Raw genomic sequence first — 72,089 nt, forward strand, 5'->3', positions numbered from 1 at the left:
GGACCCCCTGTTCGAAGGCGTGGACTGTTAGAGCCTCATCCTAGGTATGGAGCCTTACCACAAACGCCTCAAACCAAATCAGGAAGTCCTTCAGAGGTTCTCCTTGCCTTTGCTTCACCCCAAAGAGGTCAAAAGGGACAGAGGGTGGAGCTTGATTAACTATAAATTGTTCCCTGAACAACGCAGAGAACTGTTCGAACAAAGTTATGTGGCCATCTGGAAGGCCAATGAACTAATGCAACGTCGTGCCAGTGAATCATGAACAGATTGTAGTGCATAGCATCTGTCCCTCCCGAGATCATCATCTGAGCATGGAAGGCTGTGAGATGGGCTTCCAGATCTTCTGCACTCGTAAAAGTAATCTTGGGCATCATGAAATTCATTGGTATAACGACATCCATGATCGCCTGTGAGAAAGGCATTGAGAGAGCCTTGGCTTGGACGGGAGGGACTCACCCTTCTGTGGTGTGCTCTTCCAAGCGTTGCACATCCTTATGCAGTTCCTCATTGGCCCTGCGCAGCTTGTCGTTAGTTGCTCGTGAGGCGTCTAGCTCGAGCCTGAATTGGTCTTGCCTTTAGGCTTGCTCGGCTCGGACCTCAGCCAGAACCCTTTCTTGCTCAGCCCTGGACGCCGCCACCGCCTCCTGGAGAGCGGCGATGTTCTCCATGAGTTGTTATATGGTGAGGTTATCACCTCCTTTTGATGTTGTGGGACCTTGCCTAGTAGTCCTCATACTGCTTAGTAACTTTGATCACAAATGTGGATGGGACCTAGTTTTATCGGACCCCACGGTGGGCGCCAAATGTTCTTGCCGATTGACTTGGTCGTCGGTAGACTTCTGTAGGCGAGCTCGGACTCCGTCTACCTCGTGGTGGAACTCATGCTTTCCTTAATATGTTGTTCCTATTAAGACAGATGGCGCCCTGACGGCCGGTAGCACAACGACGGTCAAGTCAGTACAAGGCTATAATAAACAAGAAGTATCTAATTTAATGGTTAGTAAAGTGTTAGCCAAGCGTTAGAAACAACCTCCTCTAACCAGGGATCTTGAGTCCCTTTTATAGAGTGTCGCTAGGTTAACTTTTGCAGTAACTACTTTTGTTACGAGAATCTTATCTTGAGTAAGGACATATTCAATGGGAGAAGATCCCGCTTCATTGTGTGTAATCTTAACAGCACAGCTGCACAAAATCTTATTTCCTAGGAGTGTATCAAATCTTAACAGAATAACCACCTGGATACCCACTTGGGTATCGTTCCCCAGGATCAAATCTGTTTTCAAGTACATTTACATGCTTTGTGTATCATAGTACCATGCATATGTTATTCCGTGTCAGCATGCAAATACTCTATCAAGCCCTAACGCAGTTTGGGCTTAAGCTAATAGAATAACTTTTACTTTTTATAGACCCAAATGCACTACATGCACCTCTAGGCCCATTTAACACACTTTCACTCTACCAGGCCTTATACGAAAGATTATATCAATGCACGAATGAGAGTTAGTATGCACATACCTGAACCCAATCACGTACCTCTCGACCCAATAGCCGAGCTGACCTGCCTGTCGCAGGCGCCGATGCCCGAACTCTGAGAACTGAGCTCTACGTGCTCTGGTCCACTACATAAACAATCTTCTAATATCAGCCTTAACAATATTTCTAGAAATCATAATTGCATCCAAACACAAGTAGCTTATTCAAGTCCTGAGTTTGATATACTCTACAAATTTATAAGAAAAATTGTGCCTAATTAAATTAAACAATAATTCATGATGTACAACTTGATATATCTTTCTTCCTTTCAATTTTTCCTACATATCTAAAATTATTGGATCCACATTCTCAGTTTTTCTTTTATCACATTTCATAACAAGACCATTTAAATAAAAAGTACTATATTTTCTTCTTCCACCAATTACATATATTTTCTTTCTTGCAAACTATTGCATTTTGTCGTTTCTTTTTCATCCTTATCCATCCCAAACTTTTTTCCAAATTCATCAATTTTAAATTATTTTTCAATATTATATTCCTCAATTTCATGTTAACAAATAGGTATATTAATACCCTCCTCCTCATCCATTCCAATTTTCAAACTAAAATCCTGATTAATAACATCAAATAAAATATAATCAATAAAAAAATCATATTATAAAATAAATTCATATTATAAGAGACACAACTGGATAACATGAAATTGAAATTTTGTTATACAACTTGACTATACATTTTAATATTTTAAATATTTTAATATAATAAATATTTTAATACAACTGTCAAGTAATATCCCACCTTTTAAGGGATGATCACTGCTACTGTTTGCATTGAAATTCAACGAAACCATTACCATACTTTCACGTGATATCCATGGTTTAAATTATTTTACAATAAACAATTCAATAATATATTTATGGCAGGTTCTAAATTTTACATATTGACAGAGAAGCTTATTGTTTATTGGCTCACATCACACACTACATATATTCATATATTGGAATTTCTAGCTTTTAAAAATAAGGTTACCATGAAATAACTCCGACCAAATTTAATCAGCAAATAGGTAATATTTAATAAGATACCAATTTAAAAATTAATTAATGATAAAAATTATTTTAAATATTAATAATCTTTTAGTTTTTAAAATAATCTATAATTTATTTTTTTAAAATTAATTTTTATTTAATTATTTTATATATACATATAAAAGTTTACAAAAATGTATTGCAGAATTATTTTGAAAAATAATTCTAATCACAATCCTCAATAGTAAATATTTTCACAATATCATCATCATCTTTATCCACCAGCATCGTTAAATTCTTAAGCAAAAAATCTACAAAAATTTCATTTATTTTTTTAGTTATTTTCTTAGTGAACTACAAGTTCACCAGATTAGGGAGGAGAGTAATATAATAAGTTGTTTTTTACAGTGGACAGTTAGTGGGCTAACCCATCCCAGAAGTTGTTTAATCCAGTGGATTAGGTTCTAAGTGAGTTGGATAATTCTTTTATTATAACTAAAATAAGTTTATTTGTTTTAATCTAATAAGGTGCAAATTCATGATCCATTAGATTGACCTGCGAGTTTTAACTAGTTTTGATGCTGGGAAACAATAAAATTTAGTTGAGTAAATATTTGTTCTTTATTATTAACATAGAGTTGTCAACCAAGTGAGAAACACATGCAAATTTTATTTACTTTACATACAAATTTTATTTACTTTACATACATACATACGAATGCATCAGCTTTATATGTGCAAATTATGTGATGCAGATATGTGCAATTGTACTCGAAAGCAAGTTTGGTATCAGTAAAACAATGTAAAAATTGATGTTAAATAAGAAAAGACAGTTGCAAAGAATGAAAACACTTGTGATCCTTATCATTTGAGACGAATCACACATGCATATATCTGACTTTGTAAATAATCTTTGAATTCAGAACAGAGAACAGGGACTTAAGAATAGACACATTCCAATCATACTCTCACCAATAATGTGCTCAAATCAAATAGTGAACAACACCATGACATGTGGAAACTTTGAAAAGCAGGTTGCTTGACTGCAAGTGTAGCATGCTTTAGTTAAAAACATCACATTTTTTTCTGACAAACTTTAAGTCATTTAATCTCAAGTGAAGCTGTTACATTGATTGGATTCAAACTGAGATTCAAGTACCTTTTACTTTATTGGCCAGTGGCCACTGCGTTGCACTAGTTATACCAAGAAACTAGCCACTACTCATCGTTATACATTGGCTCATAGTTCTTTTTATCCTTGATTGTTGCTAATTTGGCGTCATTCCTTTCTCCAAAACAAGCTGTTCTATGTAACTTAATGGGCAAGCGAAAGATAATAGGAGTCTAATATAATCTCAATAGATCAACACATGTTTCAAACTTAAAGGACTAAGACGAAATCGAAGAGGGTTATGGTTATGTTGCATAAAAGAAGCACCAATCCAAGCATTAGTGGTATCTGCAGCTTTCATTTGTGCATGCCATTCGCATCCAAACACTTGAAGACAAGGAACTTGCATAGAGATGGAGAGAGAAGAATGTTGGTATGTTTGTCCTTGTCCTACACAATTGTTAGATCAAAGCATGATCTAATGAACAGAAAAGATCATTCCTCCCTTCTAGCTATTAGCCCTTGTCCTTTTTGCCCAATCCTTCAGCTTCCCCTTCTCCCAACAAAAGAAAAAGGTTAGTAGAGCATTAGAAAGAAAAAATATATGATATACCAACAAAGCCCACCAAAAAGACTCCACTACCCTCAAAACACAGCTCAAGAACATGGCTTTTGGACACGTTGACAAACTGACAAAGCACCAATCGACTTATTATTCTTCCAAACACTCCCTTCCATTTGCTAGTTTCACCATTCTCTTGGACTATTCAGCGAGTCATTTTCTGCTTTACCAATGCTCTTGTCTCTTTGTAAGAAAAAAATTACAAGATATGCTTTATGCAATACCCCACATAGCCACATTCACTGGTTACAAAATCGGTTATATTGGTCAATCAACATCTTCTTTTTGGATTTTTCAGCTTAGTTGCCGATTCTCATTTCTTTTTTAATCATTAAGACTTTCATTGAGGGAATAAAAGTGAGTAATTTATTGTATTGGAAAATCCTAACCAAGCCAACCCTCTATAAATAGTACACGAAAAGCAATTCATTCCTCCTTCCTCAGACCTCACTCCTTGTCACTTACTATCTGCCATTCTGCTTTCTGAAGCCACAACCACAAGATACTACAACATAGCAACTCATAATGAGAAGGAAGGTCCATGAACCCTCTGCAGTTCGCTCCTCCATTGTTCTACTACAAGAGAGATTTAGGCAGTTGCAGAAAGTGAAAGAAATGAGGAAGAAGAGAGAGTTGCTGAAAATGCTCACTGTAGAGCCTAAACACTTCAATTCCAACCCCACTACGAGACAGTTTTTCTACCCTGAACTGATGATCCCATCAAGGTCACCTCCCATTGTTTCACTTTCTCCATTGCCAACTCCACAGTGCATGCTAGAGGACAACAAAAGCACTATTGAGACTCCAGTCTCCAAGAACACGGGCTCCATGGATTCTACACATACACAGTCCCTTCAAGCTTCATGGAAGAACGTCTATGATTGGGATTCGGGCTCTGACTCTGGTGTTGATACTTCTCTTCACCTGTAACATTAACATATATATATATATATATACTTGTCTAATAAGTAATATTGTAGCTTCAAATACAACCCCTATAATGTAGCTATTAATTAATCAGCAGCACATTATCACTATCTATAACAATTAAGTTTGAAATAACCTGAACTGTCTTTGGAAATTTTGTGAATCTTTGAATAGCTATGAACCATCTGCCTTGTTTTCTAGGTTGGTTACAGATTTCTTTGATTCGTTCTATGATTATTTGTGTATTTTAATGTAGCATTAGTCATTAACATGTTGTTATCAATCTGCTTAGTAAACAGTAGCATTCTTTTTAACAGGGAATGAGTATATTAGCAAAATTGTGCTCACTTCAATCTTACTGGAAAGTAGGAAACTGGAAAATGCCCTAGGGCCAAATGATCATGGAGATGGCCCAAACGGGGAAACTAGTCGCTAATTATTGCGTGTGTGATACCTTAGGAAAAGCACTGAAGGAACGCGAACAAAAATAGTACGGGTTAAAAAGTATAATAAACACATACAAAAACACAGCACTCTGAATTAGTAAACGGTTTTCATGCAACCAACCAGATTATAACAACAGAAGATAAATTCAGATTTGAACCAATCCAAATTGTCTTTTCTGTTTGTTTGTGTGCACCGTTCTGACAAACTGTTACGGGCACAAGGGTAGCAAAGGAAAAAGAACTAAAGAGCAGGGGTTTTTGGTAAATGGCCAGATAGTTAGAAAAAGTTTACGCATGGATGAGGGCACGCACATTGAGGGCATAAGAAGAAGCAGCAGAATACGTACAACCAATAAGAGGCTCACAGGGTATGACCTAAGGGACAGGCATGATTTGGGTATGACCTCTTTCTGATATTCTTCTTCTTCCTCTGAATCCTTCTTCCTGTAATCCCCTTTGAATATTCCTCTTCTCCATGTAGGTTGACTCTATAGCAGTCATACAGCCACCATTCTATCCACCCTTTCACGGGCACTGTTAATACCTTTTATTATTGTCTAATTCCGAGAGTTTTGTAAGCTAGTTGTGTGGTTAGTTGAGAACCATACTTAATATATATATCTTCACACCATTACATAGGTGCTTTCATTGAGCCACCATGGCTGATAACACAAGAATGACCACCATGGCAGCGGAGATACGAGCTCACGACGCTGAACTAAAACGCGTAATGGATCTCTTGGAGTTACGTGACCAAGAACAATGTGCGCACACTGCACAAGTAGAGGTGGCAGCGAACGCGCGCATGGAGCGTATTCAATCAATGGTGGAATCACTGCTTCAAAACCAAGCCCAGCTTCATGGTGGATCTAGCATGAACTCTACGCAAACCCACACAGCCTAGGCAAGCATTTCAGATTAGGAATGTGAAATTAGATTTTCCTAAATTTAATGGCTCGGATGTGATGGCTTGGATTTTCAAGGCTGAACAATTTTTTGACTATTATGGAACTGCTGATGAGGATAGATTAACTATTGCTGCAATTCATATGGAAGAAGATGTCGTCCCTTGGTTCCAAATGATTCAAAGAACCAACCCATTTATGTCATGGACTGCTCTCACCACAGCCTTGGAAACTGAATTTGGCCCTTCACCATTTGATTGTCCACAAGCAGCTTTGTTTAAACTCCAACAAAAAGGATCGGTTTCTGAATATTATCTCCAATTTATGTCCTTAGCTAACCGTTCCGGTAGCTTACCTCAAGAAGCATTGCTGAATTGTTTTGTTAGTGGATTGCATACGGAGTTACAAAGAGATGTGATTGCCCAATCCCCACCTTCCTTATATGAAGACAGATATAACACTAATACCAAGCCGCACTCATCTACTACCATCGCCAGAATTTTCAACCCCAAACCCAACTACTATAACACCCATCATTCTCGCCCTGCACCCTCTAAAAGTCCTCTACCCCCATTACTTCCCACACCATCTACCAAACCAATATACAATCCCAACCAAATAAAAAAAACTCACTGCTGCAGAGATGCAACTTAGAAGAGAAAAGGGCCAATGCTATACATGTGATGAAAAATTCTCATTCAACCATAAATGTCCCAACCGACATTTGATGATTTTGCAAGATGATGAGGAAGACAGTGAAACAGACATAATACTGCAACCACCAGAACCCCCAGACATTGAAGATTCATCAAATGAACTCCCTGTTGAAGACCTCCACTTATCGTTGGATGCTTTTGAAGGTGTTGGACATGCCCGAACTATCCGATTTGCAGCAGATCTGCACGGTATGGCCGTTCAAGTTATTGTAGATGGAGGTAGCAGCGACAACTTTCTTCAACCACGATTGGCTAAGTTCCTGAAGCTTGAAGTGGAACAAAGTCCAAAATTAAGAGTAATGGTGGGAAATGGCAATAGATTGGAAACTGAAGGCTACATTCGAAACATCTCTGTCAATATGCAGGGTGCACAAATTGATCTTCCTGTCTTTTTACTACCTGTTTCTGGGGCTGATTTGATTATTGGTACCAATTGGCTTTCAACTATAGGCCCTCACATCCATGATTATAGGGATCTCAACATCCAATTCCATTATAAAGGACAACAGGTTACTTTACAGGGGGACAAGTACAACTAGATAAACCTTGAAGCTGCTCAATAACATCATATCAGAAGGCTCTATAGCGTGGATGCCATTCATGAGTGCTACGCCATTCGGGTTGCAACAGCAGTAGATAACAACAAATGGCAGCTGCCAGACCAAATGGAGCCTGCACTTGTAACCTTATTGCACACTTATAGACAAGTGTTTGCTGTTCCCATTGGTTTACCCCCTCCCAGACTGCATGACCACTCTATTCCCTTATTGGAAGGATCCAACCCAGTCAAGGTTAAGCCTTATCGGTATCCTCACAGCCAAAAAGCTCAAATAGAGCAAATGATTCAAGAGATGTTGAATGCAGAGCTAATCCAGCCAAGCACGAGTCCATTTTCATCACCAATCATTCTTGTGAAGAAAAAGGATGGAATGTGGCGATTTTGTACGGATTATAGGGCTCTTAATGCTCTCACCATCAAGGATAGCTTTCCCATCCCAACAGTCGATGAGTTAATTGATGAACTACATGGAGCCACTCATTTCTCTAAACTTGACCTGAGGTCCGGATATCATCAGATATTGGTGAAACCTGAAGACAGGTATAAAACAGCATTTCGGACTCATCAAGGCCATTATGAATGGCTAGTCATGCCATTTGGCCTCACTAATGCCCCTGCTACTTTCCAGAGTCTAATGAATCACATTTTTCAAGGGTGGCTGAGAAAATTTGTGTTAGTATTCTTTGATGACATATTGGTTTATAGTCCCGATTGCTCTTCTCACTTACAACATCTAGAGACTGTTTTGCAAGTTTTACAGAAGGAACATCTCTTTGCCAAGCTGTCCAAATGTTCTTTTGGTGCCACCAACATTGACTACCTTGGTCACACTATATCCAATGCGGGTATTGCAATGGAGGAAGATAAAATCCGTGCTGTGAAGGATTGGCCAAAACCAACATCTCTCAAGTTATTGAGAGGCTTCTTAGGCCTCACAGGCTACTATAGATGGTTTATCAGGAATTACGCCTCTTTGGCAACCCCGCTAACAGATATGCTCAAGAAAGATAATTTTAAGTGGACCACGACAGCAGAGGACGCTTTTGTGAAACTAAAAAAAGCTCTTACCTCGTCACCGATATTAGCACTACCCAACTTTACTCAACCTTTCACTCTTGAAACAGATGCATCAGGGATAGGAATTGGAGCTGTCTTACTGCAGCAAGCTCATCCTGTGGCTTATTATTCTAAGAAATTATTTGCACGACAACAGAAGCAATCTGCTTATGCTAGGGAGTTATATGCCATCACTCAAGCAATTGCCAAATTTAGGCACTACTTGCTAGGCCATAAGTTCACCATCAAAACAGATCAGAAAAGCTTGAAAGAACTCCTTGATCAATCCCTGCACACCCCAGAACAACAACAATGGCTTCCTAAATTTCTTGGATATGATTTCACAATTCAATATAAGCCGGGAAAAGAAAATGTGGTAGCTGATGCATTGTCCAGATGCATGTCCATGGCTATATCTGAACCTGTCAACCAATGGCTACAAGACATACAAGCAAAGATAAAGGAGGACCCTGAGTTACAAATCATAATGGCCAAACTCGAATCGGAACCGGAAACAGTAAAGCACTTTGCTGTTCACAATGGCATTCTGTTCTGGAAAAAGCGAACAGTTCTTCCTAATGATGAGGAATTAAAACAGAAAATTATGACAGAATTTCATAATAGCTTAGTGGGAGGCCATGCTGGTAGAGCCAAGACAATTGCTAGAATATGTTCTCAATTCTATTGGGTGAATATGCATCACGATATCCGAATGTTCGTACAGAACTGTAAGATATGTCAACAAACCAAAACGGAAACAGCTTTTCCGGCCGGACTTTTACAACCTCTCCCTATTCCTATCCAAGTATGGGATGATATAGCTATGGATTTCATCATAGGTCTTCCTCCTTCACAAGGTTTTACTGCAATTATGGTCATTGTGGATAGGTTATCCAAATTTGGTCACTTCATTCCAATGAGGTCTGATTTTAACAGCAAACAAGTGGCTGGTGCATTTATCAACAATGTGGTGAAATTGCATGGCATTCCAAAGTCCATAGTGTCCGACCGAGATAAGGTTTTTATAAGCTCTTTCTGGAAACAACTCTGGAAATTACAGGGTACTACTTTGGCCATGAGCTTGGCTTATCATCCCCAAACAGATGGCCAAACTGAGGTGCTGAACAAAACCTTAGAAATGTACCTTAGGTGTTTTTCCTTCAACAATCCTAGCCAATGGTCTAAGCTGCTTCCTTGGGCTCAATATTGGTATAATACCAGTCACCACAGCAGCATTGGCATGCCTCCTTATAAAGCACTTTATGGACGGAATCCACCTACACTGATTAAATACCAGTTGGATGAGCATGATTCACCTACTGTCCAAGCTAATCTATTGCAGCGAGACAAGATAATAGAACAAGTGAAGCTTAGCTTACTCAGAGCTCAGAATTATATGAAACAATATGCTGACAAGAAAAGAAGATCAGTTGACTTTCAAGTGGGAGATTTAGTCCTGGTTAAGCTCCAGCCATACAAGCAACAAACAGTGGCTAAGAGACTTAATCAGAAACTGGGATTGAAATACTTTGAGCCATTTCCAATACTAGCTAAGGTTGGTGCAGTCGCCTATAGGCTACAACTACCTGATGAAGTTAAGATTCACTCAGTTTTCCATGCCTCTATGCTAAAATAATTTAGAGGGCAGCATACCGATCCTTACATTCCTATCCAAAACGGGAATCTGACTTAAGGACCAGTACTGCTACCATGGAAGGTATTAGCATCAAGAACCTTGTTGAGAGGACAATTGAAGATTCCTCAAGTGCTAATCCATTGGCAACACACTCCTACTCATGCTGCTACTTGGGAAGATGTCTCAAACATAGAAGAAGCCTTTCCATCATTCAACCTTGAGGACAAGGTTGCTTCCAATGGGGAGGGTATTGTTACGGGCACAAAGGGCAGTAAAGGAAAAAGAACTAAAGAGCAGGGGTTTTTGGTAAATGGCCGGACAGTTAGAAAAAGTTTACACATGGATGAGGGCACGAACACTGAGGGCATCAGAAGAAGCAGCAGAATACGTACAACCAATAAGAGGCTCACAGGGTATGACCTAAGGGACAGGCATGATTTGGGTATGACCTCTTTCTGATATTCTTCTTCTTCCTCTGAATCCTTCTTCCTGTAATTTCCCTTTGAATATTCCTCTTCTCCCTGCAGGTTGACTCTATAGCAGTCATACAACCACCATTTTATCCATCCTTTCATGGGCACTGTTAATACCTTCTATTATTGTCTAATTCCGAAAGTTTTGTTCGCTAGTTGTGTGGTTAGTTGAGAACCATACTTAATATATATATATATATATATATATATATATATATATATATATATATATTCACACCATTACACAAACTCACGGAGTCGTACCAAATACACTTACAACATTAATGTCATATGCACACTAACTATCAAGCTAAGATTGGTTATGCCAGAATTTGCTGCATAAGAATAAGCAATGAAAAAGAAACCTCGCAAAAATTAATCAAATTTTTCAATAAAGTTCATGAATACACTGAGATTATCATAAAGAAAACATGAATGGGTTTTCCATGATAATAAATTGACAAAATCCTTTCTCACATGGAGCAATGAGGATTTAAGTAGAGAAAATGGTAATATAACTAAATTGTATTAATTAGGAAAAATTACGCCTATTTTGAGTTCTTGTCAAATGATACTTATTTTTTTTAAAATAACCATTCATTTTCTTTATAATTTTTTATATAATGACTTTCGTATTCCTTTAACTTTTTAATAAATATTTAATTATACCTATTAAGTTGCCTTAACCAGAAGACATGAGGCCGGACAATATAAATTCAAAAAAGAAACCCACGTAAAAAAACTTAAAGGATCAATATCTTCATAAAAATCCCATAAGACCAACTCATAAAAAAATCTTTTTAAACTAGAAAAACTACTTTAAAAATAAGGGCTTTAAAAAAACCGTGATTGATACCCATAAAAATGGATTAATTTTTTAAGTTTGATTATTCTCAGCATAATTTAATTTAAGTAGTTAACAATTACATCATTCGACATCTAAGTCTCAAAATCATAAAATTTAAAAAATATTATATTTTTATACGGAAAAAATATACAATTGCAAATATTAATATCATTTTCACAGCTTCTTCTGATTATACAATCAAAAAGATAAGTGATAATTAATAAGAGAATTAAATGGAGAAAATCTCAATCCAAAATTATCAATCTTTAATATCTTCTAGAACTTTTGACTCCCTCTCTTTCACAAAAAAAAAAAATATAAAAACTAACTCCATTTAAAACTCCAAATAAATTGAAACAAATTCAGACAACTAATCTAGAGTTAATTATCTAAGGTAAAATAATTCTAAAATTTATAATAAAAGTCTTGTCACCTTGCTTTCCTTTTTGTTGTTAACAAGTGACATCCACTTCCTTTATATTTTTAAGGGAACCGATATTTTGACACCCAATTAAGTGTTGCGCCAGATTACGCCTGCTGATGTGGATTAAAATATAATAAAGTATTATGTGGGGCCAGTATTGTTGAGGTGGCAAAATTTTAAAATTTAGGGTTCTGTAGTAAAAAATTAGGTTTTAGAAAGGCAAAATCAGCCCCATTTTCTCAGTGCGATTTGGAGTGCGATTTGGAGTGGTAGCGATTCTCATTCCGATTTCGGTGAAGTCTACGATCAGCACGATTTGTAGTGCGATATCGGTACCGCATTACATTGGAATTCGTTTTCAGCCCCATTTTCTCAGTGCGATTTGGAGTGCGATTTGGAGTGGTAGCGATTCTCATTCCGATTCCGGTGAAGTCTACGATCAACACCATTTGTAGTGCGATATCGGTACCGCATTACATTGGATTTCGTTTTTGTTTGGATATTTCTGAAATTGCGATTCCGATTTTGGTAACGTGTGCGATTCTGATTCCGTCTGCGATTCAGATTCCGGTGAGGTCTTTGATTTGGCATCTATTTTCATATAATTTTTCGTCAAGTTTTCATTGGTTTCGTTTTGATTTTTTAGGACTTAGGGTTTTTCGATTTCGTTTATTTGTTGGATGTTGGGGTTTTGGATTGTTGGACACTGGGGTTTATTGGTGTTTTGATTTTCTATATGTTGAATGACCTTTGTATTGGTTTGGATTTGACTTTTTAGGGTTTCCTAGCAATTGGTGACGGAGGGAAGTGCAGTGTTGGTTAACTCGTATGGGAGAGAGGGTTTTCCTTACAAATCCCGGGAGGTTAAGACTTTGGTCATAAAGGCGTTGGTGTCTGAAGCTGCAGCTGCATCTCAAGCCAATGAGTTCTTGTTGGCTAACCAGGCTTGCTTCCAAAACGTAATCCTATCCTAACTTAATATTTAAAATATATGCTTCTGTATTTTTGCTTCTTTTTGTTAACTTAACTTAACATATATCTTCTTCCATGTACAGTTTATGCAGCATGTGATGCACCTATAGAGACTGGAATTCGTCAAAGCATGTTCCTGGTAATGTACACTAGTTAGTTTGTCTGTTGGTTTATTTCTACATTTTAATTCTATTAATAGTAATTAATTGTCATCCTTGTCTGTTTGGTTTCAATATGTCGTTCTGTAACAGATAGTTATTGTATTATATTGGATCCGACCAAAGATGAAGAAGAGGTTAGTAGAATCAATTTTGGTTAAAATGTTATTTTATTTTCATCTAATTTCTTGGCAGTTTAGTTAGCTGAGTAAATTTGGTCTACATTTGACTCATTTGCATTCTACATTCGTTGTGAATTTTTTTTGAAAATATCATTAAACCTTTGTTTCCCCAATTTAGTTATTGGTGTCTTGAAAAGCCTTACGTCATTGATGTTACAAGCCTTCCTGTTAGAGTGAAGATTCCACCATGTACCTTCTAAATTAGTTTTAAATTATTCTGTTCTTTGGTTCTTAAATTGTAAATTTGTTGAAATAGTTATTTAGTTTTAAAATTTGCAACTATGTTGAAATTGGTATTTGGTTCCTAAATTTGCAATGGATGGGTTGTGAGACACTAATGTAACAAACAACTATAGGGCAGTATTCTTTTATGTTAGTTATTGATGAAATTGTGGGACAATATTGTTTTATGTTCTCTCTAAATCCCTTTGTAGTTGCTAATGATGTGGCGCCAGGTGGTGATGGAAAAGGCTTGGTTAAATGAAAATCTGATTGCTCCCATTTGTAAGTGTATGTTGCCCCTTTCAAATGAAAAAACTTATTTATTAATAGAACTGCACATATATTTAAGAATTGAGGTATTAATAGAACTGCACAACAATTCATGTTGCTCTAAATTAACTGAATGTTCTATTATTGAAGCATAAGCATACTGATGTTATAAGAGTGTATGTTGGTTTCGTTCTCAACAGGAAACATTCACAAAATTGTTTGAGGATATAATGTCAATTAGCGGATGTTCAGATGAGGAGGTTCTTACGATTGATCGTTATCCTGAGGGTCAAGCTAAGGTTTGTTTGAAATGATGTTTTTTGTTTTTAAGTAGACATGACAATTACATTTATTTATCTTTAATTTTAATTATTATACTGTATTTGTATTTGATTTTGATATACAGGTGTTTAGGCATAATTGCAGGTCAAAGCGTTTGGCTGTTGTGAACATGGTTATAACTTTGGAACAAAAGAGTATTATACAGTCCACCCCATTTGGATGGCTTTTGTTTGTTCGTGAGGACATCAAATTGAGCCGTGGACTTTTAAGTAAGTTATGTAGTTCTTGGGTGGAGAGGAAGCAATGTTTTTCAATTCAGAATCAATTTGTGTCGTTTAGTTTGGTAGATGTGTGTTTAGGTGTAGGTCTTAGAGTAGGTGGTAGAAAAATTGATTTAAGGAAAAGTAGTATTATATCTCACATAAGGAGTTTTTTTGAAGAAGGTCATGTAACTGTGGAAATGATATATTCTGTTATTTTGAAACTTGGGAATGATATTTCCTCAGAGGACTTTTGTAAGTTGTATGTCTTGTTAGGTTTGTCGGAGTTTATTCTCCCTACTAGATTGGGTTTAGTTCATTATGGGTTATTTAACCTTGTTGATGATTTAGACAAACTTGATATGTATAATTGGGGGGGTTTAGTGTATGAGATTTTGGTTGATAGTTTGTGTTCAGCTTCAAAATGGATTACGCGGGGAAATATGTCGTATATCCATGTGGATGGTTGCGTTTACCTCTTGCAGGTAAAATGAAACATTTTTGTTATCGGTAAATGTTTGTAATAATTGTGCATCCGTGTTGACCTTTTAATAAATGCCTTTTTTGTATTCATTGTTCAGATATGGACGATGGAACATTTGTTCTCTTATAAGCGTCAAGTACCTACTAGTGGGAATAAATATCCCCGTATCATGCATTGGATGAATGTTAGAGTTGGTGACCATGAACTTGAACGTCGTCTGCGTAAGAATAAGGTATTTTTTTTTGTAATTTGTATTACCTTAGTGTTGTTTTGAATGTAGATAATTATTTTTGGAATTATATATGTCAACAAACAGGTTGTTGTTGAATTATGTGCTTCCAATGAAGAAGTTTGCAGTAAATTTGTTGAAGAAGCTTTTGACCAAATTGGGTGTCGAATTACGAAGAAGAAACCAACAAAGGATGAAGTCCGTGCAATGAGGGTGAAAGTTCTTCAACTGATGCGGAAATCTGAGGAGCAGGAATTATTAATCACAAGTATGGAGAAAGAGGTTAATGACATAGTTGAGTTAATTGCAAGGAGAAATTGTCTTCGTCGTGATACTCAGTCAGAAGTAGTTGAAGTTGAACCTCTTGCAATGGATTGCACATACTTGGAAAAGGCAGAAAGCAGTTATGAAGATGTAGATGAAGTAGAACCAAATGAAGAATTTAACAGTCATGAAGATGTACATGAAGATAAACAATTACATGTAGATGAAGTCCAACCTAATGAAGAAGTCAACATGTTTCCTAAAATGAACGTTGAACCGAGGAAACGTTTCAAGAGTGTTGTTTTGAAAACACCTTGGACCACATATTCAAAGAGGAAGCCAAAAAAACCCAAAAAATGATACTTCATTAAAGGATATGTTTTTAGGTGCTTTTTGTTTTTAAGTTAGTGGATGTATGCTTTGCTGACATTGTTGAAACCATTGTAATTTGTAGTATTGCACCAATAATTTTGTTAAGGAGTAATTATTGTGGAAACTCTGAATGTGTAAGTGGATTAATTTTGTTATTCATTAACAGTATTATTATTCAATAATTTTGTAGTATTGTTTTTATTAATGAACTTTGTTCTGATTATTGAAAAACCCAATGAGGTAGTCTTTTACCAATGGATTGCCTGAACCTCCAATGAGGTCCCTGGACTCCCATCTGAACCCTCTTTGCAGACGAAAAATCCAAAACTGATGACCCAGTTGCAGGATTAAGTGACTGTGCAAAAACTACAACATAGGTCCCCAGTTAAAATAACAGGGGTCCCCACTTATATAAATACACCAGAAATTGAGGTAGACTTTCACCAATGAATGGCCTGAACCTCCAATGAGGTCCCTGGACTCCCATCTGAACCCTCTTTGCAGCCAAAAAATCCAAAACTGATGACCCAGTTGCAGGATTAAGTGACTGTGCAAAAACTACAACATAGGTCCCCAGTTAAAATAACAGGGGTCCCCACTTATATAAATACACCAGAAATTGAGGTAGACTTTCACCAATGAATGGCCTGAACCTCCAATGAGGTCCCTGGACTTCCATCTGAACCCTCTTTGCAGACGAAAAATCCAAAACTGATGACCCAGTTGCAGGATTAAGTGACTGTGCAAAAACTACAACATAGGTCCCCAGTTAAAATAACAGGGGTCCCCACTTATATAAATACACCAGAAATTGAGGTAGACTTTCACCAATGAATGGCCTGAACCTCCAATGAGGTCCCTGGACTCCCATCTGAACCCTCTTTGCAGCCAAAAAATCCAAAACTGATGACCCAGTTGCAGGATTAAGTGACTGTGCAAAAACTACAACATAGGTCCCCAGTTAAAATAACAGGGGTCCCCACTTATATAAATACACCAGAAATTGAGGTAGACTTTCACCAATGAATGGCCTGAACCTCCAATGAGGTCCCTGGACTCCCATCTGAACCCTCTTTGCAGCCAAAAAATCCAAAACTGATGACCCAGTTGCAGGATTAAGTGACTGTGCAAAAACTACAACATAGGTCCCCAGTTAAAATAACAGGGGTCCCCACTTATATAAATACACCAGAAATTGAGGTAGACTTTCACCAATGAATGGCCTGAACCTCCAATGAGGTCCCTGGACTCCCATCTGACCCCTCTTTGCAGACGAAAAATCCAAAATTGATGACCCAGTTGCAGGATTAAGTGATTGTGCAAAAACTACAACATAGGTCCCCAGTTAAAATAACAGGGGTCCCCACTTATATAAATACACCAGAAATTGAGGTAGACTTTCACCAATGAATGGCCTGAACCTCCAATGAGGTCCTTGGACTCCCATCTGAACCCTTTTTGCAGCCAAAAAATCCAAAACTGATGACCCAGTTGCAGGATTAAGTGACTGTGCAAAAACTACAACATAGGTCCCCAGTTAAAATAACAGGGGTCCCCACTTATATAAATACACCAGAAATTGAGGTAGACTTTCACCAATGAATGGCCTGAACCTCCAATGTGGTCCCTGGACTCCCATCTGAACCCTCTTTGCTGACGAAAAATCCAAAACTCATGACCCAGTTGCAGGATTAAGTGACTGTGCAAAAACTACAACATAGCTCCCCAGTTAAAATAACAGGGGTCCCCACTTATATAAATACACCAGAAATTAAGGATTAAATTACCCAGTTGCAGGATTAAATTACTGTTCACAAACTACAACATAGGTCCCCAGTTAAAATAAATGGGGTCCCCACTTACATAAAAACAGCAAAATAACTGAGATGTTAATAATCGTCATTTAACATTATTTGACGTCACATACAAGTTCGAACTACATAATATTCAAGATTGTCTAATTCCTTATTTTTTGATGGCCTTGAATAATAACTCCATCTTTTCTGCATCTGAAAATTGATGAGGAAGGCAAATGTTAGACAATATACATGGGCAACTTTCATTATAGTTTTTAAAGTGTTGTTCATTTCTTGTATTGTACCTAGAGTCGTGGGTGGAAGTCTTACTACTGGATGACAAGCACGAACTAAGTCATCAGTGGGTGGACATATGTCAGAATTGAAAACCTACATGAATGACAATTTAATTTCAACCATGTAATGTAATCTAAAGAAGACGATTATTATTTTAACTTGCACAGTTGTATTACATTTATTTTGATTGACTACATACCTTGACAATGTTGTTAAGAGTGATATTAAGGTAGAAGTTCCTTCGATTTGGAGTGAAAATGCCCACCTAAAAAACACACAAAAATACTTGTATGAATGACATGACATATGGAATTGTAAAAGAAAAGTTTGTTTTTCACCAGGTTAATACATTCTTTAAGACTAAAACAGAGCCAACTTCAATTAGAGAACCAAATTCTTCATTCTTTAAAACCTTCCCATGAACACTTGCACTTGCAGTCCCCGTCCGATCCTGTAAAGCAAGAAATTTAATATACAACTTCTTTTGCAAAATGTAAGAAAGATTACATAATAGGTATATTACCTTAATTGTTATTAACATGTCTCCTAGACCATTGTGCTTGCATGATTTGATTAGACAACTTAAGAGTGGGAAAACATCTAATTCTTTCAAACTTCCCAGGAATGATCTCTGTTCAGAACCACGTCCTTCAATTTCTCCTTCTCAATAAAATGAAAACATCACTAGACATAAACTTTTGTTGTTCCATTCTAAAAAAGGTGATTGAGTATTACCTTGGAATTGAAGGAATTTTTCTGCCCATTTCCATTGGTTGGATGTAAAATCACGATCATAAGTTTGTTGACCTATACGGTTTATAAATTCTTGAGTGTTCACTGGCTGGTCAGAGTTCCGATTAAGGATCATGGCTTGCACATTACCAGCTGGTCCCGGAATGACATTGGTAGTAGAGTTGCAACGTCGTACATAACTACCAATGTCATTGTCGTCGATATCAAGCCCTTCCCATGACTCCATTTGGAATGGATGTATAGTTGAACAAATTCATCCTATCGCATGCCCTATATATAGATGAACGTTGGGCACATGTTATTGAAGGAAGGAAAAGGGACGAAAATGGAAGAATTTGTTTTTTAAAATATTTTTAAAGGTTAGGTGCGGTTTAGGTGGGTGCCATATAAAGATGAATGTTTGGCACATGTTCACATTTCAAGCAAGGAAAAAGCAGATGTATTGTCTAATTAATAACCCTTAATAACATATCATAAATGCAACAATAATTTGTTTTTTAAAATAATTTTTAATATGAGGTGCAGTTTAGGTGTGGTACAGTTTAGGTGAGTGGCATTTAAAGATGAACTTTGGGCACATGTTCACGTTTCAAGCAAGGAAAAAGCAAATGTCTTGTCTAATAATAACTTAGCATAAATGCATCAATAATTTAATTTAAAATATGTTTTAAAGTAAGGTGCAGTACGGTACTTCTTAAAATGGCAATAAATGCTAATTTGCCATGAATGTTACGTGCAAAGATAGTTTTGCTCCAACTTTATCTTTAGTTTTTTGCAGGTGGGGTTCATTCCTCAATGCCACAAATGCTGATTTTTCCATTCACACATTAAAGAGAAAGTGTGTGCCCTTCATTCTACCTCGTCCAGCACCACGTCCTGCATCCCCTCCACCACTGTCAGCATTCATTATAGCACCAGTTCTTCTTCATTCTACTTCCTTGCATTAACTACAAATTCAAAAGCAGATAACGTCCACCACTGTCAGCATTCATTGATAGCAACGGTTCTTCTTCATTGTTCTTCACTGCATTAACTAGAAATTTAAGGGCAGATAACGTCCAGCACTGTCAGCATTCACTAATCTTCATTGTTCTTCATTGCATTAAATACAAATTCAAGAGCAGTTAAGGTCCACCACGGTCAGCATCCATTGAAGGTTCTGTTGGTGAAGGTACTCTTGCATTCAATACATAGCTTATTTGTAACTTTGTGCAAATTGTTAAATAATGCATAAAAGTAGTCATAGTTCTTTAATGATGCAGTAGATTTATTTTGTTCATTGTTTTAAATTTTTAAGTTAAGTTATATAAAGAAAATTGTATACATGTGCATTAATTTTTTTTGTGAACGTCAATTAAGCTAAGCATTGTACACACAACAGGTTTAAGGTAATGACAGATTTGTCACTTGATGACATTCCGTTCTTAGAAGAATCTCAGCATTCGAATCATTTAGCTGGGAATGATTATGTGGAAAATATACTTCCTGATACAGATTCCCAGATCAATATTGATGAGTCTGTTCCAAATGTAGTTGATGAATCAGCTCCTACAGTTGGAATGTGTTTTGACACTGCAGATGCCGTGAAAAGTTATTACCGACAATATGGCATTAAAAAGGGTTTTGCAATTAGAACTCGAAGTTCAAAAAAAGGACCTGACAAGGAATTAAGGTACTTTATCTTAGTATGTGCTAGGGCGGGAAATTACATGTCTGCGATTCCACCAGAATTAAGCACTCACCCTACTCAGACGGTTGAATGTCCGGCTCGTATAACTGTTGGAATAAAAGAAGGCAAGTGGTATATTATGTCGGTACACGAGGAACACTCACATCAATTGAGCCCGACGAATTCTAGATTGTTTCACGGTAATAGGAAAATATCTTTGCAAACAAAAAGAGTGTTGGATATTAATGACAATGCTGGGGTTCGTAACTAACCTGCAAAACAGCGACACAACCTGCCAAATATATTTCACTAACATTCTTGTCTTCGTAGTAAACTTGGGATGCCCTCGTCAAACTTGTAACTAAGACATTATACACTGCACCCCCCCAGTTATATAATTGTAATGCATCTAAATTGTCTAAACACTTAAAAGCAAAAGAAGTAAAGGTTCTAGAAGTTCTAGGAACATAAAATACATATAACCCTAGCAATATGTATAACCTAACAAAATCATCAACATTTTTGTTCAAATTTTTATCCTCCAACTTTTTCAAAATTGTTGACAAATTCATTTCCTCCCCTTCTTCAAACAATGTATTCACAACACCTCCCCCATCATTCTCCATTTTCACCTCTTCCCCCACAACCGGCAATTCTAATGCAAAACACACATCAAGAGTTGAAAATGGAACTATACTTTTTCTAATCCTAAATGCTTCCTTATCGGCTGCCCATCTACTTAATAGTTCTCTCATGAGGCTGTTAGATATATCCAACACTTTGTCCATTTCAAGCATCCACTTAAATGAAGTTTGTTTAATCCTTTCTTGTTGAAACCTACTAAGTTTACGGTTGACATCAACAATATATTGAGTCAGCACATTGTGCCTAACTCGTACCTGCAACATCAGAACATAAACCAATAACAACAACTTTATTTATTTTACCATGCCAATTCACAAAATATTCAACTATTATGAACAAAATGTAAAATTAGTACCTTCATATCAGCTTTTGCATGACGGACAAAATTCTTGGACCGTGAAGTTTCCATTCTCTAAAACTTCAAAAAACCAATGACCACCACATCAAGTTAAAACCCACTCAATTAACATTAATACAGTCCAACTATGTGTCACTTACACATGACATTCAGTTCCACTTACAAGAATGCAAAAACAAAATTTAAGACAATGACCAAGCAGAAAGTAATTCATGGGTCCCCACTTATTAACACATGGGTCCCCACTTACACTATAACGATACAAATGACCACCAAATCATGCTAAAACCCACCTAATTAACATTGATACCATCCAAATATGTCTAAACTACATACAACAATCAGTTCCACTTACAGGAATGCAAAAAACAAATTTAAGACAATGACCAAGCAGAAAGTAATTCATGGGTCCCCACTTATTAACACATGGGTCCCCACTTATTAACACATGGGTCCCCACTTACACTATAACGGTACAAATGACCACCAAATCATGCTAAAACCCACCTAATTAACATTGATACCATCCAAATATGTCTAAACTACATACAACAATCAGTTCCACTTACAGAAATGCAAAAACAAAATATAAGACAAGACCAAGCAGAAAGTAATTCATGGGTCCCCACTTATTAACACATGGGTCCCCACTTACACTATAACGGTACAAATGACCACCAAATCATGCTAAAACCCACCTAATTAACATTGATACCATCCAAATATGTCTAAACTACATACAACAATCAGTTCCACTTACAGGAATGCAAAAACAAAATTTAAGACAATGACCAAGCAGAAAGTAATTTTATACTGACTTCGTTTCTAGGTGTGTGCGACAATTCCTCTTGTCGGCTGAAACATAAAATATTTGCAGTATTCTAGACAACAAATACATACTCAAGGGTAAAAAACTAAATATAATATGTACACCAAATGATGGTACCTATTTGCTGTTAACAAAATGTCCAAAAAAGAATAACCTTAGAGGAGGCATTTGGAATTACAAGTACTTTTATGAACACATGATTTTCCAACTTACCAAATGTGTTATACTGACTTCGTTTCTAGGTGTGTGCGACAATTCCTCTTGTCGGCTGAAACATAAAATATTTGCAGTATTCTAGACAACAAATACATACTCAAGGGTAAAAAACTAAATATAATATGTACACCAAATGATGGTACCTATTTGCTGTTAACAAAATGTCCAAAAAAGAATAACCTTAGAGGAGGCATTTGGAATTACAAGTACTTTTATGAACACATGATTTTCCAACTTACCAAATGAGTTATACTGACTTCGTTTCTAGGTGTGTGCGACAATTCCTCTTGTCGGCTGAAACATAAAATAAGAGACTGGAATTCTAGACAACAAATACATACTCAAGGGTAAAAAACTAAATATAATATGTACACCAAATGATGGTACCTATTTGCTGTTAACAAAATGTCCAAAAAAGAATAACCTTAGAGGAGGCATTTGGAATTACAAGTACTTTTATGAACACATGATTTTCCAACTTACCAAATGAGTTATACTGACTTCGTTTCTAGGTGTGTGCGACAATTCCTCTTGTCGGCTGAAACATAAAATAAGAGACTGGAATTCTAGACAACAAATACATACTCAAGGGTAAAAAACTAAATATAATATGTACACCAAATGATGGTACCTATTTGCTGTTAACAAAATGTCCAAAAAAGAATAACCTTAGAGGAGGCATTTGGAATTACAAGTACTTTTATGAACACATGATTTTCCAACTTACCAAATGTGTTATACTGACTTCGTTTATTTTCATGAAATTTCATATGAAGGATTAAGAGACCAAAAACCTATAACTGCCCTTCAGGACTTAGGCCATGAACCCACGTTAATTTCTAAGATACATTTGTTGCTTCTCAGAAAATCAATTTCCAACGTCAGCCAACGAAATAGAACATCAATCCAAAATCCTTCACAGTCACACACCCCATACAGATTCAGTTCCCAGGATTACCTATGCATGCACAATCTCAAATACATCCACTATAGCAGTCAAATTTGGTCAATCACTACACCAAAATAAACAAACTTACCTCGCACCGTTTCGCAAACCACCTTCTCCTCCTTCCTCGCAGCGTTTCGCACACCACCGTCACTTCGCACTACTCCGCCGTCACTTCGCAATAAACCACCCTAAGTTAGCACTACTCCGTCGTCACCGTTAGTTCGCACCTTTGCCCTCTCCGCCGTCACCGTACACAACTTCTTCTCCGCAGTCACCGAAGTCACCGTTCGTCTATCTCTACACGTTCCTATGCTTGCTGGAAAATTTGAATTTCAAACCCTAATACACTCTTCCCCCTTTTCAGATCACATGCCACGTTGCTTTTAACAAAAATACCAAAACTGCCCATGCCACGTTGCTTTTAACAAAAATACCAAAACTGCCCATGCCACGTTGCTTTTAACAAAAATACCAAAACTGCCCATGCCACATCATCCATTCCTCCACGTCACACAGGTGTAAATTGGAGCAAACGGTTTGGAGGTGTCAAATAATCATTTTCCTATTTTTAATAAAGAAACACTCTATTCTCTTTTTTTTTAAATGTCATATTTATAAAAACTCAAATAAAAAAATATGAAAATTAAAAATATAAAATTAAAAGATAAAATAAGAAAGTGAATGTCATGCTATTAGAAAAGTATATAAAAAGGTAAGTATCATTTATCATGAGAGAGGTGGAGATAAATGCGTGTGTGAATTATAGGGAGTATCATTCACTCTCTCACTCCATCATCATCAGCACAACTATGTGACATATTTTCAAGCTCAACTCTTTCTTCTTTAACATTTTATTAATATTATTTCTTATTATCCCATTGATTCCATGGCTTTTGATCAAATAATCAGGGCAAACATTTGCTGCAACCCACTATTATAGAAAAGAAATCCATAAGACTTTATTCCTAATATCTTTTGAAGTGCTTTTATTATAGAATAAAATTTCTTTCACACTCTAATACTAAAAAAACAACCATTTTATAACCATTTTTAGAAATATTGTATTATAATAAAATAACAATTTTTTTTTTTTATTTTTTTTGTCATCAAACTCGTATCAATGTATCATTTATAATAATTTTTCCTTTTGGTCACTTGTGAAAGCATAAAGGGTCCATTTGTATCCAACGACGAATTTTGAGAAGAGGGAAGAAATGCCCATAAAACTCATCACAAATCAAGAAATAAAAATAAAAAAATACAAAAATTGAGGTAAAAGTGTATGAATGTTCTTTCGCATATTTGAGGGAACAATGTGATTAAACATATAAATATTATAATAAATATATATTTTATAATTATTATATTAAATATATATTATATTTCTTATATTATTAATCTATTCATATTTTATATTTATATTGTACTGGTATGGGCGAGACCAACACTTGGTCTTCCTAACCGAGACCCACCAACCTGTCTAAGACTTGTTCTACCTGATCGAGACCAGAGAAACCTGACCGAGACCATGGAAACTTGGCCGAGACCATGGAAACTTGGTCGAGACAAGAGAAATCGTCACGGTTGGCTAGGCCGACCAACACATACATCAATTAACGCCCAAACCAAGGTCAGTGAAGTTAATCTGTCATTAAGGATTATGTAATACACCCATAAGTGAGATCCACTCCACTAATCAGGCCTAATAAGGTAAGTCCATTAAAATAATATAAATAACACACATCTCAAGAAGAAAGGTACGTCATTTATTACTGTGCACCTACTCGAATACTGATCACCCGCTTTGCTAACTTGAGCGTCAGAGTGCCTTCCGCAGGTACCCCTCCATTCGGTGTTCACCCGAGACCAAGAGCCGAAGGAGAAGCACAAAGACGAGAAGGACCCCAGTCAAGCACCCAACAACCTGCCCGTCCGAAGGAGGAAGACGAAGGCTTCAATAGTTCTCTAGGTCCCATCTCCCTAGCAGGAACAATTGGTGCCCACCATGGGACCGAAAGAAACTAGCTGAAGAAAGAAAGTAGATGGTCTCAACCAGAAGTATGGAGAGAATGACTGAAGCTGACCAGACGATGTTGTTGCTGTCTCTCCAGAGAGAGATGGACGAGATGAAGAGGAAGACTGAGGAGACTGCTCAGAAGAACGAGTAGGAGCTGCAGGTTCTCCGTAGGGAGAACGAAGAGATGAAAAAGAAGCTGGGGGAGGGAAGACCTTCTGCTGTACCGACCAATGTCGTCGGCAGGTCCTACACCTCTCCCCCAACCCAAGACCGACCGAGGGGACGAGAGACAACGTCCCCCACCCCGGGAGACCGAGATGGACGACGAGTCATGCCTGGTCAGGTACGCCCGGACGACCGTGACGGCTGACTCGACCCGCCGACATCCTTTTACCAAAACCATCATCGAAGTTCCACTACTAGACAAGTGGAAGGGTTTCAACCGAGACCGATATGACGGGTCTACCGACCCGGACGAGCATATTGATGCATACACCACCCATATGAGCCTCTACACCTCGGATGACGCAGTTTTATGTCGAGTGTTTCCTACGTCCTTGAAGGGAGCAACCCTTAGTTGGTTCACCAAGCTCTCACCCAACTCCATTGACAGCTTTGCCACACTCGTGACAAAGTTTGAGACCCAGTTCGCAACCAGTCGGTCGCACCACCTGACCTCCATCGCCCTGGTAGGCATCCGCCAGGAGAAGGGAGAGTCGTTGAGAACCTTTGTTGATAGGTTCAGCAAGGTGGCAATGAACATCTGGAATCTGAGCCCGGACGTTGCCATGCATCACATGCTGACAGCCGGTGCATGAAGTCGGTCGACAGCCTGGACGAGCTGAGGAAGAGAGCCGCTAAGTACATGCAGCTGGAAGAACTCAGAGAGTTCCGTAACCAGGCCCGTGCTGAGGCCATCAGAGAGAAGAACAAAAAGGAGAAAGACCGCCAGGCCCGGCCAAGTCAAAGGAACAACTGACGCAGAGACAACCGAGACCGACCAATCCGGTTCTCGAGATACACACCCCTTATGGTCGAGAAGGGAAGGATTCTGAACGAGGCTCTCAACGCCGAGTTGATCCCTCCTCCAAGGAAAGTGGCCAACCCGAATAATGTCGACCGAAGAAAGCAATGTCGATACCACCAAAACAGCGGGCACTCAACCGAGGAGTGTCAGGCTCTGAAGGATAAGATTGAGGAACTTATCCAAGCTGGACACATCCGCCGATTCGTCAGGAACGGCTAAGACCCACCCCGCCGAGCGGAACAACCTAGACGGACGAGGTCACCCCAACGCGGTCGAAATGACTGAGATCACTGAGACAACCGACAGCCTAGGAGGGACGACCCTCCCTGCAGGGATGACCCCCCAGGGAGGCCGACAGAAGAGGTAATCGAGAGGTTATCAACATCATAGTCGGCGGCTTCACTGGGGTAGGAAGCACCAACAACGCAAAAAAACAAACACCTGCGGGCGGTACACCAGGTGAACGCAGTGGCATACCGACCGAGGATGCCACCCATCACCTTCACGAATGAGGACTTCAAAGGCATGGATTGCCGCCAACAGGACGACCCAATGGTAATATCGGTCGATATAGACCGATTCACCATCCGGAAGACTCTCGTGGACCAAGGAAGTTTAGTAGACATCCTCTACTGGAAAACGTTCAAGGCCACGAGAATAGTCGAGACCGAGATGATGTCTTACGACGCCATGTAGTAGGATTCTCGGATGATAGGGTAGGTACCAAGGGCTACATCGAGCTCTATACCACCTTCGACGAGGGAAAGAATACCAGGACTATAAAAATTTGGTATCTGGTCATCGATGCCAACACCTCTTACAACATCCTCCTCGGTCGGCCGTCCATGAACCGGCTGATGGCCATTGTATCAACCCCTCACTTGGCAATGAAGTTCCCTTCGAAGACAGGGGACATTTTCACTGTCCACTTGGACCAAAAGGAGGCACAAGAGTGCTATGCCGAAAGCCTTTGGGTGGAGCCTTATGGACGACATCTCTCCCAAGAGAAAGTCCTCTCGAAAGGACCGTTCACCTAGGGAGGCCCCGACCGATGTCAGTCCAACCAACCGTAACCTTGGTAGACCTTGACCCCCGGGCGACCGAGGATAGATTGGAGGCTCGAGAAGAGCTGAGGAGGGTACCTCTCTTGGATGAAGAACACAACACCACTGTAGGAACGACCATGGCAGTTGTCGAGACTGAGATCATGCACGCCGCGCTGAAGAAGAATATGGGCATGTTCGCATGGACACCGGATGACATGTCGATGGTAAACCCGGTTGTCATCACCCATCGACTGTCGATATTTAAAGAAGCCCGACTGATCTCCCAGAAGAAGAGGGACCTAGGCGATGAAAACCGTCTAGCAACGAAGGCAGAGGCCGAAAAGCTTCTGTCAGCCAGATTCATACGGGAGGCCCGATACATGACTTGGTTGGCCAATGTCGTCATGGTCACCAAGTCGAACGACAACGCAAGGATGTGCGTCGGCTATAGAAACATCAACAGCGCATGTCCGAAGGATACCTATCCCCTCCTAGGGACAAGGAGAAAACGGCCTTCATGACGACCGATGCCAACTACTACTACGAGGTCATGTCGTTCGGCCTCAAGAACGCGGGGGCAACCTACCAGCACCTCATGGAAAAAATCTTTAAAGGCCTAATTGGTCGGGCAGTAGAGGTATATGTGGACGACATAGTCGTGAAGTCCAACTCTTTCGAACAACATCTGAAGGACCTGAACGAGGTCTTTAAGGCCTTCAGAGGGGTCAACATGAAGCTCAACCCCGAGAAGTGCACATTCAGGGTTGAGGGAGGGAAGTTTCTAGGCTTCATGCTCACCCACCGGGGGATAGAAGCCAACCTCGACAAATGTCAAGTCATACTTGGCATGAGAAGTCCGAAGAACATCAAGAAGGTACAACAACTCCTAGGGCGCCTAACTGCCCTTCAGGTTCGTCCCCTGCCTGGCCGAAGAGACGAGACCAATGGTCCAGGTGCTTTGGAAGGCCACCAAGTTCAGCTGGGACGACCGATGTGAAGAAATCTTCAAACAGTTCAAAGAGTTCCTGACATCCCCGACTGTCATCTAGAAGCCGAGACCCGACCACCCAATCCTGGTGTATCTGGCAGTCTCGGAGGAAGCAGTCAGTGTCGCTTTGGTGCAGGAGGCCGTGGGCGAGGAACGGTCGGTATACTTCGTCAGCCGAACCTTCCACGCAGCCGAGATGAGATACCAGTTGAACGAGAAGGTGGCTCTCGCCCCAGTCCTCACAACAAGACGGATGCGCCCCTAGTTCCAAAACCACTCAATAACTGTAAGGACCGACTATCTGGACCTTGCAAGGAGAATGATAAGTTGGTCAGTCAAACTATCTAAGTTCGACATACGATATGAACCGAGGGGCGCCATCAAATCTTAGTGCCTGACCGACTTTTCGGTCGAGCTGACACCACTGCCCACCCTCTCGGGCGGGTGAACGCTCTATGTGGACGGCTCGTCAAACAAAACGGCCTATGGAGTAGGAGTCGTCCTGGAAGGGTCGGGCGACCTCCTCCTAGAGCAAGCACTCCAGTTCGGGTTCTGGGCGACCGACAACCAGGCCGAATACGAGGCCTTGCTCGTTGGACTGAACCTAGCCTACGACATGGGAGCACGTGAGGTCACGTGCAAAAGCGACTCCCAGGTCATGATCGGACAGGTCAACAGAGAATTCGAGGTGAAGGAACCTCTATTACAACGATACTACCACGCGGCCAAAAACAGTATCACCCGGTTCAACAAGGCACCCTTGGAACACATACCGAGGGAGGAAAAAAAAGGGCCGACATCTTGTTTAAGCTGTCGGTCACCAAGAAAAAGAGCCACCAGCGATCAGTCATACAAATATTGCTGAGGCACCCAAGTGTGACCGAGATTGAATATCTTGCAATAGACGAGGCCGAGGTCGAGACCGATAACTGGATGACACCCATCATCCAGTACCTAGAGGACGGCACATGCAAACCAGAGAAAGAAAAAGCGATGAAACAACAGTGCGCCCGATACACCATGATCAACGAAGACTTGTATCAAAGAGGATACTCGACCCCCTTGCTGAAATGCATCACCAGCAAACGGACCGAGTACATTCTGGTCGAGAACCACGAAGTAGTATGTGGAAATCACTCTGGGGCGAGGACGATGGCTGCTAAGGTTCTGCAGGCCGGCTACTACTGGCCGACCGTCTAGGGTGACTGTGTCGAGTACGTGAAGAAATGTGCCAAGTGTCAGGAGTTCGACCCTCTCCATCACACCAGGCTGGAAGAGTTGCACAACATTATCTCCCCATGGCCGTTCGCCATATGGGGGATGGACATTATCGGTCCCTTTGCGCCAGGAAAAGGGCATACCAAGTTCCTCCTCGTGGGAGTCGACTCCTTCACCAAATGGATCGAGGCCAAACACCTTGCAACCATCTCGGCCAAAAACGTGCAAAATTTCGTATGGAGGAGCATTGTTTGCCGATTTGGCATCTCGCACACAATAATCACTGATAATGCCCGACAGTTTATTGACCGAGGCTTGTAGTCCTTCTATGACGACCTGAGCATCAAGTCTGTTACGGCCTCGGTAGAACACCCGCAAACTAATCGGCAGGCCGAGACCGCCAACAAGGTCATACTCAACGAGCTAAAAAAGCGCTTGGGCAACGCAAAAGGCCGATGGACCGAAGAGCTGATAGAAGTACTTTGGGCGTACAGATGCACCCCCAAACTACCATGCAGGAGACACCCTATAACCTGACATATGGGGCCAAGGCCATGATCCCAGTCGAGGTGGCCGAGCCCACCATATGAAGGCAAATGTTCGACCTCACCCTAAACGAGTCCAAGAAGTCGCATAGGGGGGAGCTTATCACTTAGAGTAGCTTTCAGGAAAAATTGTACCGAGGATGTGGAATGCCACGCACCTCAAGTTTTATTACAACTGAATTTAATAAAGTAACACACTCTTTCCTCACCCTATCAGGGAGGTTTTGACGAGACGTTTTCATCAAAGTATTAGCACTGTTCTCCTGCAACCTCTCGGCTCGGTCTGGATGAAGCCTTAATCGGCATACCCTGTCGAGACCGATCAACCAGGTTTGGTCTGGACGAAGCCTTAACCGGCATACCAAGCCAACACCTCTCTAGCTCAGTCTGGATGAAGCCTTAACCGGCATACCCGGCAGAGACCGATCAACCAGGTTTGGTCTGGATGAAGCCTTAACCGGCATACCCTGCCGAGACCGATCAACCAGGTTTGTTCTAGATGAAGCCTTAACCGGCATACCCTGCCAACACCTCTCTCGGCTCGGTCTAGATGAAGCCCCAACTGGCATACCCTGCCGAGACCAATCCATACACACCCAAGTTAACATCGTAACTTGGCACAAACAAACTCACACGTTAAATGGTCGATCACCCATTTTAACTTGTTTGATTAAGCAATCACAATTAATGGTCTATCGTCCATTCTAACTCGTTCAATTTCACACGTTAAATGGCCGACCTCCCATTTTAACTCGTTCGATTTCACACGTTATATGGTCGATCGCCCATTTTAACTTGTTCGATTAAACGCTCACAATTAATGCCTGATCGCACATTTTAACTTGTTCGATTAAGCGCTCACAATTAATGGTCGATCGCCCATATTAACTTGTTCGATTAAGCGCTCACAATTAATGGTCGATCGCCCATTTTCACTCATTCGATTTCACACGTTATGATGGAAGAGGGCCAAGCACCACTTCAAAGGAAGGTCAAACACAGAGACATATAGGGCCAACTACAAGGGCAATGGCCAAGAGGCTTGATGAGGATTGGGACACTGCCACTGATGGCAGAGAAACTTACCTTTACATGTTCAAAGAGGTCCAAAATCAAGCGTAGCATAGTCTTTAAATTCTTGTCAAAGTAGTATAGGAATTTTCTTTTGTAAAATTGTTTTAATTGTAATTAGGATGAAATTTGGTTTCTAAAAACCAACCTGAGTTAGCTTACAGTTTCTAGAAACTACTAACCTAACTTAGGCAGGTCATTTTTAGGCTTAGAAGCACCAATAGTCACTCTTGGTTCACGCTTACCATGTGACTTCCTAGGCGCCACATTTACATTTCATTTGGCTAGCATTCCATGGCCATTAACTCTTCATTTCCGGTCCTCCAAGGCTATATAAGGAGGAGCCTACCTCATGTTTTCTTAAGATTAATTTGAGAAATGAAATGCTGCCAAAATGTGTCATTCTTACTCCTTTGCCTAAACTCTCTTAGGATTTAGGTCTTTAATCTTCAAACCTTTCACCTACAAAGAGAGTTGGCCGAACCTCTCTCACTCTCCTACTTCTCATGCACCTCCAAGACTACCACAACTCTTAGGAGAGCCTTGTTCCACCAACAATCCATTGAAGCTTCCGCAAATTCTACCTCAAAACGCAAAGATGAAGAGCTCAAGCTATCATGTTAAATGGTCGACCATCCATTTTAACTTGTTCGATTAAGCGTTCAAATTTAATGGTCAATCGCCAATTTTAACTTGTTCGATTAAGCGTTCAAAATTAATGGTCGATCGCCCATTTTAACTTGTTCAATTAGGCAATCACAATCAATGGCCGACGCCCAAACAAACGAAGACCGACACATTTAACTTGTGCAAATTATTTCCTCAAGGGCAAAAAAGACCGAATGAAAGGAAATGGGTGATATATTAAAACTGCAAAAGGAGGAGGCCACACCCCGACCTCGAAGGAAACAAAAAGATAACAAGAAAAGACAACAGCCCAGCCAAGAGCCAACCTAGTCTTGAACTTCAATGCACTCGCCCTCCTCAGCTTCGGTTGGCCGAGCTTCTTGTGCCGCCAAGGCACCCATCTCGACACTTGGGACTAGCCGACCCTAGTGAACCTCACAATCCATGTCGAATTCACCAGTGTCCGACGGTCCCCTATAAAGTACATGGGCTTGACGCACGGCTCGGTCGAAGCATTGCTTCAGCAATTCCTCCGACTCCTCGTAGTTTTGGTCGAGCTCAGCCTTGACCTGGTCCTTTGCAGTCTAGAGGGCGGCCAACTCAGTGGTCGAGGACGAGAGCTTCTCATCTCTCTCCTCGACCATCTTCTTCAGTTTGACAATCTCAGTTGCCGCCCTCAACGCCTCGGCCTCCGCCGCCGCCAAACGCTGCCTCGCCTCGGTAGCGTCCTATTGTGCCAGCTCCCTCTTGCTCGCCTCCCGAGCAATCCTTGCCGATAACTCGTTGTTAGCAGCCAATGACTGCTTCAGGTCTTCACTGGACTCGGCCAGTTGATGCTCCAACCGAGACACGTCCTCGGCATGACGGTCCCGGTCTTGGATCCCATGCTCGATGAGGACGATCGAGCGGCACATTAGTTCCAAGTCGCTCCTCAGCAAGTCTGAGGGGGAAACACCTCGGATCGACTCCCGAGTCTCCTTAGGGAGGGCCATGCGAACTCGGCGCGTGAATTGATGGCCGCTCCCAGAAGATCGAGAGGCGATGGGGAAGCCCTAGAACGGCCTCGATAGGCCCGACCACCCGCTCTACACGCCGGGGAGAGGGAGAGCCCGCCTCAACAACCTCCCGACAAGGCAGCGATGTTGGCAGAGAGCCAGGGGACCGAGTGGTGGTGGCAACGTTACCACCATCCCTCGACCTTTTCTTGGACCAGCTGGAAGGTTCGGTCGAGCCCTTGTCAGCACCTGCACCCTTTGATGAAGGAAGGACGTCGATGCTCCGACGTCCCTTCCTACCGGCCGCGCTCTGCCGATAGTTATCCAACAAGCTCACACCGGCTGGCTTGTCTTGAACCATAACAGCTGCAAAAGCAAAAAAAAAATAACAAGAGTTAAAAGACGAAAGCAAAAGTACCGACCGCCATAAACAACAAACCTATACCCCTAACGCCCGTCCATCGTGCCGTCTCGGCGTAAGCACCGATCAACATTTGACAGGGAAGCTTCATCGGGAGTGCAGTGAAGAGGGAGAGAACCTCCACCTCCTCGTCACTCCCCATAGGCCTCGGCCACGCCTTAAAATCCCGAGAATTGGCAGTCCAGTACAAGGGGAACCGAGACCGACCGGCCTCATCAAAAAAGAAGGTCGTCGCCTCTGGCCGAACGATAACCTTAATGAACCTCTTGTACGAGACTGCAAAGGGGTCGAACAAAACACTCCCTGGCCGACCGACCAAGAAGAGCCAAGAGGCAGGTTGGGCGGGGTGAGAGACATAGTAACAAAGAAAGGAAGAGGGAGTGGGACGAAGGCGCATAACATCACATAGCAGGCGAAAGGTCTGAAGGGACGACCAGGTGTTTGGATGGATCTGGGTGGGAACCACATTGAGCGCTCGAAGGACGCCCATTGTGAATTTATCAAAGGGAAGGGACACATGTAGGTCCGAGAAGAAACAGGTGTACATATAGAAGAAGGGGAGACCAGTACCCGATCACCCCAAGCACACACTCTCAGGGGGCTCACAAGGCAAAACACTAAAGTAGTGAGAGTGTCCGCCCGCCTTTAGAACCGGGTACTTGGCCAAAAACTTGGTCACAGATACCTCGGTATTATAGGTCGACGAGATTTCAACCACCTTAGGGTCCACCCAGCTAAGGTCCACGAGAGGAATGACCGTCGGGGGAGAGTCCGACTGGTCAACAACATTGGTTGGATCGTCCCCCCTAAGTACCTCTACCAGGGGTGGCGCCTCGACCACCATGACCGACAAGGAGTTGGTGGTAGATGATGAAGAAGAAGAAGTTGAGGAAGAAGAAGAAGGTCCAACAAGAAGAGAGGGGCGACCGAGAGGGGAGGAAGGGTGACCAGAGGAAGATGACGTAGGCCGAGGGTCGACATGACTAACCTTGTGAAAATTGGACAAGACTGAGTCTAATAAAGAAGGGTGAGAAGTCACTCGGATCTCAGAGCTATGGATGAGAGAACGCTCGGCTATCAGACAAACTCACAAATGAAAAACACAGCGTCTCGGGACTGTTGAGACCGTTATTTATAGGAGCTTGCGGCCTCGGAATTCGAAACGTTGAATCCATCTCAACCGTTAGATCTTCTTGATCCAACGGTCCACAACGCTTCCCGCCCAAAAAACTCCTCATTAATGCTAGCCACATCACGCTGCCTGAGGTCATGTCACGCCGCCTGAGGTCACGTCACACCTTGGAGAACGAGACAACCACACGACCAAGGAGACCGACTGACACCCACTATTAAAGACTCATCGGACATAACCGTCCTCGAGCCTGGGGGGCAAGTGTACTGGTGTGGGCGAGACCGACACTCGGTCTCCCTGACCGAGACCCACCTAGTTGCTTAAGACCTGGTCTACTTGACCGAGACCAGAGAAACCTGGCCGAGACCATGGAAACTTGGCCGAGACAAGAGAAATCGTCACGGTCGGCCAGGCCGGCCGACACATACATCAATTAACGCTCAAACTAAGGTTAGTGAAGTTAATCCGTCATTAAGGATTAGGTAATACACCCATAAGTGAGCTCCACTCCACTAATCAGACCCAATAAGGTAAGCCCATTAAAATAATATTAATAACACACATCCCAAGAAGAAATGTACGTCATTTATTACTGTGCACCTACCCGAATACTGATCACCCGCTTTACTGACTTGAGCGTTGGAGTGCCTTCCGTAGGTACCCCCATTCGGTGTTCACCCGAGACCGAGAGCCGAGGGAAAAGCGCGAAGACAAAAAGGACCCCAGCCAGTCAAGCACCCAACAACCTGCCCGACCGAAGGAGGAAGACGAAGGCTTCAATAGTTCTCTAGGTCTCATCTCCCTAGCAGGAACATATATTATAATAAAATAAGTATAATTAATTATATTAAATAATAATAATTATTAAAATATTAATAAATATATAAAATGATAGTTTAAATAAAAATATTAATAATAAATTTATGAAATAATAACTATAATTATAAATTATAAATAATATTTAATAATGATAAAAATAAATAATGGTAAAATAAAAATTAATTTATAATATATATTTTGTAATTATTAAAAATTTATATAATACCATTAAAATGTCAAAATTATCCTTAATTTTATTTGTATCAAATATTTAATAATATTATTAATAAAAATAATTAATGATAATAATTAATAATAATAAACATAAATATATGTATTTATATAATAATATTATTATTATTATTAATTATAAAAATAAATAAATATATAAATTAATTATATATTTTTTATTATTTATATATTTTTAAAAATAAAAATAAATTTGTAAACTTACATTTTACACATTTTAAAAAAATTAAAAATGTTCACACAACCATCACATCATTCACAAAATTCAATAAATTTTCCTTACAAATTTACTTTAACATACCAAAATTCAAACAACATCATTTTTCTCTAAAATCCACTCGTCAAATCTTCTCATAATCCACGAGATGAAAAGAAATAACTTCTTTATTTTCTGTCCCTTTAGGGATCCTGACTTGGCTTTATGTTCTGATAGCTTGCTTGGAAAATTGGTCATCTAGATTCCTCACTGAAAAAAATATGCATGGAATAGACCCACTCAACTGTTTTTTCTTATTATCTTAACCAAAACTAGAATTGCATAAGATAATTTGTTTGATCCTACACCACAGAAATATTCATCCCTACAAAGTGAAGGTTCTCTCAAATTACTTTCTGTTGCATGTGCAAGTTTTTAATCTTATTAGGCAAATTGTGGGTATTTTAAAAATGATCCAAATACCATATTTGGAATGTCCATGCCTAACACCTGGATATAAGAAAAGCGGAAAATCGATATGACAAAATCACGGTGATTGAGACATTCTAAAGAAAAGAAAAGTTTCAAGTTACCGTGACAACCAAGGAATGGAAGTAGGACCATTCCTAGGTGTGTCGGTTATTGAAGAAAGATAAACTCTGTATTATGCTCTTAGCTTTTCCCCTACCAGAATGAAACTTTATAAAGAAGTAGCAAATGGGAATATTTTTCTGCCATTGCATGAAATGAAACATACTTCAAGGATAGATAAGAGAAGCTCCTGAAGAACAATGAATTCTCCAATGCTCAAAATTTTGATAGCTCTGCTGCTTTTCACTCTATCTTTTCAAGCTTATGGTAAAATCAGCATCACTTCTCTCTTATACAGTGCAGCTAAGTTCATTGAATTTTGCTTTATTAAAAGGAAACAGTGTTCATTGTGCCATATATGAGGCTACTGTTATTGAATGACAAATACAAAGTGTTATGGAATCCTGAGTTTTGGGATAATTTTTTTCAGGACAGTTTGAGGAATGGTGCATAGCAGATGAGCAGACCCCAGATGAGGAGTTACAAAGGGCCATGGATTGGGCTTGTGAAAAGGGTGGAGCAGATTGCAGCAAGATAAAAGTGAACCAACCCTGTTACCTTCCAAATACCTTGAAGGACCATGCTTCCTATGCCTTCAACAATTACTATCAGAGGTTCAAGCACAAAGGAGCCTCTTGCTATTTCAATGCTGCTGCAATCACCACTGATCTTGACCCAAGTAAGATCTCTAGATAATCTCTCATAACACAACTCCTCTTTAGATATAATGTCAAATTGTTTAGCTTTACAGTTGTTACAATGTTTTATCCTTTAACATTAACAATACTATAAGACATTAAATCTCATTACTAATATCTTGTATTTGTCCAATGGCAGGTCATGGCTCATGCAAGTATGAATTGTTTCCTTGAATAATGTCTGAAGTGATTTATTTTCTCAGATCAAAGACAGTTAGACCATATTTTGCAGTTAAACTTGTTGGGAATAATGGAGTCTGTATGATTCTCTTAACATTCTTATTTGTCCATTGCTTCATGTGAAGGTGAAGCAGTAACATGGCTAAAGCAAGTAGAATTCTCAGTTTTGTTTTGTTTTTCCCCTGGACTCTGGACTCATCCCATTTAAATGTATGCTTTGGTTAAAATTGAAAATTTTAACTAAAATAATAAATTTTCTTCTCCTTATCTGCATTTAAATTTTATAAGTTAGAAGACATATTTCTTAATTTTTAACATCTTATCACAAAATTAACCTTTCAAAGATTTAAAATATAATTATTTTTTGTTTACAAAGAAATAAATTTGTATCAATAATAACATTTAAAAATTAATATGATAATATATTATTACATTTAAAAATGGAAAATATATTTTTCAAAAAGCTAATTCTATAACGCAATTCTGAAGTGCTAAATTAAATTTGTGTTAAATTATGTCTTATCCAAAACTTTCTCAATAAGAAACACATGGAATGTAATGCTTTTATGTGGAGTACAAGAATTCATTGGATTCAAAACAATATTTTTTTAATTTAAAAAAATTATAAAAATATAATCTTTACATTATTTTTTAAATTTCTTATAATAAATGATGATATAGATTAATTTTGTTTTAACTTTTGTATAAACATTTAAAATATTAATATGACATTTTCGTATTTATTTATGATAATAAAAAAAACTTTTAAACCATACAAACTATAATTTTTGTGAAATAAAAAAATATTTATAATAAACTAGACAGTAGACACTATCCAAAGAACTGTTTACTATGGGCAATTGTAGCATAAAGTTATGTCACTTTTCCTAATACTAATTGTATTTTTCAATTTTTCATAATCCTCTTTCACAAAGAATTAAATTATTAAAATGTATTAATTTTGCGTCCCATGATCAATTAACGCTCCTCTTTACAAAAATATTACACTTTGTTTGAATTTGAGAGAATGAAAAATAGTGGATTTTGAGAAGAGAAGAGAAGATGAGATTGTGTAGATTAACGGGAAGAGAGTGGAAAGTGAAGGAAAATAAAATAAAAGTTTTTTTAGAGATGTGATTAATGTGAATGATAATTACTTAATGGATGAAATTGTAAGACTACAATTTTGCCCAGCTGGTTAAAATTAATTTAAAATATGATACTTGTAACTTATGTGATTAAAATATTATTTTTGCAATGAATTTAATTAAAAAAATATAAATTATCTAATATTGTGAGTATATACAAAATTGTTGAAAATAATTCTTGATAACATTAAATAAAAATAATTATAAATATTTAAGTGTAATTTTACGTAAAAAATAATAAAATAAATCAAAATTTGTGTAAAAGTTCATCACTTATTCCTAATTTTCTTAATTGAATTATTTTACTCATTTATTTTGTTTTCATTTAATTTTTACACAAACTTATGTCAATATCTTTTGAATCAAATTATTCTACATATTCTTATACATAGTAAATGTTACTATTAGGATTTTCAATAATTGTTCCTTGTGGATTCGATATCCGTTCTTAAGGAAAAATAAAAATTTCTAATTCAGTACATTTAACATAAAAGAGAATCATCAATTAACTTTACATTCAAACACATATAATTGGTTATTCAAGACATATAAGCACACCATAATCAATTATCTTTCACATTCAAGCACGTCTCATTATCAATTATATGACATGATTAATTATGGTCTTATATATTTGATTATGACATTTGGAAACTTACATATTCATGTGTAACCCCACTCGAACAACGTCGCTTCTCCACAAACCACCACTAGACCACCTCGAGGAGCATAAATAGTCATGGATGTCAAAACAACATCACAAAATCACCCTTCTTCAACAAACTAACACAACAACAACATACACCATTCCACATATGCATAAAGAGTAGGAAGAATAGGGAACCTAACCGAAAATCACTCTACTTCCTGTATGCATGGGAATCTTTGTGCCATGAACATTTTCTCAATGCACAGTTGTCATACACAATGAAAAGCAAAAAGACATTTTCATATTTCCTGATGGAAACCTTCCAGCCTCACACAACCATATAATAAGGAGGTTGTTTATTGACTTAATTGCAAATATGGGTTTAATTGGGCTTTTGTTTATCTTTGTAGGCCCAAACAAGAGGTCAACTCTAGATTGAAGGAAGGTACAAACACATCCAAGAAGACCTCCAAGTCTTCAAAACATAAACTAGAGCTTTGGCCAAAAGAACACAAAAAGACTGGGTTTCTGCCGACTAGTCAACATTATTTGTAGGCCAAGCTTTAGCTTAAATAAATTGTATAAAGTTGTTAAGGATTTCATGGGTCATCTATTGGGCCTAGTAGCATAAAATAATTGGACCAAATATTTGGGCCAAGTAGTATAGGTTTTTGGGCCAATAGTAAAATATGACTAGTTAGGGTTAAAAGTGACTAGTTAGGGTAACAATTGGACTTCTTTGAGCCCAATGTAACCCTAAAACGTCTAGGATATATTGGAGAACGAAAATAACTTGGCATGGAGCACATGGACGTCCACATGGCAACACAGGAGTGGAGAGGATTTGGCATGGAAGGTGTGAGCTAAACATGGAAAGTATGACTCCACATGGCACCTTCTCATTGGAGAGTTTTATTTTGAATTTTAAACTTTTGGCTCCAAAATATTCAGCCCTCTCTCCTATAAATTGAGGTGCTTGGCTCTCATTTTGGTAAGATTAATCATATGAGTGAATTGCTGCCAAATTTGAGCCAATCACACTCTTGTCTCTTACTTTCCCTAGGATAGACGTTTGATCTTCATTATTCACCCTCCAAGTGATTAGGCCTCACCTATCACTCTCCATACAACTCATGCACCTTCAAGGATACCACACCTTTTAGGAGATCCTTGCACGCCACTTTCACAAGCTTCCGCCACCATCCATTCAAGTTTCGCCACACATGAAGGCATTTCTTCCATCATTTGGTATCATGAGTTATGGTCTTCAAGAGATAAGTGTCTTCTCTTGATTTTAATTTAGTGTTGTTCTTAATTTTGCATTGTTCATCATATTTCTTATATGTCTTGTTGTTTTAATTTCGTTTTTGATTCATGCTGATGTTTGAACGATTCTAATCGGTGCATTTGACTCAAATTGATCTTGAGTTTCCAATTTCAAACTGTTTTTAGGTTCCTAATTGTGGTGCTATTCTGTTTTGGTTTATTTGAGTCTTTTTTGCAATTTTAATCGGTTCATATTGTGTTGATTTGAGTCATTTTGATTTTGGAATCCAATTGTGTTTTGTCAAGTCATGTGTTTCCAAGAATTGTCATGAAATCCTAGTAGTACTTTTCTTTATTGATTTGGTTTCTTGATTTGATTTTGAGTCTAGTTTATAATCTGAATTGTTTGATCCTTTGGTGCATTTTTCTTTTAGATTTGAGTTCATGCTTGAGTCCTAGATCCACACAAGTTCTTATACATCACTTCTATTGTGTTTTTGAAGTTCTTAAAACTGTTTTTAATTCCAGATTAGGCTTCCTATGTTTTTGTTGAATCGGTGCTGGCTGTTTTTGTTTAAAGAATTTAATTCCGTTTATGAAAAATTGTGAAATTATGGATCTTAACATATTGAAGTGTTAGAAAAAAGTGAAAAAAAAGTGAAGCAAAATTCAAAATAGAAAAAAAAAATGATAAATCAAATACAATTAGTGTGCAATTCTGGCGCGAAAAAAATGGTGAAGTGGCATCAGATTTGAAAAATTTATCAAAATCAATTGGTGCATTGTTTTGGTGTGATTCCAACGCCAAAATTTAGCTAAGATCTTGAACTGTTTGTGATTTAAATTTCAAATTCAAATTTAAACTATACAGCTCAGCATAAATATTTTAACTTACGCATTTGGTACCTCAAAATTTCAGTAGTACTATTTTGGTTTTATTAATCCAATTCTAGTGTCATTCTTTAAGTTCAATTTGTGTGCCACCTTTTGTTGAATGCCTTATTTGTTTGGTTGCCATATTCATTCAATACTCTTTCAAGTTGTGTCATATAATTACTCCCTTTGTTGTTGTCCAATTCCAAATTGATTTGTTTCTTGCTTTGAAATTTGTTGACCTCTTTGATTGGTGGTAAAATTTTCAAAAGTGGTGCTTGATTAAGTTGGAGCTAACCTTTGTGGTGAGTCCATTGTCACTTAGTAGGTGTTGTTTTGAAGACTTAACTTGAATATATTTGAGAGGTTGAACAAGAGTGCAACAACAAGTGAGTTTACAAAATACCCAAAGCGTGGGTGCCAATAGCAAGAGTAACAACAAAAAGGAGTACCAACAAGTAAAAGAAGAACATAGAATAGGATTTCTAAATTTTCTTTTGTAATCCAATTTCCATTGTATTTCTTTTGAATTGTAATTGCATTAAACTTTGATTACTTAGTGGAATAATTACGCATTAGACGGTGAGTGTGTCTTCCATGGTTCTAAGTGCCTAGAAGCCTCACTTTAGGATACGTCTAGCTTAAAAGCTTTCTAGTTAGCTACCTTTAATGGTGTTTTTGTTAATTGTTTTGCATTGATTACTTGCTTTGTATTGTTTAATTGCTTTTCATTTTTCTTGCATAAAATTGTTGATGTGAATGTAACTACAAGAACACATGATTCTTGACATTCTTAGGAGCAACTTGAGCTGGATTTGAAAGGCACTTTACTTTAGAATTGGATCAATGTTCTAAATTCAAGAACTCACCAAAACTTAGCACCAACCAAGACTCATATGGAAGTCCATGTATTGTCAAATTGAATCAAACACAAGGAATGAAGAACAAGAATTAAAAACTGGACAGAATTGAAAAGCTAGCTACTGAACCAAATAGAATAAATGGAAACCAAGCTGAAAACAGAAATGTAAACGGTAGAAAAATGAAGGAAAACACTAGGAAATTAAGCTACCGAATGGAAATTGAAGAAAAGGAAGAAGAACACTTATAGAAGAAGATGCTTGCTGGATTTTGAGAATTGGAAGAAGCCATTCACGCCACTTGGAACCTTGAACCAAGATAAGTGATGGAGTGCCACCACTTGAAGCTCACCATAGCTCACAAGATAAGGCAAAGAAGAAGAAGACTCAAAACTCACAAATTCTCACCAAATTTGAGTATAGTCTCTCTACTATAAAATTCCAATCTGAATTGTGAAGGACCTAAGCCCTCCTTTTATAGGAGTAAGGGCTGGTCATTTACATAGCTTATTCCCTAAGCTACCCAAAAAACTCCTAAGATCACACCCCCCTTACTAAGCTCACTCCCCAAGCTTCTAGAATTTGCTAAACTAAAGCCTAAAGATGCTTTTACAAAAGAGGTGTCTCATGTTTCCCTCTAAGCACCTTTCTAAACATTATTCTATATTATTTACAATTTAAAAGAAACTATAAAGAGAGATATTTAATATGAAGCCTATTATTTGAGAGTGTAGACTTCTTTATCTTTAGGCTTGATGTTCTCTTTGACTTCTTTTAATTTGTGAGAAGACTAGAAGGAAGAACTTCAAATGTGTAGGTGAAAATCCTCTTCCTTCACTAATAAAATCCTCTCCTAGTGGATATCCATCAATTGTGCTTTTCATTCTTAATTGTGATATAAGTGAATTACTTAGAAAAAGATTTGTGAAAAGTCTTGAGGGATAGATTCTGGCAAGGAAAGGCTTGGTACTTAAGAGATTCAAGTGATCCACCTCCCTTTCCTAGGAAGCTACCTTCATTACTCTCCTTCTTTTTTGGGGTAAATTACTTACAACACATAGCTTTAACCATGTCTTCTCATCATTCTAATGAAAGTGAAGGAGAGTCTATCAAATCTCTTTTAAAAAAATTAGCACAAGACTTTCAAGAACTTTCATATAGACAAATGCAACATGAGACCCTTCTCAAAGAAAGGGATACTCAATTTGCTTCAATACAAGATGAGTTGAAAATGGTTAAAGAAAGGAATGAATACAACAAATCAAAAAGATCTTCAAAATCATCTAGCTCTAGGTTGATTGATACATATGATAAAAAAAAGTTTTAGAATGCATGAGTATTATCAACCTCAACCTAGGAGTTAGAGAAGAAATGAAAGAGCTTATGGAAAAGGAAGAAACTTTATATACAGAGAAAAAGAATATGCTAGAAGAGAAAAAGAGTTTAGAGAAAAGTTCCAAGCTCTTGTCAGAAAGAAAGAAGAGAATGAGAGAGAGAAAGAGAGGAGGACGAAAGGAAAGATAGAGAAGAGAAAGAAAAGAGAGAAAAAGTGATGATAGAAAAGGAAAATACAAAAACCTCTTTTTCTGGAGTTGAATCAGACATCGATAACTTTTATCTTCTCTAGAAAATCCTTGTGAGGATGTGCTTGTAGAAAAATCTATGTTTGGAGTTGAACCAAATATAGATAAAAATGTTTCCTCTACAAAAAATACAGAAGAATGTTTGATTAAAAAGGAAGAAGAGGAAACCAACAAAGAAGAAGAGTCTTTTATGAAACCCCCTAAAAGCATAACTGGGAAAGAATCCTTAGAGGGGGATTGCAATACTTTGAACTCTTCTTTTCAATTATATAATGCTCATTCTTCTTCACAAAAATCTCAAAAACCAAACTTTGTGATGTTGTTGCCTAGCTTGGGCAATAAACAACACAAAGTGAACAAAAATATTTTTAAAAGGGGTCTTATGTTTTTCTTTAAAAAGAATTTTAAATATAAAAAGCCTTATTTTTGTTTAGTTTTCTCTTGTTTTAATTTTCTTTTAAAAGATAAATTTATCTCATGTTTGTTTGATGTTTACTGTAGATTGACATTTGTTCTCACCGGTTGACTCGGTTGCCAGTTGACTCGAACGACAGCTTCAGGCCCGCTTGTCTCCGTAAAGACAAAAGGGTGCCCTTACGGCCGTTTGTACTCTGACGCTCAAGTGAGTAAGGGCTAAAGAAACAGTAATGTGTATAAAGCAGTTTCAGTCTTAGAAATGGCGTACCTTGCTAGGGTTCTTACCACCCTATTTATAGGTTGTAACTAGGGCTACTTCTGCAATGCTCCCACGTCTCTTGGTGGGCTTAGGGTTCCTGGGAGAATGTCCTTGCGTCGCTATCACACAATCTTAGTGTAATCTGGTGCATGGGACTTCCCTTTTCTGGAGTGCATAGACCTAACAGCGTAGCCGCCAAGGTACCTACTCATGTACCAGCGTTGCGGCATCATCTGTTATGTGGGTGCCCTAAGTATTCACATGTCATGCATGCAGTCTTTCCCAGGAAATCATAACCCTAACGGGTCTTAGCGCCTACAAGGAACACTTGTTTATGTCGTACCCGAATGTACAATACACACCCTATGCATGATCCTCTCGTGACTTAGGTCTTTTTTTGGTAGATGGGTGTTAACCTATGTTAACTCATGCAATTTGTGGGACCCAGATTATGTGGCCCACCATTACTATCAGTCCACCGATGACCGATGTCCAATGTCTTTCTCTCAGGTCGATGACCGAGGTCTGGCCTGTACAGCATTTGATCCTGGAGGATGAGCATAGTTGTCAAAGCAGGAATAAGGGTGTTATTCAAGATCAACTTTGTAGATCTAAGGACAAATCCTTTCAAGAAGAAGGGGATGATGGAAACCGTCCAGCCTCACACAACCATATAATAAGGAGGATGGCTACCTAGAGGTGTTTTATTGACTTAATTGCAAATATGGGTTTAATTGGGCTTTTGTTTATCTTTATAGGCACACACAAGAGGTCAACTCTAGGTTGAAGGAAGGTACAAACATATCCAAGAAGACCTCCAAGTCATCAAAACATAAACTAGAGTTTTGGCCAGAAGAACACAAGAAGAATGGGTTTCTGCCGACTAGTCACATTATTTGTGGGCCAAGCTTTAACTTAAATAAATTGTATAAAGTTATTTAGGATTTCATGGGCCATGTATCGGGCCTAGTAGAATAAAATAATTGGACCAAATATTTGGGCCAAGTAGTATAGGTTTTTGGGCTTGTATTTGGGCCAATAGTAAAATATGATTAGTTAGGGTTAAAAGTGACTAGTTAGGGTAACAATTGGGCTTCTTTGAGCCCAATGTAACCCTAAAACGTCTAGGGTATATTGGAGAACGAAAATACCTTGGCATGGAGTACATGGATGTCCACATGGCAACATAGGAGTGGAGAGGATATGGAAGGTGTGAACTAAACATGGAAAGCATGACTCCACATGGCACCTTCTCATTGGAGAGTTTTATTTTGAATTTTAAACTTTTGGCTCCAAAATGTTCAGTCCTCTCTCCTATAAATTGAGGTGTTTGGCTCTCATTTTGGTAAGATTAATCATATGAGTGAATTGCTGCCAAATTTGATCCAATCACACTTTTGTCTCCTACTCTCCCTAAGATAGACGTTTGATTAGGGATGGCAAAGCGGGGCGGGCCATGCGGGCCGGCCCGCGGCCCGCTAGTAAAAAACGCGGGGCGGGCTAACCTTTTCAACCCACTAACCCGCATTAGCCCACCCCGCATTAGCCCGCGGTCCGCGCGGGCCAACAGCGAGGCGGTGCAGGCTGGCCCGCTAACCCACAAGAAAAAAAAATTGTCATTGTTTTAATGTGTGCAGATGACGAGGAAGATTATAATTATGAAAAAATGGATGAAAGTTCTTCTAAGACGACATCCAATGTAATTGAAATGGAAGAATGTCAATAATGTTTATGTTTAATGTTTTTTAACTAATGTTTATGTTTATGTTTAATGTTTTGGAATTAAGTATTTTTAATGTTTTGGAAGTGGAAGAATAGTGATATTTGATATTTATCTTAATGTTTAATTTTTTTTATGTTTGACTATGTTTGAAAAGGAAGAAAAAAAAATTATGTTTGATAGTAACAAATATATAGGTTTAATTTGACAATTTTTTAAGAACAAAATGTAAAAAAAAAATATTTAATTTTTTTAAAAAAAAAGCGGGCTGGCCCGCAAACCCGCGGACCATCTCTTATGCGGGGCGGGTCGAGAATTTTAGCCCGCAATAATTTTACGGGGCGGGCCAACCCGTCCCGCATTTTTGCGGGCCAAGCGCGGGGCGGGTCAATGCAGGGCGGGCTGACCCGCTTTGCCACCCCTACGTTTGATCTTCATTCTTCACCCTCCAAGTGATTAGGCCTCACCTATCACTCTCCATACAACTCATGCACCTTCAAGGATACCACACCTTTTAGGAGATCCTTGCACGCCACTTTCACAAGCTTCCGCCACCATCCATTCAAGTTTCGTCACACATGAAGGCATTTCTTCCATCATTTCCCTCAAACTCCACACGAATTTCTTCTTGTTTCACCTCATATGAACTGATAAGTGTCATATTTCAATAATAATTTATATTAAAAGACAGACACTTATAAGTGTTTATTGACAAAATAGCTATAGTTTTTAAATTTTTTTTTACATATTTTGTGATTATAATATGAATAAGAACGATTTATTCCCAAATTTGTGTTAATTGCAGGATTCTAGGAAAAATGGAGATGAAAAGACTACATGAGAATAGACAAGATGAAAAGGGAAAGTTGGAACATCAAAACTTGTTCAAGCAAACTCACTCTAGAGAAACTCACCTAAGACTCGCCCAAGTGAGTTCACTCTAGTGAAGTTGGGTTTTTTCTTGACAAACTCGCCTAAGCAAGTAAAAACTCGCTTAGGCGAGAAGTCACTTAACCCAAGCCCAATTAGGTTAAATGAGACGTGAGTCATAACCTTGGACATCATTGGGAAAATAGAAAGAGATAGAAAACCCTAGAGGAGACCGTTGTCAAGGAGAAACATCTTGTATCTTCTTTTCTTTCTTTCCATGCTTGTAATGATCAACATGAGTGGCTAATTCTTCCCTTTGGGATTGAGAGTAATTTTTTCAAACTCTTATGTATTGAAGTGATATTTTTCTATAATATTTCAGTTCTTGATTGATGATTGATATTATCATTTTATTCTCAAAGCTTGAATTATTCATGATTTTGATCCTTAGATCTGACTGGAAAATATTTATAAGAAATAGATTTGAAATGTTAATTTCTTTATAACATTTGTTCGCAGTGATAAGGAGCTTTATAAATATGCGATGAGTCGATATTTAGGAGACTCTCTTAATAATTTTTTCTGCGAGAAATCAATATGAATGATTTTTATATGTGCATCCATATCAATCAAGACTGGATATTATAATCTTTTGCAAAAATACAGACGAGAGAGAAGGATGAATCTCAATCCTAATATGTCTAATTGATTCAAATAACTCTTTACTTTGCTTTATTTACATTCTTGCAATCTCATACACAACAAACTTCCCACAAACTTTTATATATTATTTTCTATTTAGTTAATATTATACTTGAGAACTGTTACTTGTGAATTCGATATTCATCCTTAGAAAAATATTTATTACTTCTGACACGATACATTTATCGTAAAATAATCATCATGAGCAAGGGTGCAAGAAAACATTCATCTCCTCTTTTCCCCACCTTTATTTTCTCTCAGAACCATTGATCCAAACACAAATATCTCTTACAAATCATCAACGTAAACAGTACATTCGCACAGAAAGAAAAAGAAAGAAAAAAATATGACTTAATAATAGTTACACATTTATATTTATGTAGTTTTTTTTTATTACTTTACTGCATGGAGTTAACTCTTTTAACATAAGTTGGACTTTTTGGGTTGGGTCTGAAAGAGAGGTAGAACAAGATTTTCCTATTTTTCATAAAAATTAACAAATTGGAATAGTCAGATTTTCTAGTCCTTTGCTAATTTGCTCTGTTGTCATTTGCAAATGAAACTACTCTCACTTTAAATTCAATATATAATTATAGTAACATCAAGAATTATGGTTTGATGGCTTATACTATTGATCATATCATGCTGATAGACTAACTTAAAAAGAAAAAAGAATATAATATAAGAACAAAACGTATATTATGCTTAGAAAGACTTTAAATAATTCTCATTCACACATAAACCCTAAACCACCAACCACTTTGGAGAAGATAGTTTAAGACAGTGAGTGCTGTGCTTAGTGGAATGAAGTGGTTGCTTTGCTACCCAGTGCAGTGGGTCATCCTGCAAACACTTGAGAATGACATTTGGTGAAGTCACAGTTTAAAAGGCTAAAAATTTGGTGAGATGTGAACACAAAAAAGCCACAAACACAACCCTGATAGTACATGGCCCACCACAACATACATTTAAATAAATTAATAATTATCTTTCATCATTACTTTTCTTCTTCATATTTGGGTCTTTCTTATATGCTCTTCAAAATTCAATATTTGTTGCACTCATTCCAAGAAACTCTACACTTGATTTGGTTTTTGAGGAAAAAATAAATAAATAAATGAATAAAAAATAGGTGAAAAAAAATGAAAATGAGAGTGAGTTAGCACATTTTGGCACTTAATTGTAGGGAAAACTTTTTCTTATATACCATATTTTCTAAAAGAAGTGTTCAAAGTATTATATCTGCAAGTAAAATAGTAATAATACATTTCCACATTAGTTCCTCACCAAACATCCATTGATAATCATTATTATATCACTTATGGTATCAACTACATTTTTCTATTTTCTATCTCTTACTGTTAATGAGTATTAAGTAAGTAGGTATAAGGTGTCCAAAAATAATTCATGATTCGGTATTCACTAACTGTAGGTTTTGTTTGTTAAGGCTTGGGCAAAGAAGTGGACATCATAAACCTGAACCATACTGTCCTTAAGTGACCAGAATTAAGGCACTCTTTACCTTGTCGGACACACTAGGGAAAAAATGAAGAAGCTCTAAAAACCACATTTTTTTTGCCATTTAGTAGTCCTTAAATGCAGAACCAGAAATAACAGCAGTGTCCTTAATTAACAACCCCATTTTATATAATGGTTGAGTTGAGTCTCCTTTGTCAATACGTGTTCCATTCTCTGTCTTCTCAGCTTTAGGTTTTGACCACTTGGCACGCACGCTTCAATTGCCTTTTCCACTAGGTTTCATCATCACCACGTTAGCAAATTTATTAGAAAAAAATTGTGTTATATATACATAATAGCGGAGCCCTTTTGGCTGTTCACATTTCTTCTATTTTGTTTTATCTCAATATTTCTGTTCTTGTACTAAAGTGTTGATCTGAGACTGGAAAATGAGTTATTTGGGTTTGGGTGTTAGTCCTGGTACTGTCCCAGTGTACCATGGAACAAAACTCAAAGTGTTGGATAGGAGGGTGAGGATAGCAGAGATGGTGCTAAGGGGTGTGAGCCTTGGTATAGGAGTTCTTGCAATTGTTCTTGTGGTCACTGATTCCCAAGTCAAAGAGTTTTTCTCCTTTCAGAAAAAAGCTAAATTTACAGACATGAAGGCTTTAGTGTAAGCTTTTTCATTCTTCTTCTTTTCAGTTTGAGTATGTCATGTATGTCCTGAAATTTTCTTCTCTCCTTATTCTAATATTGATTGCCTAAACTTTGCAGGTTCTTGGTAATTGCCAATGGACTAACTGTTGGGTACTCCTTAATCCAAGGATTGCGCTGTGTTGTGAGTATGGTTAGAGGAAATGTACTCCTCAGCAAACCCTTAGCTTGGCTCATTTTCTCTGGCGATCAGGTTCCTATATTTTTACTCTTCTCGCTGCCATAAATAAGTTTGTTGGTTTCAGAAAACATCACCATTTGATTTTCTCTTCTGTCAATTGTGATCTTAATCTAGACGCAAATGTTTAGTTATTGCAGCTAAAATTGATTTTACATTAGGCTGAAAAAAGTAATCTAAGTTCCACACAAAACTTACTTTTAGGATAAAAACATCCAAGCATAAAGAATTTCAATTCGACATCGATTTCAAAATCCGTTCACTCAAAGTCAATGTCATACAGTATGTTTGATTTTGCAGATTTTATGCAGTACGTTTGATTTTGCAGTGCTGTAAGGAAAATCGATTCACTTTTCCATGTTAACAAGAAGCAACTCTGTATAGCTTTAACTTTCTCATGTTTTTTAGGTGTGTTAGGTAGTTTCAGCGTGAAACCTAACATATCCATAAATGTTCCTTCAAACACAGGCTAAGTGCGTGTATATACTCTGCACGGGACCATTGCCAAAAGCCAAATTATCAATACTTTTTGGGTTCCCTTTTTTGTATCTAAATGTGGCATGGCATTTGCCCAAAGCTGAATCTAACCCATGTAGTACTAATATTTTTTTTGTTTTTAAAGAGTTCATCAAAAGTTGTTGAACTACTTGTGTTTGATGCAACAGATAGGTGAATGAAATGAAATGGGGGAACCCATATGAAACTAACTAGGCAAATCCAGCGGTGACAATTGAATGACTTGATGGATTCATCAGATCAACCTTCTATCCCAACAATTATTTCGGTTCCAAGTATTTACTCCTTACATAGATACCCGTGTCAGAATGTGAGAGTGGGGTCGGGTTGGCTTCGTTTTGTTGAAGTCGGAGCTGAACCAGTCAAATTTGTATACCTATTCATAATTACCTCGGTTGTTCCCGCGAAGCATCAGCAACTGCTGCTGCGGGACCCCATGGAAACAAAACAGTAGTACATGATCCATGCTGGTAGAGTAGAGACACTCACCAAATATCATGTTTTCACATTTAATCCCCGTTCGGATCACATATGTAGTTGTTGTGAATTAAAATTGTCTGAAATCGCCAAACACTTCTAGGACCACGCGTTATCATTATAGTAAAACTTGTGTTCTACATTTCTTCTACATTTTTTTGGGGGGACAGGCAAATAGAGCTTTCTTAAGGACAGTCTAAGGAAATCAATGTCAAAGAAACCAATTCTAGATCCTAATGAAACATTCCTTAAACTGAGTAGTTGACGAGTTTAACAAGAGTACTGCACAACAATAACTTATCTCACCAATAACATGTTTGGTTTAGCTTCAGTTTCTTCCAAATTGAAGGAAAACCAATACAGAATAATTAATTGCTTCCAGTGTTTTATGGTGTTACTGTGATCTTAGGTTTTTCAGCATCAATCCAAACATTTAAGGTTGTTATTATTTATGTTTATACAGGTGATGGCATATTTGTCAGTGGCTGCAGTGGCGGCTGCATTGCAATCTGGCATGATTGGAAGGGCAGGGCAAGCAGAACTTCAGTGGATGAAGGTGTGCAACATGTATGGCAAATTCTGCAACCGAATGGGAGAGGGGATAGGGAGTGCTTTAGTGGTTAGCCTTAGTATGGTGGTCCTGTCATGTATTTCTGCTTTTAGTCTCTTCCGTTTGTATGGCAGCAACAAAAACAAACATGCAGGTTGGTAGGTATTTTGGAAACTAACTGCCATGCTTTCTTCAACTTAACTACCTACTTCCCTTATCACTCTTTCTTTCTCAGTGTTCTTGCTCAGTACTATATAGTAGCTTTTCTTTGTTACTGATGAAGCAATATGATAGTGAATAGTGAATGATGCCAACATGTGAATTTCGTCTGTCACTGATTTAATAAACTTGTGTACTTTAGTTTTATTATACTTTTCTTCTTTATCATCTTCTAAAGTTGATTTTAGTTTATAGATAATTCTTTTTACTTTCCTATTCTCTCGTCTTAAGCTTTTGTTGAGAAGTTCATTCAAATAGAATGTTGTTGTTTGTATTTAATCTTGTAACGCTTACAAAGTATTTTTTTGTTGGAATGATTATAGTTTCTTAAAAAATTAAAATTGAAAATGTTGGTATGTTTATATATATTTATTTATAAAAAAAAAACTATGAAAACTATTTTTTTAAGAATGTTTTTTACCCTTGTTTTTTACAAAATCATTCTCATCAAAACTTTAGAAGGTGAGAATGTATCTATCTACTAAATTAGGACTAAACTTTAATAATGCAAAAAGACCACGATACTTTTATTGCCTTACTAATTACATTTAATTATGTAAACTTTTGAAACATTTTAATATTTAATATTATAAATAATGAAATTAGAATTGATATTTTTTTTATAAATATTCTTTGTATGATTATTATGATTTTAATATTTTTATAAAATATATTGTCTAACCTTTTAATATATTAAATACAATACTTTTAATTCTTCGCAAAATATTCTGTTCCAAGTATTTGACTGGTACTCAATCGAAAATGACGTAAATTAAGTAAATCTAAGATATCTTCCATTGAACCTAATTCAATTTTCAAAACAAGTCCTACAAAAATCTTAAACACTATTCAACCACAAACCTTATTATACATTTATAAATGAGAAGGAAAAAAATGAAAAATGTATTTTTAAAATTATTTTATTAATGAAAATGATTTCTTCTACATTAGTAAATAGATTAAAACAATAAAATTGGACAGGTTTTTTATGCATTAGGAGCGAAGTTAGCTAAAACCAGAGGTACTAGTAAATAAATACATTTTTAAAATTAATATATTAAATTTAACCATCGAGTAAAAGATTCGCAATGCTTTACATTAAAAAAAAGAAGATATAAACTACCCTAAAGGAACAAGGAAAGAAAGAAGAACTCTCCATAACCATTTGAAAAAGATGAACTCCACCAAACTTTAATTGACTCCATTCTCTAAAAAAAAGTAAGTAATTTATTTTTTGGTGGGATATGCACTCATAATTACTCTAATTTCTTATTAAAAAAAATAATGTAATTTGTTGATTATAGAGAATGTTAATCACTAAAAATTAATAAAAATAATAATTATCTTTTCTTTGTTACATGTGCACAGTTAAATATAGTATAGTGATTTTTTTTATGTACGATTAATATTTAATTTAGTATAGTGACAGGGGTGGCAACTACGGTGTATGGTAAAAAATCAGGGCGAACTGATGTTTTTAACCTGTTAATCTGAAAAAAAAAATTAATTAACTTGACAACAATGATCCAATGGAGGAGTAGTGACAATTTTGAGTAAAAGAAAATTAAGTTTTCAGTCAAAACACAATATAGTAGTTACGCTATTCCAAAACATGCATACGACAACACACGACGCACTCTCCTTTGCAACGTTGTTGTTCGCTCCACTTGCGACTTCGCGTAATTTCGCCTGCAACTATCGCGCGTTACTGCACACCGTTACTGCCTCTATTTTCCCTCTATATTAAAAAAAAAAACACAGTCGATCTGCACATCCACAAGTCAACCCGCATTCGGAACGGGTTATCAACCCGTATTTTGTGGGCTTAAGCGGGGCGGACCGGTCCGTTTTTTCACCCCTAACATTAAGTGTTATTTATGTGAGAAATGTCACGCGTTAAGTAACGGCGTCTTCAAAGACCGTAACTCCTATATCGTCACCGGTGACCAAGCCTCCGTCAGCCTTTCCTCCGACTCCGGCGCCAGTAAACTCCCCACGACTCGAGTTCCAGTGAATTCTCTACCTACGTTTGTGCCTACAACGGCTCCCGTGACCGTGCCCTTCATCCCCTGTGACTCTGACTCCATAACTCTCTAGTTAAGAAAGTCTTCTTCCAAGATGAAAAGCTGTGACTCTGATTTCATAACTCTACTTAAGAAAGTCTTCTTCCAAAATGAAAAGTCTTGAAATGGACACGTTGAGTTTAATCCAAATGTTTGGTTAATAGTTATTGAAAAGTTCTCTTTCTTATTTAACAATTTTATAATTACTGGTAAAAGAAAAAGAAGAAGAGATGGTGTCGCTGAATGTGCACCAATGCATTGGAAGAGGACAAGATAAGAAAAAAAGAATGCATTTAAACCACGAAGGGGTGCGATGTAAGCAGAGATTATCATCCACGTGTCAAATCCATGGAGAATTTATCATAATCAAAACTCTGACTTGGTGGCCAGGTTGATGTGAAGGTGGCTTGTCAAATCCATGGAGAATTTATTTCTTCTGTCATACTCCTCTCTAGTGAACTTTCCCACACCTATCAAAAAGCTATTAATTCAAAGCTAGGTATAGATGGTGAAAAACTAAGTTATAAGGTGACACCATCGATGGAACGTGAGCTTTGATGGCAGTGTGGATGAATGTTAATATATAAGGTGGTTTCATGAACTGAAAACTAGGGTCTGGAGTCCGGTGTTCCTGGCTGGTTCCAACGATGAGTCATGGTGCCCCTGGCTTGACACGTGGATGATAATCTCTGCTCGCATCGCACCTCCCTTCGTGGTTCAAATGCATTTTTTTTTTCTCATCTTCTCCTCTTCCAATGAATTGGTGCACTTTCAATGACACCATCTATTTCCTTTTTCCTTTTTGTTTACCAATAACTACTAAAATATTAAATAAGAAAGGAAACTTTTCAATAACTATAACCAAACATTTCGATTAAACTCAATGCGTCGATTTCAAGGTTTTCATCTTGGAAGAAGATGTTACTTGAGTAGAAAGTAATGGAGCCAGAGTCACAGGAGTAATGGACGCCACCACGGGAGCAGCCGTAGACACATGCACAGGGGGAGAGCTCATCGGAATTGGAGCCAGTGGGGGAGTTCATTGGCGCCGCAGTCGGAGGAGGCGTTGTTGGAGGCTTGGTTGGTGGAGCAGGAGCCACAACGGTGGAAGGAGATGTTGACAGCGACGATGCGGGAGTTACGACCTTAGGAGACGCCGCCACTTGACACGTCAAGGTCTGATTTAACAAAAAGGACCAAATTGTATATATTTTAAAAAATATAGGGACTAAATTGATTTTTTTTAAAACCACGACCCTAAATTAAATATTGAACCTAAATGTATGGATGAATAAAATAATTATACCTTAATAAAACTATTCAAAGTCTTAAACGAAAATCAAGTCTTAAACGAAAATCATATAAATATGTACTTGTATAGTATTTGAAATCGATAAATAAATAAATTTTAAATATTAGATGATGTTAGTTAAAATTTGGAATATAACAATGTTGAAATTTGATATCACTTAAGCTTTGAACCATGACATTGATTATTTCTACGAAGCAAATCATTTTTTTTTTTTGTCTTGCCTTGTTAGTATTATTTTTGGACCTTTTACTTTTTTGTTACCGGTTTTGTATTGGAATCCCTTTCTCTAGGCCAATTTCTTTTGCTTTTATGTTTTATATACACATTTTGTAATTCTTTTTTCGTCATACACAATATAATATTTTTCTTATAATAACTTTTCTCTCTGTTTCGTTTTCTTCTCGTCCTTTCTAGAGTTTTTCATGTCTTGTGATGTAAGTTGATTTTAGGATTGTTCATCTTATGGTGTGACATTTTTCTTAGATTGAGATTTTAGGAATTTAAGAGTGAAGACCTTAGGAAAATCCCCATTGAACATTAACCTAACCAAGTGGTTAAGTAGATGTGAATGTTCATTTCACAAAGGCAAAGATCAAAAGACAAGATATGGTGAGAATGGATGCAAAACTCAATTGATTATGACAAAACCGAGAGCAATACAAGGAAGGAAACAAAGATAATGAAAGGTGAAAATGAAGGAGATGGAAGAAGGAAACTGTACCGATCAGGTAGTCGGAAGTGGTGACGTGGCAGCAAGCGATAGTATAGGCGTGTTGAGTGGAACACCTGGCTGACAGAAGGGAAGTACATCGGGAAGTCTGTGTAGTCGCCAATCGTTAAGTTGGCGTTCTCCGATCTTTAGCATGTATAACCGGCGGTCACCAGGCTTGTGTCATAGTCGTCGTATGTGAGCTTAGGCGACCAATTGGTCAGAGACCGCCGAAAGGGGCACATCGCCGAAGGATCAAGAAGGCTCGCTTAAGGCTTTCAAAGGGCACGAGTACGAAGGACGAAGTTATCAGATGATCATTCCCTAGCCAGAAGTTGAGGCAAGCGAGCAGTTTCCCAGAACATACATGATGTGCAAGTAAAGCAGATCGTGATAGCGGCAGGCGAGACCACAGAGAAGGTGTGCATGGTGACACCCCGTGCTCGCCACTTAGAAGGGGTCGCGCTCCAAGGAAGCTATAGTTACTCCTCGCATGGGTAACTTAGTCGAGAAGCTTGAAGAGTAGAGGTGACGCTCAAGTAGAAGGTGGCTCCAGATGGTGACACGTGTACAGCTGGATGCGAGCCACGTGTCCAGAGGTGTAACCGTCAGGAGAGAGAAAGTGCTCAGGTATATAAGGAACTCTAACGAACTTCTGAGGTACGCGCGTTTAGAACACTTCTTTACGCTTTTGAGAACACTTGAGTACGCTGAGAGAGCATTTGCACGGTTCCTTGAGTTTTAGCTTTTCTCTCTTAGTATTTGGTGATTCAGTCACTGACTTGAGCGTCGGAGCGCGATCGGCCGCAGCGGCGCCACTCTGTCTTTTTCAGGTTCTTGAGGAGAATCGAGGTGTGAAGGACGGAAGCTAGTGTGGTGCAAAGCCGATCCAGAAGGAGATACCTTTGACGTGGCAAGACTCTTGCACTCGAGTCAACCGGACGGAAGCTAGTTTTGGCGAAGAAGCAGTAAGTTTGTGCTGAGGTCGCAAGTTTCTGTGAAGGTTTTGCGTCCGAATCGATCGGCGTGCTGTTGCGGTTCCGTTCTTGGAAGTTCTTGGGAGTTTGAGAGTTTTTGACCGATTGATTGCTGGATCAATCGTTTGCTGGTGAAGGTTTTGTTCGCTGAAGCTTGATCTGTTGATTTTTCATGAGAAAGATGAGAAGCACACGTTCAAGTCCCGTTGTGCCAGCTGTTGCAGAAGGCGCCATGACTATGGCGCAGATGATGGAGATCATGCGCGTGTTGCAAGAGAATGTGGAGGCATCGCGCATAGAGCAGGCAAAGATGCATGAAGACCTGGTTGCCTCTCGGGCCAGGAATGAGGAGCTCAGCAAGGTCACTGAGGAGTTGCGACAAGCTCTTCAGGAGCAGAGAGGACGCACAGTGGTTGAAGAAGTTGCGCCGTCATCACCACCGCGTGTTTTCCAATGCCGTTTGCTCAGGCGATCACGGACACGCCGATCCCTGCGAGTTTGGTACCTGTGAAAGCCTCTTTCACCGGCGTGGAGGATCCTGAGGCACATCTCACTACGTTCCACACGCAGATGATGCTGTCAGGAGGCTCAGATGCCGTATATTGCAAGATGTTTGTGAGCATGCTCCAGGGAATAGCGCTGGAATGGTTTGTGAGCTTGCCTACAGGTCACATAACCAATTTCCAGTAGTTTTCGAAGCTTTTCGTCGAGCAGTACATTGTGAACAAGGCGCCACCTAGGATGTCTTACGACCTGTTCGACGTGAGGCAGTACCAGGGAGAGTTCCTCAGGGACTATTTGAATCGCTTTGGAGCATAGATGGTCCGTTCGCCTGCTAAAGACGAGGAGATGTTGGTATACGCCTTCAAAAAGGGCGTGCTGCCGAGACCTTTTTGTGAGGCGCTGATTAGGGCCCACCCCGCCACGTTTGCTGAGGTTAGGTGACTTGCGGTGGCTCACATCGCCAACGAGAGTGAGGTCGCCGAGAAGAGAGGGAGCGTGGCCCCTGCTAGGCCACGAGCCCAGACTAGAATCCAGCCGCAGAGGGTGCTGGAGACGATGGCGGCCAAGAAGGATCAGAGGACTCGCCATCCTTATGATCCAAAGAAAAACAAGGGAAGGGGCCCAGGGCGCCCTAGGGAGTTCAATCGCCCACCCAGGTACCAGTTTGTCATGGGATTGGCGGACCTGATCGCCATTCCCAACATAGCTGCCAGGCTTAAGGCGCCCGAGAAAGTGGGCGACAAGGTGTTAGGACCAAAGCCAAACGCCTGGTGCGAGTTCCACCAGAGTTTTGGTCACACCGTTGATTCGTGTTTGGCCCTGGGCTACCAGCTCGACAACCTGGTCAAGAGCGGTGTCTTGAATGATTACTTGCTGGACAAGAGGACGGGGGGTGCGTCGAGCTCTCAGCCGGCGTGTGGTGAGGGTCAGCAGCATGAGATGCCCACTCATGGCGAGATCCACACCATCGCCGGGGGTTTCTCGAGTGGTGGGTGCACTGCATCACAGAGGAAGAAATATGCAAGGTCTGTGATGACGGTGGATATGTTCGAGGATCACTCGCCAGATGTGGACATTATGTTCACAAAGGAGGATCTTAGGGACGTTGTGCCTCACGACAACGATCCCATAGTTATCTCGCTCGTCACGGCGGGGAGGAAAGTCCACCGGGTACTGGTGGACCAAGGAAGCTCGGCAGATGTAATGTTTTGGCCGACTTTCACGCAGTTGCAACTACCCCTTGACCAGCTAAGACCCTATGGAGGATGCTTGTATGGGTTCGTTGGTGATCAGGTGGAGGTCAGGGGGTACATCGAGCTGAGAACAACGTTCACGAATGAGGTGGCCTCGAGGACGGAGAAGATCAAGTACCTCGTTGTGAACGCCCCTTCAGCGTATAACATTCTGTTGGGAAGGCCAACCCTCAACAGAATAGGAGCTGTGCCCTCAACCAGGTACATGAAGGTTAAGTTACCATCGATGGAGGGGGTGGTGATCACCATCAGATCTGACCAGAAGGAGGCGAAGAAGTGCTATGAAAATAGCCTCAAGAATAAAAGGTCAGTAAGTTACATCACCACGACACCGCCTCCCGGTGTGAAGCCCATGCCAACAGAATGGCGGGTTGTTGATGCGGCGATGGAAGTGGCCGCCGGAGGCGATGTCACCATGATAGATGCTGAGGCTGAGGGAAAGAGCGTCAAACGGGAAGAGGAAGCGAGAAACCGCCCAGAGGAAGCGAGGGAGTCGGGAATCGCCAGGGCGGTGATCGCTAGGGAAACCAGACCCAAACCCGTCGAGGAGTGGCGCGAGAGGGAGATCGGGGGCAAGGTCTTCAAGTTGGGAAGATCCTTGGAGAGTGAGCTCCAAGACCAGATCGCCAAGGTGATAGAATGACATCTGAATGCTTTTGCATGGTCTGCTTCAGACATGCCGGGAATTGACCCCGACTTCTTGTGTCACCATTTGACAATGGACACACAGGTCAGGCCAGTGCGACAGAGAAGAAGGAAGTTTAACGAGGAGAGGAGACAGGCGATTAGGGATGAAACGCAGAAGCTCCTCGCCGCAGGCCATATAAGGGAGGTCCAGTACCCTGAATGGTTAGCTAATGTCGTACTGGTGAAGAAGAGCAACGGGAAGTGGCACATGTGCGTCGACTTCACAGACCTGAACAAGGCTTGTCCAAAGGATTCATACCCTTTGCCAAGCATAGATGCCCTGGTCGACAGCGCAGCAGGGTGCAAGTTGCTGAGTTTTTTGGACGCTTTCTCGGGGTATAATCAGATAAAGATGCATCCTATGGATGAAGAGAAAACTGCCTTCATGACTGAGAGGTCGTGCTACTGTTACAAGGTGATGCCCTTCGGGCTGAAGAATGCGGGGGCCACATACCAAAGATTGATGGATAAGGTACTTGCAACGATGCTGGGAAGGAATGTGCAAGCGTACGTAGATGATATGGTCGTGACCTCGTTAGAGAAAAGCAAGCACGTCTCAGATCTGGAGGAGTTGTTTACCACGATTGCCAAGTTCAGATTAAAGCTAAACCCCGAGAAGTGCATTTTTGGCGTGGAGGCAGGGAAGTTCTTAGGTTTCCTCTTGACTGAAAGGGGAATAGAGGCAAATCCTGATAAGTGTGCTGCCATCTTGGCGATGAGGAGCCCGGCTACCGTGAAGGAGGTGCAGCAACTTACAGGTCGGATGGCCGCCCTGTCTCGTTTTGTATCAGCTAGTGGAGAGAAAGGCCATCCGTACTTCCAATGCTTAAGGCGAAACAACAAGTTTGTCTGGTCGAAGGAATGTGAAGAAGCTTTCGTGAAGCTTAAAGAGTACCTGGCGAGCCCGTCGATTTTGTGCAAACCCTTAGTAGGAACCCCTCTCAGGTTGTATTTTGCTGTGACTGAGAGGGCGGTGAGTGCGGTGCTCGCCCAAGATCAAGACCAGGCTCAGAAGCCTATATATTTCGTCAGCAAGGTGTTGCAAGGCCCAGAAGTAAGGTATCAGGCCTTGGAGAAAGCTGCACTGGTGGTAGTATTTTCGGCGAGGAGGTTGCGCCACTATTTTCACAGTTTTACAGTGTTGATGATGACCGACTTGCCCATCCAGAAAGTCCTGAAGAAGCCTGATGTAGTTGGGAGAATGGTGAAGTGGGCGGTGGAGCTGTCGGAGTTCGACATCAAATATGAGCCCCGAGGACCGATCAAGGGGCATATTTTCGCTGATTTTGTGGTCGAGCTCTCGTCAGAAGCAGCACGAGTTGAGGGGGACGATTTTCGTTGGGTACTTTCGGTGGACGGATCGTCTAACCAGAAGGGTAGTGGTGCTGGAGTCATTCTGGAAGGACCCAACGGCGTGCTGATAGAACAATCCCTGAGATTTGCTTTTAAAGCCAGCAACAATCAAGCAGAATATGAGGCGCTGATCGCCGGAATCTTGTTGGCTAAGGAGATGGGGGCTAGGGTGTTGATGGCCAAGAGTGACTCATTGTTAGTCACGGGACAAGTAACAGGCGAGTTCCAGGCCAAGGATCCACAAATGGCGACTTACTTGGAGTATGTGCAAGAGTTGAAGGGCTCCTTTGCCTCGTTCGAAGTGGTGCATGTGCCCAGAGAGCAGAATGCTCGAGCAGACTTGCTAGCCAAGCTCGCCAATTCGGGCAAGGGGGGTAGGCAGAGGACAGTTATCCAGGAAACTCTGAAGACGCCTAGAGCGTTTGTGGCAGACCACCTAGTTCTTCAGATAAGCAAGTCGACGGAAAAAGCGGCGAGGAGTCATAGGTCCTTGACCCAGGAGACCTTGAGATCGCAGAGAATAAGAGCATGTCGAGGGGAGAAGGTGAACATGACGCAGGTCTGCGCTACGCATGAGCCAGACACATGGATAACACAGTACCAGCGCTGCCTAGCAGATGGCCTTCTCCCGCTGGATCCGACGGAGGCTAGGAAGATAAAGAAGAACTCCAGCAAGTTCACCATGATCGATGGCGAGCGTACAGGTTTCGGTTTACACACCCACTCCTAGAATGTGTGCACGGAGAGAAATGCACTAGAATTATGGCCGAGCCTCATGAAGGTATATGTGGGAGTCATGTCGGGGGTCGAGCTCTAGCTGCAAGAACTCTCTGTGCAGGTTATTACTGGCCAACGATGAGGGAGGACTGCAAGAAGTATGCACAGTGTTGCAAGCAATGTCAGCAGCACGCCGATTGGCACAAGGCACCTCCAGAAGAGCTGAAGTCAATTTACAGCCCTTGGCCATTTCATACTTGGGGAATTGACATTCTGGGACCTTTCCCATTGGCGGTCAGGCAGATGAAGTACTTGGTGGTGGCGATTGAATACTTCACCAAGTGGATCGAAGCGGAACCAGTAGCCCAGATCACCGCACACAAGATCGAGAGTTTTGTATGGAAGAACATCGTGTGCCGGTTTGGTGTGCCTAAGCGCCTGGTGTCAGACAATGGGACTCAGTTTGCAAGTCACCTACTGAAGAAGCTGTGCGAAGAGGTGGGAATACAGCAGGTGTTTGCATCCGTCGAGCACCCACAGACAAATGGCCAAGTAGAGTCTGCCAATCGGGTGTTGCTGAGAGGTTTGAAGAGAAGGCTAGAGAAAGCTAAGGGATCGTGAGCTGAAGAGGTACCCCGCATAGTTTGGGCGTACCATACCACCGAGCAGTCAGGAACCCACGAGACCCCGTTCAGCTTGGTCTATGGATGTGATGCAATGATTCCAGTTGAAATCTAGGAGAGCTCGCCGAGATTCCAGAACTTTGTGGCGGAAGACTCGAACGAAGAAAGAAGGTTAAATCTGGATTTATTGGATGAGGTAAGGGAGGAGGCAAGGGTAAAGGCTGAGGCAGTGAAAAGGAGGATTGAGCGAAGGTATAACTCGAAAGTGATGTCAAGGTAGTTTAGAGAGGGCTACCTGGTGATGAGGAAGGCCCATCAGTACGAGATGGAGAACAAGTTATCGCCTAAGTGGACAACACCGTTCAGAATAACCGAGGTGCTCGGGAACGACGCCTACCGCTTAGAGACGTTAGAAGGAGGGGCGATTCCTCGCACCTGGAACGCCACACACCTCAAGTTATATTTCAGTTAAAGCTTTGTAAGTAAAAACGAATGTACCGCCCTGGTGGTCGGAAGTGATGACGTGGCACCAAGCTACGGTATAGGCGTGTTGACGAGACGCCAGGTTGGCAGAAGGGAAGGAAGTCGGGGGGCTCGTGAAGTCGCCAGTTATTAAGTTGGCGTGCTCCGATCTCCAGCACACCAGAACCGGCGGTCACCGGGTTAAAGATGAAGTCGCCAGATGTAAACTCAGGCGACCAAGTGATTAGAGATCGCCGGAGCAAGCACATCGCCGAAGACGAAGGTGGTGCAGATTATGAAGGCGGCCGGCGAGACCACAGGGAAGGTGTGTACGAAGGCACCCTAGCTCGCCAATCCAGTAGAAATCGCACTCCAGGACAGCTATGCACTGAGTAGTATCATGCATAAGTAACTTAGCCAAAGGAGAGTCAGAAGCAGCGCCCAAGTCAAGGAGGGTCCAGATGATGGCACGTGTACGACTGGATGCGAGCCACGTGTCCAGGTGTGTAACTGCCAGGAGAGAGAAAGTGCCCAGGTATATAAGGGTTTCCCAACGAACTTCTGAGGTACGCATGTTCAGATTGTCTTCTTTACGCTTACGAGTTCTTGAGTATACTGTGAGAGAGAACTGGTTCACGGTTCCTTGAGAGTTCTTGAGTGTTACTCTTAGTATTTGGTGGTTCCGTCACTGACTTGGGCGTTGGAGTGCGATCGACCGCAGCGGCGCCGCTCTGTTCTTTCACAGGTTCTTGAGGTGGATCGTGACGAAGGACGGAGGTTGACGCGGTGCACACGTCGATCCAAGTTTGACGAGGCAAGCTCCAACGTTTTGGTCAACGGGCAGGATCATCAGGCGCCCACCGTGGGGCCGTGTAAAACCTGTTCCCATCCACAACGTGAGTTGTTGGAGGTTTTTGCAGTTTCCTGCGTGGTTTTGTGCTGGTGCAACCATTGTTCGCTGTTCATCTAGGTTTTGTCCGGTGTTTTCGCGTTTTCCACCGTTCGTTTGGGTTTTTGTTCGGTGAGGTGAAGTTTTCTGCTGCTTACGCGAGTTTTGTTCGGTGAGATCCGAGTTCCTTGGCTCGTTTGGTTTTTCGTGGAAGAAGCGGTGGTTTCTAGTGGAGTTGCAGGTTTCTGTGGAGGTTCGCTGTGTTCTTGAGGTTTCTTTCGCAGTTTCGCGAAGTTCTGACCGATTGATCGCTGAATCGATCGTCGCTGAAGGAAGTGTTGTTCGTTGCACTCTGTGATTCGTCAAGTTTCATGAGAAAAATGAGAAGCAACCATTCAAGTCCAGTTGCGCCCGTTGCTGCTGAAGGCGCCGGCGCCATGACCATGGCGTAGATGGTGGAGATTATGCGTTCGTTGCAGGCGAATGTGGAAGCCTCGCGCATAGAACAGGCGAGAATGCATGAGGACCTGGTCGCCTCTCGGGCCAGGAATGATGAGCTCAGCAAAGAGACTGAAGAGCTGCGTCAAGCTCTTCAGGAGCAGCGAGGGCGCCCAGTCGCTGAAGAGGTCGCGCTGTCAACGCCGCCTCGTGTTTTTCCTATGCCTTTCGCTCAGGCGATTACTGACACGCCTATTCCTGCGAGTGTGGTACCTGTTAAGGCTGTTTTTACCGGCGTGGAGGATCCTGAAGCTCATCTCACCACGTTCCATACGCAGATGATGCTGTCAGGAGGGTCAGACGCCGTGTACTGCAAGATGTTTGTGAGCACACTCCAGGGAACGGCGCTGGAATGGTTTGTGAGCTTGCGTACAGGTCACATAACCAACTTCCAACAGTTTTCGAAAATCTTCGTCGAGCAGTACATCGTGAATAAGGCACCGCCCAGGGTGTCTTACGACTTGTTCGACATAAGGCAGTATCAGGGAGAGTCCCTCAGGGACTACCTGAATCGTTTTGGGGCGCAGATGGTCAGATCGCCGGCCAAAGATGAAGAAATGCTGGTCTACGCATTTAAGAAGGGCGTGCTACCGGGACCTTTCTACGAGGCATTGATCAGGGCTCACCCCGCCACGTTTGCTGAGGTTAGGCGACTTGCGGTGGCCCATATTGCCGATGAGAGTGAAGTCGCCGAGAAGAGAGGAAGCGTGGCTCCCGCTAGGCCGCGCGCCCAGACCAGGATCCAGCCACAGAGGGTGCTGGAGACAGCGACGACCAGAAGGGATCAGAGGACTCGCCATCCTTATGATCCAAGGAAGAACAAGGGCAGGGGCCAAGGACGCCCTCAACCAGCACGCCGGGAGTACAATCGCCCGCCTAAGCACAAGTTTGTCATGGGGTTGGCGGACCTGATCGCCATTCCCAATATATCAGCTAGGTTGAAAGCGCCCGAGAAGGTGGGCGACAAGGTGCTAGGACCAAAGCCAGACGCCTGGTGTGAGTTTCACCAGGGCTTTGGCCACACCGTGGATTCGTGCTTGGCTTTAGGATATCAGCTCGACGATCTGGTTAAGAGCGGGTTCCTAAATGACTATTTGCTGGATAGAAGGGCGGGGGGCGCGTCGAGCTCCCAACTAGCAGGTGGAGAGGCTCAGCAGCACGAGATGCCTACACACGGGGAAATCCACACCATTGCAGGGGGTTTCTCGGGCGGTGGATGCACCGCATCACAGAGGAAGAAGTACGCAAGGTCTGTGATGACGGTGGATATGTTTGAAGACAACTCGTCGGATGTGGACATTACGTTCACCAAGCAAGATCTTCGGGACGTTGTGCCTCATGACAACGATCCCATAGTCATCTCGTTGATCACAGCAGGAAGAAAGGTCCACAGGGTTCTGGTGGACCTAGGAAGCTCGGCAGACGTGATGTTCTGGCCGACTTTCACGCAGTTGGAGCTACCCCTTGACCAGCTGAGGCCCTATGGAGGGTGTTTGTATGGTTTCGCTGGTGACCAGGTGGAGGTCAGGGGGTACATAGAGTTGAGGACTACGTTTACAGATGAGGCGGGTTCGAGAACAGAGAAAATCAAATACCTTGTCGTGAACGCTCCTTCAGCCTACAACATTCTGTTGGGGAGGCCCACGCTCAACAGAATAGGCGCTATACCGTCGACCCGACACATGAAGGTGAAGTTGCCGTCTATGGAGGGGGTGGTGATCACCATCAAATCCGACCAGAAAGAAGCGAAGAAGTGCTATGAGAATAGCCTGAAAAACAAAAGGTCTGTGAGTTACGTGACAACCACCCCGCCTCCTGGTGTGAAGCCCAGATCGACGGTAATAGAAGAGACTGCCGGAAGAGACGTGGTGATGGTGGATGCTGAGCTGGGGGAGGGGAACGCCGGTCTGGAGGAAGAAGAGGCAAGGAATCGCCCTGAGGAAGCGAGGGAACTGGGAATCGCCAGGGCGGTGATCGCCAGGGAAACCAGGCCAAAACCTGTCGAGCAGTGGCTCGAGAGAGAGATCGGAGGAAAGATCTTCAAGCTGGGAAGATCCCTGGAGGTCGAGCTACAGGACCAGATCGCCAAGGTGATAGAGCGGCATCTGGATGCGTTTGCATGGTCCGCTTCGGACATGCCCGAGATCGATCCCGATTTCTTGTGCCATCATTTGGCGATGGACAACCAGGTGAGACCAGTACGACAGAGGAGAAGGAAGTTCAATGAGGAGAGGAGGCAGGCGATCAGGGACGAAACCCAGAAGCTCCTTGCCGCAGGCCATATCAGGGAGGTGCAGTACCCTGATTGGCTGGCCAATGTCGTACTGGTGAAAAAGAGTAATGGGAAATGGCGCATGTGCGTCGATTTCACTGATCTGAATAAGGCTTGCCCAAAGGACTCATATCCTTTACCAAGCATAGATGCCCTGGTGGATAGTGCTGCAGGGTGCAAGTTGTTGAGTTTCCTGGATGCCTTCTCAGGGTATAACCAGATCAAGATGCATCCCATGGATGAAGAGAAGACTGCCTTCATGACCGAGAGATCGTGTTACTGCTACAAGGTGATGCCTTTTGGGCCGAAGAATGCGGGGGCCACGTACCAGAGGCTGATGGATCGCGTACTTGCACCAATGCTGGGAAGGAATGTGCAAGCGTATGTGGATGACATGGTCGTGACCTCGCCAGAGAAAAGCAAGCACGTTGCGGACTTGGAGGAGTTGTTCACGACGATCGCCAAGTTTAGGTTGAAGCTGAATCCTGAGAAGTGCATCTTTGGCGTGGAGGCTGGGAAGTTCCTGGGATTTCTCTTAACTGAAAGAGGAATAGAAGCCAACCCGGACAAGTGTGCCGCCATCTTGGCGATGAGGAGCCCGGCCATTGTGAAGGAAGTACAACAGCTTACAGGTCGGATGGCCGCCCTGTCTCGCTTCGTGTCAGCTAGCGGAGAGAAGGGCCATCCCTATTTCCAGTGTTTAAGGCGCAATAACAAGTTTGCCTTGACGAAGGAGTGCGAGGAAGCCTTCGTCAAGCTGAAGGAGTATCTGGCGAGCCCGCCGGTTTTGTGCAAACCGCTGGTGGGAACCCCTCTCAGGTTGTATTTTGCTGTGACTGAGAGGGCGGTGAGTGCGGTGCTCGCCCAGGACCAAGATCAGGCTCAGAAGCCTATTTATTTTGTCAGTAAGGTGCTGCAGGGCCCCGAAACGAGATATCAGGCCCTGGAGAAGGCTGCGCTGGCTGTGGTATTTTCGGCAAGGAGGTTGCGCCACTATTTCCATAGCTTCACGATACTGGTGATGACCGACCTGCCCATCCAGAAGGTCTTGAAGAAGCCCGACGTTGCGGGAAGGATGGTGAAGTGGGCAGTGGAGTTGTCGGAGTTTGATATTAAGTATGAGCCCCGAGGCCCGATTAAGGGGCAAATCTTCGCAGATTTCGTGGTCGAGCTCTCATCTGAGGCGACACGAGTTGAAGGGGACGACTTTCGTCGGGTGCTTTCAGTGGATGGATCGTCGAACCAGCAGGGTAGCGGTGCTGGAGTCATCTTGGAGGGACCCAACGGCGTGCTGATCGAACAATCTTTGAGGTTTGCCTTCAAGGCCAGCAACAATCAAGCAGAATATGAGGCGCTGATCGCCGGAATCTTGCTAGCCAAAGAGATGGGAGCCAGGGTGTTGATGGCAAAGAGTGACTCGATGCTAGTCACGGGGCAAGTAACAGGCGAGTTCCAGGCTAAAGATCCGCAAATGGCGGCTTACCTGGAGTATGTACAAGAGTTGAAGAGTTCCTTTGCCTCCTTTGAAGTGGTGCATGTGCCCAGAGAGCAGAATGCCCGAGCTGACTTGCTGGCTAAGCTCGCCAGTTCAGGCAAGGGGGGTAGGCAGAGGACGGTGATTCAAGAAACTCTGATGACGCCGAGAGCATTTGTGGCAGATCACCTGGTTCTTCAGATAAGCAAGCCGACGGAGAAGGCGGCGAGGAATCACAGATCCCTGACTCAAGAGACCTTGAGATCGCCGAGAATAAGAGCATGTCGGGGGGAGAGGGTGAACATGACGCAAGTCTGCATGACCCATGAGCCAGACACCTGGATATCACAGTACAAACGGTGCCTGGCGGATGGCCTTCTCCCGCTGGATCCGACAGAGGCCAGGAAGATAAAGAAGAATTCTAGCAAGTTCACAATGATTGATGGCGAGTTGTACATGTTTGGGTTCACTCACCCACTCCTGGAATGTGTGCATGGCGAGAAATGCACGAGAATTATGGCAGAGCTCCATGAAGGGATATGCGGAAGCCACGTCGGGGGTCGAGCTCTGCCTGCAAGGACTCTCTGTGCAGGTTACTACTGGCCAGCGATGAGAGAAGATTGCAAGAGGTATGCGCAGTGCTGCAAGCAATGCCAGCAGCACGCCGATTGGCACAAGGCGCCTCCCGAGGAGTTGAAGTCGATTTATAGCCCTTGGCCGTTTCATACATGGGGAATCGACATCCTGGGACCATTCCCGCTGGCGATCAGGCAGATGAAATACTTGGTGGGGGCGATTGAATATTTCACCAAGTGGATCGAAGCAGAACCAGTGGCCCAGATCACCGCACACAAGATCGAAGGTTTCGTGTGGAAAAACATTGTGTGCCGGTTTGGTGTGCCCAAGCGCCTGGTGTCGGACAATGGGACTCAGTTTGCAAGTCACCTGTTGAAGAAGCTGTGCGAAGGGATGGGAATTCAACAAGTGTTTGCATCCGTCGAGCACCCTCAGACGAATGGCCAAGTAGAGTCCGCCAATCGGGTGCTGCTGAGGGGGTTGAAGAGAAGGCTAGAGAAAGCCAAAGGAAGTTGGGCTGAGGAGGTACCCCGTATAGTTTGGGCGTACCACACCATCGAGCAATCAGGAACCCACGAGACCCCGTTCAGCTTGGTCTATGGGTGCGACGCAATGATTCCAGTGGAGATCCAGGAGAGCTTGCCGAGATTCCAGAACTTCGTGGAGGAAGACTCGAATGAGGAGAGAAGGTTGAACCTGGATCTACTGGATGAGGTCAGGGAAGAGGCGAGATTGAAAGCTGAGGCGGTGAAGAGAAGGATTGAACGAAGATATAACTCGAAGGTGATGCCGAGACAGTTCAGAGAGGGCGACCTGGTGATGAGGAAAGCCCACCAGTACGAGATGGAGAATAAGCTGTCGCCTAAGTGGACGGGACCGTTCAGAATAACCGAGGCGCTCGGGAACGGCGCCTACCGCTTAGAGACATTGGAAGGAGGGGCGATTCCTCGCACTTGGAACGCCACGCACCTCAAGTTATATTACAATTGTGAACTTTGTAAGTAAAACAAACACGAAGTTATAGTACAATGTCTCTGTTAAAACAGTTCGAAGGGGGCACTCTTTTTTCCCTAAGGAGGGTTTTTAATGAGGCCACCCAATAAAGAAGAGTTTTCGAAGCTTGAAGTTGTTTTAGATTGCATGCTGGTTGTTTTCCGAAAGTTTTGAAGGAAGACCTTATCACTTGTATGTGATTTAAGGCAAGTTAAAGATATATTGCATGCTTTCTAAAAAGTTTCTAAGTCCTCATCGTCTTTCGGCGATCGGAGGCATCAGTTAAAGCTAAAGTCCTCATCGTCTTTTGGCGATCGGAGGCAGCAGTTAAAGTTAAAGTCCTCATCGTCTTTCGGCGATCGGAGGCACCAGTTAAAAGACCTCAACGCCCTCGCGCGTTCTGAGGCGAGATAAAGACCTCCTCGCCGTCGAGCGAGTGCAGGCGAGGAAGAGCAAAAAGTCCTCAGTGTTTCTGGGGGGGAGAAGATATAACCCCTGGGGCAATGTAGAGGCACCAGTGAAAAGTCCTCAGTGTTTCTGGGGGAGAGAAGATGTAACCCCTGGGGCAATGTAGAGGCACGAGTTAAAGACCTTCTTGCCGATGAGCGAGTTCAGGTGAGTTAAAGACCTTCTCGCCTATGAGCGAGTTCAGGCGAGTTAAAGACCTTCTCGCCTATGAGCGAGTTCAGGCAAGATAAAATCCTTCTCGTCTCGAACGAGTTCAGGTATAGTGTGAAGGGTGGAAGAAGTTTGGAGGGTGGCTAAGGAAGGGTCGAAGAGAACGCCTAGCCACCCGGTCTCTTGTTCTGAAGATCAGGGAGGTAGAGAAGGATCCGAAAGGCGCCTCTACCCCCGGATGAAGGAACAATGGCCTAGTTATGAAGCCAGGAAGAGGCTGATATCGCCAAGAGTCTTTGGCGACCAGGAGAAATTCAAGCAATGGCAAGAAAGTCAAAGACCCGTTTTGATGAAGCAGATCGGGTGAGCTGTGTCTTAAGCCATTAGTTGAGTTGAAGTTCGTTATTTGAAGAGCGATTTTATCCTAAGGTTCGTTGCCTTGAGATTACAAGTTGTTAGAGGTGATTGTTATTCGAAAGTCAGTGGTTTGAAGCAGTTAAGCATATAATCGCGCTTACGAAATTGCTAAGTTAATTTCTTGGAGAAAATTACACAAGAAAAGACAAAGCAGACAGAGAAGCTATGAGAAGAAGAGCAAAGACTTTATCATCAAGTAAACATCAGTTCCAGGTACATATACAGAAAAGGGGAAAGTCTATTACAATCATATGTAAGGAGAAAGCATAAAAGTAGTGGATGGAGGGAATCAATCAGTCTTCAGCAGGAACAACCTTCCCGTCCACCACCTCGTTGTTGAGAGACACCATGGTAAGATCTAGGTCGGGGTACAGGCAGGCGAACTGTTCCCGGGCGGCCTCGAATCCAGCAGCCAGAATCTGGGCAGAGCTCAGCTCAAGTTCCTCAATCTGTTTCTTTAGCCCCTCGTTCTGCTGCTTCAGCTCGTCAGCTTGTTTCTTAAGTTCTTCAATGGTTTCCCGAGCTTGAAGAAGGTCTTCAGCAACCTTCTTGGATTCTGCCTGCACCTGGGCCAGTTCAGCGGCGATCTTCCCGTTTTCTTCTTTGGCCTCAGCAAGCTTGGCCACGGTGTCGTCTCTTTCTTTCTCCACCTTCCCCAGGAAGACCTCCCGATCGACTGACCTTTGTTCGAGCTTCTTTACCTTGGCAGCGTCAGCTTTGATCAGCGCCTCCAGGTCAGCCACTTTGACGCGATAAGGTACCAGCTTGCTCTCCAGCTCAATCTTCTCTTGAGCCAATAGCTGCACCTTATGACGTAGATCGGTGGCCTCCTTGCGTGCCACCCGGAGCTCGGTGATCATGGCATCTTCTACTCGGGAGTGGTCGATTTCGGCGAGTGTTAGGTTGCAGGATAACCTCTCCGCCTCGATCCTCCGCCATCATCTTCAGTTTTGCTGAGAAGGGCTCCCACACCCTCTTGACCTCAAGAGAGAGGTTTGCTTGTGGAGGCACCGGTTGGGCTTGTTGTTGGTTCTCGCCGCCACCTTCTTGAGTTGGTTGTTCAATGAGTGTTTCTTGGCGTGGTGGCGGAGTCGGGGATTCAGTGATAAGGATTGGAGAGTTATGAGCACCCTCATCCCCGACTGGTGCGGCGTTTGCAGTTGAGGCATGTGAAGGAGGACCCCCTCCAGCTGATACATAAGGCGTGGAGGCGCTCGGGGTGTCCTCCATGAAGTTAGGCTCGGCGGCCTCAACCACAGGAGGTGCAGACGCCAAAGGAATCGCTTGGACTGGCGAGGCGGGAGCTGGTGGAGGAAGCGGCGATGGAGGCGGAGCGGGTGTGGAAGGTGGTGTTGATGTTGGAGGAGGAGGTGGAGCAGATGGTGAGAAGGCGCCACCCTCTTCCTCTTGGTGATGAGGCCATCTTCAGTCACCTCATCGTCTTCTTCTTCCTCATGGACTACTTGGGGGGCTTTCCTCTTTGGTTTCCTGAGGATAAGTTTCTTGTGCTGGTTGGCGGGCTGGGCCTCGGTGGAAGTTGGGCCTTTAGGTGGCGATCTGCCCTGTGCAGCGGCGATCTCCACCACTGAGTTTGGCACGGTCTGGGAACCCGATGCCAACCCGAGGGCTCGGGCGAGCGCCCTCAGTTCAGCAAGTTTGCCCTGGCCCAACATACGATCTGCATAAAGCAAAGATGCATGGGTTAGCTCAGAGAGAAAAATAAACGCATAAGTCAGTATGCAACAGAAAGCAGATCAGTGGTGCAGAAAATAAAACCAAAGTCTTGTGCACAACGCACAAGACGCCCAGAAACAATTAACAAAGATAATGTCAAAGTAAAAACTTAGACGTTGAGGTGAGTTCTAACCTATGCGAACTTCGAGTTGATCTTCGAAGAACTCGTAGGAGATGAGTGTAGTAGTGAGGAAAGTAATGTTGGCGTCTGCCACACTCTTCCAG

At 41.3% G+C, this 72,089-nt stretch overlaps 3 protein-coding genes and 1 non-coding gene across 4 annotated transcripts; all 4 read left to right on the plus strand.

Moving 5' to 3' along the window:
• Positions 1-6,289: 6,289 nt before the first annotated feature.
• On the plus strand, positions 6,290-15,930 carry LOC137839177 (uncharacterized). The gene is made up of 11 exons (XR_016519420.1): positions 6,290-6,412; positions 6,531-10,945; positions 12,624-12,817; positions 12,894-13,005; positions 13,303-13,358; positions 14,252-14,350; positions 14,458-14,602; positions 14,699-14,848; positions 14,945-15,078; positions 15,175-15,309; positions 15,394-15,930. It is a non-coding gene; the product is annotated as an uncharacterized LOC137839177 (transcript).
• Positions 15,931-20,179: 4,249 nt separating this feature from the next.
• On the plus strand, positions 20,180-20,728 carry LOC137839178 (protein FAR-RED IMPAIRED RESPONSE 1-like). Its single transcript, XM_068648304.1, has one exon. It carries the CDS (start codon positions 20,180-20,182, stop codon positions 20,726-20,728), a length of 549 nt encoding a protein of 182 aa, XP_068504405.1.
• A 15,778-nt stretch (positions 20,729-36,506) lies between these two features.
• LOC137805821 (glucan endo-1,3-beta-glucosidase 12) lies at positions 36,507-37,547 on the plus strand. The gene is made up of 3 exons (XM_068605736.2): positions 36,507-36,663; positions 36,827-37,075; positions 37,234-37,547. The coding sequence occupies exons 1-3, from the start codon at positions 36,597-36,599 to the stop codon at positions 37,266-37,268; spliced, it is 351 nt and encodes a 116-aa protein (XP_068461837.1). The 5' UTR covers positions 36,507-36,596; the 3' UTR covers positions 37,269-37,547.
• An 11,695-nt stretch (positions 37,548-49,242) lies between these two features.
• LOC137806768 (CASP-like protein 2B1) lies at positions 49,243-51,883 on the plus strand. Its single transcript, XM_068607042.1, has 3 exons — positions 49,243-49,752; positions 49,854-49,986; positions 51,428-51,883. The coding sequence occupies exons 1-3, from the start codon at positions 49,529-49,531 to the stop codon at positions 51,674-51,676; spliced, it is 606 nt and encodes a 201-aa protein (XP_068463143.1). The 5' UTR covers positions 49,243-49,528; the 3' UTR covers positions 51,677-51,883.
• Positions 51,884-72,089: the final 20,206 nt, after the last annotated feature.

Source organism: Phaseolus vulgaris, chromosome 3 (genome assembly GCF_051622355.1).
Source record: "Phaseolus vulgaris cultivar YP4 chromosome 3, ASM5162235v1, whole genome shotgun sequence".
Taxonomy (NCBI): domain Eukaryota; kingdom Viridiplantae; phylum Streptophyta; class Magnoliopsida; order Fabales; family Fabaceae; genus Phaseolus; species Phaseolus vulgaris.

Excerpts from the sequence above, each read along its gene's own strand:
- LOC137805821 (XM_068605736.2), top strand. The coding sequence starts at position 36,597 with ATGAATTCTCCAATGCTCAAAATTTTGATAGCTCTGCTGCTTTTCACT. Across the intron at positions 36,664-36,826 it reads TCTATCTTTTCAAGCTTATG|GACAGTTTGAGGAATGGTGC; the intron begins GTAAAATCAGCA and ends AATTTTTTTCAG. Across the intron at positions 37,076-37,233 it reads CACCACTGATCTTGACCCAA|GTCATGGCTCATGCAAGTAT; the intron begins GTAAGATCTCTA and ends GTCCAATGGCAG.
- LOC137839178 (XM_068648304.1), top strand. The coding sequence starts at position 20,180 with ATGACAGATTTGTCACTTGATGACATTCCGTTCTTAGAAGAATCTCAG.
- LOC137806768 (XM_068607042.1), top strand. The coding sequence starts at position 49,529 with ATGAGTTATTTGGGTTTGGGTGTTAGTCCTGGTACTGTCCCAGTGTAC. Across the intron at positions 49,753-49,853 it reads ACAGACATGAAGGCTTTAGT|GTTCTTGGTAATTGCCAATG; the intron begins GTAAGCTTTTTC and ends TAAACTTTGCAG. Across the intron at positions 49,987-51,427 it reads TCATTTTCTCTGGCGATCAG|GTGATGGCATATTTGTCAGT; the intron begins GTTCCTATATTT and ends ATGTTTATACAG.